Genomic DNA, 72089 nt, shown 5'->3' with positions numbered 1-72089 from the left:
TAGATAAATAGGGACCGCTTACTAGCGGGAAGGTAAACAGCGTTCCATGTGCTGCGCTGGCTCGCCAGATGCAGCTTGTCACGCTGGCCACGTGACCCGGAAGTGTCTTCGGACAGCGCTGGCCCCCGGCCTCTTAAGTGAGATGGGCGCACAACCCCAGAGTCTGTCAAGACTGGCCCGTACGGGCAGGGGTACCTTTACCTTTACCTTACTTTAAGGGTACCATGTGCTTTAACTTCAGCAGGTTTACTCTAAGTAAGACTAGCACTGAATACCACTGCATTGCAGTCACCACAAGAGACCCCATGTGGTGCAGCAGTTGGAGCGTTGGACTAAGACCTGGGAGAAGAGGCTTCCAATCTACACTTGCCCATGAAGCTCCCTGGGTGACCCTAACCTACCTCACACGGTTGTTGGGAGGACAGAATGGGAAGGAGAACTATGTGCTGCCACCTTGAACTTCTTGGAATATAAATAAATAAAGCATTAGCATCCTCTAAGCTAGCTCATTTGGGGCTGGAGTACACCTGCATCATGGCTAAGCATCTATTTCATCACCAACAAGATCCTAGGATGCTTCACTGTCCTCCATTGCCAAATTCACACGAGTGAATTTGACCATTTCCCCTCCCCCAAAACCTCTCTCTGCATTGATTCCTACCACTTACCCCCTCCCTGGATTCTTTGGCATTACTGTCCTCGGGATCTACATGCAAAGCCGCCATGCCTTTGTAGCAGAGGCTTTAGTTTTTGCACCCTGCAAAAACTAAACAACTGGTTAAAAAAATACCGGGAGGCAGAAAACCAGCCAAGTGGTGAGCTCCAAGCCCTTGTTGAGATTCATTGTCGCAACTCCTCTTTGGCAGAGCGTCTGCGGTGCGTTTGTTGAAGGCAGAGTGCCCGATATTTTCAGATCTTGCTGAGCGAAAATGTCACTTCGAGAATTTCAGCTTTAATCCCATCTTTGCTCTGACGGTTCAGTGCCATATCTGTATGCCCCAGATGTTTCGGGAAGCCACTTGAGTAGATCAATAGGTCATCAAAGCAAACCTGCAAGATAGGAAAAAAACCACCAAATTACTCTCCCTACATTGTAAAAGTCAGGGGGACTCGTGGAACATTTTTTTTTTTTAAGGATCAAAAGATGTGTTCAATTGATAAATCCATAGGTATCACAAGTGTAGCTTTTTTCTCTTTTTTCCCTCCCTCTTGGGGTCCTTCTGTAATAGGCTTTTGATGACCGCCCTTCTAGTCAGATTACTCAGAACTCGAAAGTAATGTTTCCTATGGGGGTGGGGGAAAAAAGGATTAAAAACACAAAACAAAGCCACTTTGCTGTTTCCTGCAAAGCAACTTTTGAACTGCATTAATCATTATTCAGCTTCAACTCTCTGTCCTCATCGGAGTCCTGGGCCTTCTTCAAATCAATGGGCTTCATCAAGTGTGCTTGGCTTCTCCTTCTCACCACCACAGCCTCAGAAATTCCTAAACAAGGGGGGGGGGGGGGAGAAACATATTAAAGCTCCAACCCCACCTATTAATGGTTTTCTACTTTTTTCAACATATAATATTTGGTCTCTCTGTGTGTATTATAAGAAAAATAACACTTTAAAATCTTTCCTTCTCTCTATACTTTGGGAACTGAAGTCAGGCAAATTAGTCAGAAAGAAAGACATTAAAAGGATTCTTAGCCTTAATCAGCAAAACAGGCACAATCCAGTTAAGACCCTACCTGCCTGGGCACTGTCTCACCGGAGTGGTGTATGCCCTGATTATCTCCTGCTTGGACTACTGCAATGTGCTACCTTTGAAGGTGACTCAGAAACTACAACAAATCCAGAATGCGGCAGCTAGACTGTTGACTGAGAGTGGCCCCTATAACCATATAACAGCAGTCATGAAAGACTTGTATTGGCTCCCAGTATGTTTCTGAGCACAATTCATATGCTGGTGCTGACCTTTAAAGCCCTAAATGGCCTCAGACCAGTATACCTGAAGTAGCGCCTCCAGTCTCTCCACCCCTATCATTCAGCCTGGACACTGAGATCCAGCACCGAGGGCCTTCTGGCGGTTCCCCCACTGCAAGATGTGAAGTTACAGGAAAACAGGCAGAGGGCCTTCTTGGTAGTGGCACCCACCTTGTGGAACGCCCTCCCATCAGATGTCAAGGAAATAAATTACTATTTGACTTTTAGAAGACATCTGAAGATAGCCCTGTATAGGGAAGCTTTTTAACTCTTGGTGTTTTATTATGTTTTTATATATGTTGGAAGCCACCCAAAGTGGCTGGGGCAACCCAGTCAGATGGGCGGGGTGCAAATAATAAAATGGTGGTGATAATGACAATGTTGATGGATACAAGATTCTGTCCTATGCTTGAAATGTTTTCTTACTTTTCACACAACCAAACACTCATAAGTAACTTGCTATGGGGTGGGCAGGGGGTCAGGCTTACTGGAGGCTAAATATCCCCCACTGCCTTTGTGGGTTGGGAGTGGAATTTGGTGTGCTGCTTTTCTGGCTTAGATTTAATTTCAAGTGATCATGTAGGCAGGAATACAAATGATGACTTCTGAGAAAAATATTATTTCTATCCAGACAAATGATGCATGTACACTCACCGCCATGTACTGATTAAAAGGCAACAGAAAACTGGGTATTAAATGGTCTTGTTTTCACAACAACAATAACACCCCCCCCCTCTCTCTCTCTCTCTCCTCCTGATCAAGGATAGGATCACTCAAAACAATTTTACCTGAGAGCCTGGCAATACTTGAAAACAAGACCATACTCATCAATAAATAAGCCATAATGCAGTACATATATGACAAGGAGGAAAAGTAAAATAAATTAAAAAATAAGTGAAGATTTATTGTAGACTTCAGTGAAATGCCGAAAGGATTTGAGTGCAAGATGTAATTGCCTTTTAGTAGGAGTTATTAAACACCCCTGAGATTTTCTCACCTTCTTCAAATGTGTGAATTGCATTTTGATCAATTTTCAGAATGACAAGAAATTCACAGCCTTGAAGCAAAAGGTGCTTAAGGTGGTTCAAAGAGAAAAGCTTTGCAATGCAGCGCAGCCCTCTCTAAATTAAGGATGGAGGGTCCAATCCTATGCTTGGGATCCAGTAGCTGAGAGGCCATGGGATTTGGCTGGATCCCTGCTATACTGGCAGAGAGCAAAGCACAGCGCTGCCATAAATAAATAAATGAATGTGTGTGTATATCTATATCTCTATGTATGTATACAGTGCTTTTTTCTGGGGGGACACAGGGGTACACATGCCCCTAAACATTTTGTGAATCTTTGTACTTTTGTCCATTTACTGTATTTATTTTCCCCAATATGAACTATAAAATGGTGATTTTCTTGAGTCAAAATGACAGTACCCCTAAACATCTTTTAAAGAAAAAAGCACTGTATGTATGTAAATATGTATGTATATGTATATACACACGTGTGCACACACAAACAGAAAACCCCAGATACAGAAGTGAATCCCTGGGAGCATCTGCTGAGCTTTTGAGTGTCTTTCTGCTGCTGTATCCCATCCCATAGGTACTTAACTCTGCAATTTGGCTAGAGACATGAGCTTCTGGTATGAGCTGAAAGCTGAAGGACTCTCATCCCCAGACTCTCAGCCATGGCCAGTGAACTGCTGAGTAAGACATTCATTAACTTGGGAGAGTGAGTGTTTATGATGTGCTGCTGTTCACAGGTAAGGTTGTTAGGGGCATCCCAGACTCAGATTTCAGGGCCCAAACCTGAGACTTTGGGGCGAGCCTTGCTCATGTCTTGGAGGTTGACCCTGGTGATTCTGCCTCTGTGTTCCCTCCCACCACTCAGCTCTGGAGATGGTGGTTAATTGGTGATTAACTGGGAGAGGGGAGAAGGAAGCAGAGGAAGGAAGCCGCCCACCCATGAGAACATAGTTAATAATTTGCAGCCAGCTCCTGCCAGGCTGAAACTTATAAGCTGCACACATAGTCTGCTTGATTGTTTTTAAGGCTCTCTCACTTTACCTGGAGAGGACCAGGCAACCTTGGAGACTTCTGGTCAGCCCTGGAGGTCTGGCTGTCTACCACTAAGGTGGGGAAAACAGTGAAACATCCCAATCGTAGAGCTGTTCTGTCAGTGAAGGTATATCAATGGAATGACTAAAAGAGGGTATGCTTGAGAACATAAGATGAGCCTTCTGGATCAGGTCAATGGCCCATCTAGTCCAGTATCCTGTTCTCACAATGGCCAGCCATTGCCTGTGGGAGCACAAGAGCTGAGATTTTCAGCAACTGGTATTCAGTAGCATTGCTGCCTCCAACTTTGGAAGGGAGAGCAGTGCCATCATGGCAAGTAGCCAGCTATAGCCCTCTCCTCCATGAATCTGCCCAACTCTCTTTTAAAGGCCTTCCCTGCCTCCTGTGGGGGGTGAAGGCTGAATACGCTTGGTGAACATGAAATGCTGGCTGATTACTGGAGGGAATGGAGTATCTTGGAAATGGGCTTGGCTGGCTAGCATCCTGATCAGAAGTGCTCCAACATTATTGCAACGTTTTGTCGTGGGTCCCATGGCGGCTTCTCAATGAAAAGCAAGTCTAAGGCAAATCTGGAAAAAGAGATGTAAGCTGGGCTGACATCATAGCACGCAGTGGAGCCAGTGTGGTGTAGTGGTTAAGAGTGGTAGACTTGTAATCTGGTGAACCGGGTTTGCGTCTCCGCTCCTCCACATGCAGCTGCTGGGTGACCTTGGGCTAGTCACACTTCTCTGAAGTCTCTCAGCCCCACTCACCTCACAGAGTGTTTGTTGTGGGGGAGGAAGGGAAAGGAGAATGTTAGCCGCTTTGAGACTCCTTCGGGTAGTAATAAAGCGGGATATCAAATCCAAACAACAACAACAACAACAACAACAACAACAACTCTTCTTCTTCTTCTTCTTCTTCTTCTTCTTCTTCTTCTTCTTCTTCTTCTTCAATGGCTTTGTTCATGGATCTCTCTCACATTATGAGGGACCTTGGGGCGGGGCTGTGGTCAGCAGGATCCAATACACTCCTGTGAGTACACTTGCAGCCAAATATTCTTCTACACCCATGATTCAGTCTGACAAGAGGGATTCTCTGATAATATGGTTACCCCCCCCATCCTCCCCTTGAAATATTATTATACAGTCACTCTGCACCTAATTTCTTCTTTGACTCCTTCTTTCGAGAGTTTACAAAGCACTCCCAGCGATGATACAGAATCATCTCTACCAGAACAGAAAGTAATTTGGAGAAGTCAACGGAATGCTCGCTGGGGTCACCATCCATCAAGCATCCCTCATCCTCTGTCACTATATCAGGCTAGGTAAATACCTGTCAGAAAGTACAGGGCTGCAGAGTGAGCTTACAGCAGCTCTTGGAAAAGTTCAGGGCAACATTGTCTGTGATCTTTCCCCTCCTCCCCCAGTCTCTCTCTCTCCCCCCCTACACCTTTCATCTTCTCCCCAACACGTTTGTCTTGGCGGAGAGCTGTCAAGGCCTGTATTGCAAAGCAGAGATTAACACTAATAGACTATTCCCTTGGCCATTTCAGATTTTTCTCCCTCCTTTTATTTTGTCTTTTTTCTTTCTTGGTAGCGAACAAGGTGAAATTGCTTGCCTTGGTTGGCTTTAGGAGCGGGTGAGTTGGCTGGGGCCAGAGACAGCAGAAGGGGTCTATCCTTAGTCCCTGTTGCCATGTCCCCCACTTGGGGTGCCTGTGTGGGCTACGATTCCCCATGCACCCCAGTAGCAAATATGTGCAATGCAAACTTAATAAATGAGAGGCTCTGTCTGGAGAGCTAGTGTGTTGTAGAGTTAAGGATGGGTAAGCTGTCCAAAACTGGACTTGGATCGATTCATTACCGTATTTTTCGCTCTATAAGACACACCAGACCACAAGATGCACCTAGTTTTTGGAGGAGGAAAACAAGAAAAAAAATATTCTGAATCTCAGAAGCCAGAACAGCAAGAGGGATCGCTGCGCAGTGAAAGCAGCAATCCCTCTTGCTGTTCTGGCTTCTGGGATAGCTGCACATCCTGCATTCGCTCCATAAGACGCACACACATTTCCCCTTACTTTTTAGGAGGGAAAAAGTGAGTCTTATAGAGCAAAAAATACGGTAATTATCACTTTTCTGAGCTGAAATGGCTGGAAAGGCCTGCCTACCCAATGATGAGATTCATCATTATAACTCTTAGGAGCTTGAGAGCTCAGTATTGTCTACGTTGACTGGTGTTGGCTCTCTAGGGTTTCAGAGACTGATGCAGAGGACCAAACATGGGACCTTCTGCATGCCAAGCAGTTGCTCTACCATTAAGCTATGCTCACCCTTTGGCAGAGTTGTAACACCTGATATTCTGATCCTGCTGAGAGAAATGTATTTGGGAAACCAAGATCCACTAATCACATCTTCTGAAAAGGGAGGATGGAAGTGGGAAAATCCTTGCACCTCTGTATATATCAGCTGTTAAATGATAGGGAGAAGGGCTTGAGTATTTTTGGGAGCATAGCTCAGTTGGTTAGAGCATGATGCTGATAACAACAAGGTCACAGGTTTGATCCCCATATTGGACAGCTGCATATTCCTGCATCACAGAGGGTTGGACTAGATCAGGCATGGCCAAACTTGGGCCTGCAGAGGTTTTGGGGCTACATTTTCCATAATCCCTGACCACTGGTCCTATTAGCTAGGGATCATGGGAGTTGTAGTCCCAAAACATCTTGAGGGCAAAGTTTGGCCATGCCTGGACTAGATGATCTTCAGGGTCCCTTCCAACTTACAATTCTATTCTTCTATGATTCTACAACTTCCATCATCCCTAGTTAGCAGGACCAGTTGTCAGTGATGATGTGTGTTGTAGTCCAACAATACCTGGGGACCCAAGCTTGAAAAAGGCTGGGTTCTGATCCCCACTTGGCCATAAAGCTCCCTGGGTGACCTTGTAGGGCCTCTCAGCCTAACCTATCACGGGGTTGATGTGCTGATTAAATGAGGAGGGAGAGAACCATACAGGTCACATTGAGCTCCTTTGGGAAAATGGGGGGAGGGAATGTAAATATAATCAATCAATTCCATCTCTCATAGTCAGACATCTTATTCATATTTCTAATGATCATACACTTCCATAAATCTACAATGGGCATGTCTGCTTCTTATTCCAGTTGTTTTTATTGTTTATATTGGATTTGAAATTAATTTTGTATATGTAGGTTTTTTAATGCCATGTGAGTGTGTGTGTGTGTGTGTGTGTGTGTGTGTGTGTGTGTGTGTATATATATATGTTCCATAGATGCAATTGCTTTAACTGTTTTTATATATATCACACAAACACACACACCATTGTAAATAGCTTTGAGATGCCCATAGGATGCAATCCAATAATAATAATAATAATAATAATAATAATAATAATACTGGGAAACAAGTCCTCTTCCACCTAGGAATCAAGAATTTTTAAACTCTGTTTTCCATAAAATGCAAATGATATGTAAATTTAATTTATTTTCACCATTTCTCACATATTATCAAGCCAATTATCCCCCTGTCAGTGTATCTCTTTGAAATTGATGTTCTGCCATTAATATTTTGACAGAGGCCAATAAATAAAAGATTACTTCTAATTGATTCCAGGATCCTGACCCTTCAGACGTGCCAATGGATTTTATAACTGGACCCACAGGAATACTAATACCTGCAGTTTAGTCGGTGAGGCCCAGCATCTTTTGCAAAAGCAAAAACAATCCCAAAACCTTATGGTTTGGGACCCACTGATGACAACAAAGGGTGATGGCCATCGTAATTAATTAACAGTGATAGCCTATGTATTGTCTGCTCAGAAGTAAGCTCAGTTCCTTTCAACTGGACTTTCTGCCAGGTAGGTATGTACAGGATTGCAGCCTAAAAAAATAGATGTTTACAGTGCAATCCTATGCCTGTCTTCTCAGAAGTAAGCCATATTGAGTTAGGTAACAGCATATACAGTATACCCCCAAGATGGTGCTGTGGCTAATGGTGGTTATAGTCTGAAACATCTGAAGGACACCAGCTTGAGGAAGGCTGGTGCATATGATTGCACCTGTAATTTTGACTTATTTCCAAGCTAAGATGGCCCTCCTGAAGCTGTCACTCTTGAGCCAAGACTGCTCCCCTCCTCCAGCATCAAACATCCTCTAAGTCTACCATTTGCCCTACTTGCCCATGATACTGTTATAAGACATGGAAGACGGGCATACGTGACATGCTCTGTAGTGCAATTCTGATGTCTTCCCTTGCCTACGTCTCTTCCTCTCCTCTTCCTTAGACATTCTGCCTCTCTCTCTCTCTCTGCTGCATTTGATTTTGCCTTTTCCACTTCACCGATATTTCCTGTCTACATCAAGGCTGAAGTCTCTCTGGGTATCCACAACCCTTCCTGTGTCTGACACTTGCTTAGCACAGAATATAATAACTTAGAAGTTATTCTAAGGTCAGTGTGCAGAAAAAGAATCCGGTTTACTGCTAGGTGGATTTTGTGGGTTTTGTATCCTTCCCGAGCAATGGATTTGACAATGATAGAATATGATATTTTGCCCATGGTGTTTCTGTCTCAAATCTCTCCAAAGCAGGGGCAGGGAAATAAAATTGTGCTTCACTTTAAATTCCACCTTTTCCAGTAATTTGAGATCCAGTGTGGTGTAGTGGTTAGAGTGTCAGACTAGGACCTGAGAGACCAGGGTTCAAATCCATGAAGAGTTCAGCCAATGAAGCTCACTGGGTGACCTTGGGCCAGTCACAGTCCCTTAGCCTACCTACCTCACATGGTTGTTGTGAGGATAATACATGACATTGAAAACCTTGGAGGAAAAGGCAATATAAATGCAATGCAATCAAATAAATCAATTCTAGAAATTGATTGCAGAATAGGTTGGAAGTTTGGTCTTGCATTTCCAGATTTCTGCCCCTTTACTCTGAACCTTTGAAGGTTTTTAGACTCTCCTATCTTGGCTACTCCCATGTCTTTTAGAGATATATGTGAAGTCTTCCACCCATACTGCCCCCCCCCCGCAACATTAGTCATATTATGCCAGCCACACACCAAAGGGGCTGATTCCAAAGGAGATGGCCATTGAACTAGTTTAGATATGTGGTGAAGATGGGCCTTACAAGACAGTAAGAGTAGCATGCATTTTTTTCCACCCACATTTGCCTTGGACACCACTTATCACTAATAGTCTGTGGTCCCTGGAAGGTTTCCATTGAGGGAATGTGGCCCTCAGCCTGAAAAGCACTCCACCCCACTAATACAGCAGAAGGTGATTGGTTTCTTCTTCTGACCACCTGACTCTCTTGCTCAGTGGGTGCTGCCCACCTTAAGGTCTGCAGTTGGCCCTCTGCCCAGCTGGCACTTTGAGTAAGAGGATCAGTGCCCTATTTCTGATTCACGCCCTCTCTTGTCTTTTATTACCCGTTTGTTTCTGTTAAAAAGCAATATAGCTTCTTCTTTTTTCAGGAAAAGGAATTAAAACACTTACAAATTATTATTGGCTTAAAAACACTTTCTTCGTCGTAAAAGAAGCATCTGTTTACTTCTAGTCGAGGCATGGCACCCTAAAAGATACTTTGGTATCTGCAGTATAAAAGAAGAAGGGAAAAAAGAAGGGAAAACTTGAATGTAATGAAGCATAAACAACAACATTTATAAAAGGCAATAAAGAGAGCTGAAACAAGCCTTTGCAGCTTTTATTGCAGAAACATGTCCCTGCTTCCCTCTTTCTTGTGAATACAATGAAACAAACATTGATTTGAATAAAGTTGTGGATGAATAAGAGATGACTGAGATCCCTTCCGAGGATTTAGGAGGTGAGTTTGGTGTAGAAGGGATATTTGCCAAGGAGTGGCATAGATAGGTAATTTCAGTCTCTGGGCTTAATGTTCTTATATGGTTAGCAGTCTTTTGTCACCACCAGCACCCTTTAGATCTGTGGTTTCTAAGGTGGTTTCCTGTGTGGGGGGATGTCAGTGGGTTTATCTAGCCAAAGGGGCAGCGGGGGGGGGGGGGTGCAGGAGGTGCAAATGACAATACAGAAAAGTAATAAAGCATTCCACCCTATCCCAGAAGATGGTTTAGGCAATACATGCAAAAAACAAAAAACAAAACAACCCCCCCCCCAAAAAAACCAACCAGATAACATAATAAGTTCTTATCTCAGACTATCATTTGTTGCAGAATGAGATAAACAATTTATGTTAACCAAAAGGTTTTATAATGTGTGAGGACTCCTCTCTTTGTGCACAATAAAGCTGTGCCAAGCAGTTGCAAAAGAGTTTGTGCTGCAAATCCTTGTGCCAATTTTATTTCATTAGTCAATTATTTCCACAAGTGCTCTTTAGTTGGGCACATCTGTCACCCCCACAGCTTTCTAGTAAGCTGTGGTGCTGCCTTATGGGAAGGAGAAATTATAACTGCTTAGATTCAACACATGCAATCACAGTTACAGGTTTGCTGAGCTTGACCCAGAAAAGCAAGAGTGTTGGGTGTGCTACCAGGAGCAAATGCTTTGAATATGCTGTTGCTAGTCTGGGGCATATGGGATGCAGTGTCCTAAAAATATAAATAAATACATTTTTTTGGGGGGGGGCTTTCTGCAGTTTCTGAAGATGGAGGCAAAACTTGTCCCAATCTGTTAAATTTCAAAAGGTTGTGAAACAAGCTTGTCTTTAGGGCAAAAGCAAATGTGACATTTTTAGGCTGGTCAGGCTAGCACTGAAGCACCCTGACTATGGTTTATTCAGGCATGCTTGTTGCTTTCCAGGGTCAAATTCTGAAATGAGTGGTTTTGCAAACTGGCAGAAAACCCTCGTTGCAAAATTATTGATTGGCCAGCACCAGTGATGTCTCCAATATACCTCTTTATTTTGTTCCACTAGAGCTTGTAGCTTCAAGGGAATTTGTAGCAGCCAAACCTAAGTTAGACTTGCATCAGGTGCAATCTCTTTTGATATAGCCACATATCAAAGGTGGGTTCCAGAAAATGTAACTAGCGTGGGCTAGAGATACAGGAAGTTCTGTCAGGACCATGGAGAGCTCCCAGTGAGTTCTCTTGTCTTTTTGGCTCTTCCTATTGCAGCAAAGGCGAAATGTTGTCTCAGAAAAGGACTGAAGGCTTATGAAGACAGCTAAGGGATGTTCCTTGCTAGCTATGACATGCCTTGAAGAACTGCCTGCCCCCGTTTTAACATGCTTTTTTAAAAGGGCCTTTGTCTGGTTTACGACATCTGGATTTTGTGAGATGGAAATCCTACTGGGAACTCATTTTGGGGTCATGTGAAAGGGGGAAGCACCATGTACTCAGACCTAGATGGAGGAGGTGCTGAAAGTCCCTCCTGAGTCTTCCTTGGGGAACTGCAGGAGGCCAGGTCCAAAGGTCATACAAACCTGTAAATGAAGAAATATGAATAGAAAAAATATCTTAAACATTAAAGGCGAGCAAGTCCAACAACAGGCCTAACATGATCCACTACCAACATTCATATAACAAAGCCCAAAGGAAGCCAGGTTTACACTGCAAGTGAAGAATTTCATTTCTTTCTTTCTTTTTGTATGCACATTCCATCTTCCCTTTAAGGAGTTATCCTTATTTTATTTCCACAACAACCCCGTGATGCAGATTAGGCTGAGAAAAAGTATCTGAACCAAAATAACCCAGCAAGCTTTGTGGTGAAGTGCAGGTTTGAAACTGGGTTTCCGCATTCCTGGTCCAATTTCTAGCTGCAACATGACACCAACCCTCTGTGATTTCTTTAAATAAGAAATCTGCAATCTAGCCACATCCTTAGATTTCCTGCAAATTACCAAAACCATTAATTAAGCCTGGGATTGCTCTTGACACTGTGTAGCTGTGTAGTCTTCTCCCCAGCCAGAACATCTTAAAAGTCTTTGAATTATTTTTCTTAATACTGTTACTATTTAATGGCTAGAGAGAAAATTAGCACATGTTCCAGTTGTGTTAATTAAGACTTTCTTCTACATGATTACACATGAGATGTTCATTCTCCCACCCTTGAGTTCAATGGGCACCAAATCAAGCTCTGGTTTTGTACTGTTGCTATTAGGCCCATGGAATTTGGCTTTCAGGGACAATTGTAAATCAGTAGGATCAAAGAATTATAGCTCAAGGTGGAAAGCGTGCCTGAAAAATTTGAAAACACGATTGATCTCCTGGGCAGACCTCCATATTTGTCAGGAATTCATACAGTAGCATTACCCCTCTTTAATTTAGAAGCCCAGTTAAACAAAAATATTTTAATTGCATCCTTCCTCGCACCAAGGACATCCAATCTTGTTCTCTCTTCCCACCCCCAGCTCTGAAATTAGATCATGCCACTTGAGCACAGTTGTATAATAACAAATAATTATAATGTTAAATCTCCTTTCAGGATAGCAATAAATAAAGAAGTGATTCTGTTTAGATTTTTAAAAAGAAGAAAACTCCAAATAACCAGGGAAAGAAATTGTACCTGTGATAGACAAGCTAGTACCCTGGAGTGCATATTCAGACACCCAGAAAATAAGATTTTTAATAAAGGTTTGATTACTTTGTCAAATTATTAGGGACTCCTTATGGAACGGATAATATTATGATGGTGGTGCAGTGAGTGTATGTGTCATGTTCCTCGCTTTACTAGGCAAGAGATAGTAAAGCATAAAGAAGGCCTGCAATCCTGCAACTACTCATTCAACAGCTGATTCTACTGACATCACGGGGAATATAGGAAGAGACTCTGAGATAGATTTGTAAATGAAGATATGGAATGTAAAATTCCAATTAATTTTCTGTTACTGTTGACCTGAAGGATTCAAGTACACATAAACACAGTCCTTGGGTTAGCACTGGGAACTTTTGAAAAAATCAAGCTCTGTTGTCCAAGGTGTCTTCTAAACGCATTGCAAATATCTTTGGTTGGTAATACCTTTTCCGTCCACAGATTGTATGGATTTCCAGTTATGAAGGCTGCAATGAATAGCATCCAGTTTTGATTTTCATTTCAACCAGAGCAATTTCACTGGAGTGGAAATATTTCCTAAAAAAACAAACACTTTTTGGTATTTTTTTGGCCACCTTTTCTCAATTCCTGTTTTGCCATTACTCCCCTCCTGTATTTTTGCCTTAAAAGAAAAAGAAAAAATTCCTAGGAGCTGCTTCCTTCTCCCTTTTGGCTTAGAAACATAGGTGACAGTAATCAAATATGGATAATGTAGCACACTGGATGACATTATGACACTTCATAGGCAATCATTTTTGTCTATGTGCTAACTGAGGGAAAGTGAGGGCTACTGATGGTAAGGTGAATGCATTCTGAATTAGCCAGGTGTGTGAACCCAGTAAAGGGATAATACAGCGGTAATCATGATGATAATCAGAGTTAGCTAGGTGATGCCATCATTGAAAGAAGTCACTTAAGAGTGAGAGCAGGGCAGGGCAATGAGAAGGAGCGCTGATCATTCCTAAAAAAGGTGCAGCATTTTTCTTTACTGATAAAAAATGTTCATTAAAGAAAAACCCTGGCATACTCTCAGGCAAAGTTCACTCTATTCCCATTATTAGATTATGTTCAGCAGTACAGATCAAACTTAGACATTCTTTTGAAACTGAAATCAAAGGACTCTAAAATCCCCTCTCAAAATCAGACACAGTTATGTTAATTTTGACGTTCTTGGTGCCATCTACCAAACCAACTTCTTTTGGGATGAAGAGTTTCGATACACGAAACTCCTCAACCAGGGAAGAAGGAAGGCAGAAATGGAGACAGATATGCTTCTGAATGCCAGTCACTGGAAACCACAGCAGGAGAGTGTGCTCTTGTACTCATGATCTGCTTGTAGGTTTCCCATTGGAGCAGCTGTTTGGCATGTGTGAGAACATGATGCTGGAATAAATGGGCCATTGGCCTCATTCAGCAGGCTCTTCTTATGTCCTTGTGGTTGATAAAGAACTAATAAGACCCTTTCTCTTTTCATTACAGGGAATGTGGGAGCTGTCCCTTCTCTTAAAGTAACGTATTTTTCCGTCTATAAGATGCCCCCATGTATAAGACTATTCTGGGGGACTCAAATTTAAGAAAATGGGAGGAGATACTATCCGTGTATAAGATGAGCCCAGATTTTGAACATTATTTTAGAGTAAAAAACACCACATAGTCTTATACAGTGGTACCTCGGGTTACATACGCTTCAGGTTACATACGCTTCAGGTTACATACGCTTCAGGTTACAGACTCCGCTAACTCAGAAATATTACCTCGGTTAAGAACTTTGCTTCAGGATGAGAACAGAAATCATGCTCTGGCGGCGTGGCGGCGGCGGGAGGCCCCATTAGCTAAAGTGGTACCTCAGGTTAAGAACAGTTTCAGGTCAAGAATGGACCTCCAGAATGAATTAAGTACTTAACCTGAGGTACCACTGTACATGGAAAAGTACGGTAAGTCAAAACACCTAAATCATGCATAACCATTTAAAGTTTCTCAAAGGACCAAGCCAAGTTTCTGACTTGGCTGAGAGATCAGGAGCCCAGAGGTTGCCATTTTGAAAATGGAGCATAGCGAGAGGAAGTGGGCAAGAATGACATAAAAATGGCAACCACTGGGCTGCCAGTATCTAAGGCAAGTCAAGGTTTAGAGCCAGAGCTTCCCTATTAAATGTAGTAAAGACAAAAAAAAAATAAATATAAAAAAAATCCTTTCCAACTTGTAGGTATTATTCCCCGCTGCCTCAAATGTCTGTGCTATTCTTTGGGAGGTTGTTTGCCCCCCACCTCAAACCTCTGAATATTCAGCTGGGCTGAATGGATGGACCTGCCCTCATTAAAAGCCCTCTCCACGTTATTTGAGTTTTGCAATGCCTGTCATCGTGCCTTTGCGGAGATGAGCAAAACATGTTCCCGTTACAGCTTTCTCTGCCCATGTTATGAGGAAGAATCTGTGCTCTGCTCCCAACCTTATGTAAAAAGTACTCAAAAAGCACTCCAGAGATGAATAACTTTGATTCTACTACACCTGTCAAGACATTTAGGAAATGTGACTTCAGAATGATGCTCATCCATTTAAAAGATGCTCTTCAAAGGTTTTCCTGAAATCACCACCAGCACCGCGGATAATTCGACAATAATGTGTCCTCTGTTGTTAATCAGTAAGTCATTAACCTTAACTGGATTAGAATATAAGGACTTGTAAGGGAAAAATTAAAGCCCCTTCAAACCGTAAGTCCTGATTCCATGTGCAGTACTTTACTCCACCAAGCGCTGATTTAGTTGTCCAAGGCAGGGCAAGTTACAATGACGGCTTGGCTGTGGGCAGGTGAAAGCTTTTTTCACTGCTCTGTGATAGAGCATCGGCTTTGCATCCTTGGCACCTCCAGTTCAGACAGGGATAGGCAAAGTTTTGGGGTCAGAGGCCACATTCCATCTTGGGAAAGTGGTTGGGGGGGGTGCACATACCAGCAGCACACAGGGACAAAGCCAAAAGTATGTGACAGAGGAGGTACACTTTCTGTTGGGGTATAAAGAACCTTGCATGCCTCCAGTCGGCAGGGGGCAGGGTTGAGACTAACAGATAAGGGAAAATGCACTTTGTGCTTTCTTGCAAAACTCTAAGACTCCCCCCTCTCCCCTCTCTCTTTCTGTCTCCTCTATGATGCAGCCATGAAACTTGCTTTTTCTGTGTAGGCTTAGAATCCAAAGCCATCCTTATAAATATGAAAAAAGTGCTCCCCCCCCCTTTACAATCTGTGTTTTTATTTACTCTTTTAAACAATGCTATGGTGTGTGAATGAGAAAGAAAGGGGGGGGGTGTTACTGGGTAACTCATGCATTTGACCTTGCGATATAAATCATTTTAAAAAGCACCCAAGGCTTTCTTGATTTTACTTCTCTTCCTGCAGTGCAGCCACAAAGTCCATGATCCTAGAGAGGAATGACACTCTGGTTGGGACAGGATTTCCTGGTGGCTCTTATGTTTCTCCTGCCAGCTCTTCTGCTTCTCATTGTGGTACTGATAGCAGCTTCACAGGGAGCTCCAGAGAGGAAGGTTGAGGTCTGCACACAGGGCTATGGGCTATGGGTTGCCCTATTGGGAGTTAGGCAAGTATCCTGAATAATGGGGCTGGTAAAGACATCTTCCTGCAACCTTGAAGCACCAGTGCTTGCCAGAGAATATAGTGTTAGGGGTGGATGGAGCCCATTGGGACTTGAAGGGGGAAGGCAGGGAGACTAACAGCAGATGGAGTCAGGGAGTCAACTAATTCTAGCTTCCTTCCTGGTATGTTCTACAAGGGTCATCACTGAGAGGACATTGACAGGTAAGGCAACCCTCTAGACCAGGGGTCTGCAACCTTTAAGACAAAAAGAGCCACTTGGACTGAAGAGGGGGGAAACTGGGAGCCGCAAAACCATTGCGACATTTGAAACAGTGGGGAGTGTCGGGGCACACAATGCACCTCCTCCCCTTGCTAGTATCTGCCCCGGAGCCGTGGCAAAGGTGTAAAAGAGCCACATGCGGCTCTGGAGCCGCGGGTTGCAGACCCCTGCTCTAGACCAACCTTTCTCAGCCTTGGGTTCTCAGATGTTGGTAGACAACAACTCCCATCATCCATAGACAGCAGGGGCAGCAGTCAGGGATGATGGAACCCATAGTCCAACAACATATAAGGACACAGTATTGAGAATGCCTGCTCTAGACTGACTGTAAGGCAGACTGTAAGAACAGGTTGAAGTTGGCCAGTCAGTGTCCCCTATTGTCCTAATCGACCAGCTTCTGCTGGGTAGTCCTGAGCTAGCAGATGGCAAATCCCCATGTCTATCATAAGGAGAGTGACTTACATGTGAATACTGTGGCACCACCTGTGACTCATCAGTGGTAGCTTGAAAACCGTACACATGCAAAGGGCAAGAGTGGAAGTTTAGTTGCTGGAGGAGTTGCTGGAGGAGAAGCCTGTTTTCTAATTACTAGAAGCTTACATACAGTGTCGGATTTACATATACGCTAAACAAGCTATAGCTTAGGGCCCTACTCTCTTGGGGGCCCCAAAAAATTTAAAGGGGGGGAAAACCCCTGGATGTACATTTCCAAAATATAAGATAAAAAACCAATAAAATAAAACCTACATACAGCAACACTGTTTTGTGTAATAAAATACATATTTTGTGATGTGCAAATGGCTTTAGATACCTATTAGGTCCATACATTGCCATGTAGCATATATTCAACACAAAAACAGTGACAAGTTGTTGTTGACAAAGGACAGCTGGACATATAAAGGGCCCCATTACCTTCAGTAGCTTAGGGCCTCATCAAACCTTTTCCAGCCCTGCTTATATACAGAGGAAGGAGCAGTAGAACCACCCTGCTAGACCTGCTCTTGATGTTGGATGTGCCAATGACCCCTCCCCTTGAACGCCCAGCAATTGCATTGAAACCTTGACACCAGCAGTTGCTCTTGCAAAGGCTTTCCTTCCTTTCACCAGTTAGGGTCTCTTGAGTCTTCTTTAAGGGTGTTCTGGCAAATTGCCTTTCTTTTTCTCAAGGACAGTTTTCCAATTGCTGGCTCACAGTCTAGTATAAGTGCACAACATTCCCTGCTCAATGTGCTTTGATTGTCTGTCTCTTTCACCAGGGGGTTGGGCTAGATGACCCTTGGTAACCCTGCCAACCCCATAATCCTATGATTCTTTACTATGCCGTTGCTTACAATAATTCTTCATCTATGAGCTGAACGCGGGTGGCGCTGTGGGTTAAACCACAGAGCCTAGGACTTGCCTATCAGAAGGTCGGCGGTTCGAATCCCCACGACGGGGTGAGCTCCCGTTGCTCGGTCCCTGCTCCTGCCAACCTAGCAGTTCGAAAGCACGGCAAAGTGCAAGTAGATAAATAGGTACCACTCCGACGAGAAGGTAAACGGCGTTTCCGTGCTTCTCTGGTTCGCCAGAAGTGGCTTAGTCATGCTGGCCACATGACCCGGAAGCTGTACACCGGCTCCCTCGGCCAATAAAGCGAGATGAGCGCCACAACCCCAGAGTCGGTCACGACTGGACCTAATGGTCAGGGGTCCCTTTACCTTTACCTTTATGCGCTGATTAGCTCGCCATTCCTTATTCTTGTTCTCTGACAAAAGGTTGGGCAAAACCTGTTTGTTCACTGTGCGTGAGGATGCACCGTTGTGTGAAAAATCAGGCTATTTCACATCTTACCACTTTCTGTGTGATTAATAATTATATAGCAAAGTGCATTTCCCCCCTCTTTTTTTCTGTGGATCCATAATAACTGCTGCAAAACCATGTATCTTTATTCAGCATGCTTATCCTTTAACGGTGCATAGGCAATTTCCACCCCTGAAAATGAAAACCCCAAATATTTTATGCCACTTCATTGATAATCCCTTTACTAGCCTTTTCTCCCGATCTTATCAGCCACTCTGCTTGCATATATAGAGAGAAGGTTATGAGTATGGAGAGCTACAGCACTGCAACGTTATGGCAATCAATGTTTAATCCTTTCCACCAGCTTTGAACATATTTGGAATATTGTACTAGGCCAACTCAACAGCATTACTTAAGCCATTTTCAATTCTCTCCATATTTACTAGGTGCATGTATGTGGATGTGTGTGAAAACACCCTCATACATAGATATATGATTTAATTCTCTACAGTCTGTTTGCAATAGACTTTTAATGTTTGCAGTCTCACACAGTAGTGATCCTCCATCAGATGGCACTGTTTGGATTTAGGATTTATATGCACAGAAGCCTGTTAATGTTTCTGTAGATCTCAGACTTTCTCCTCATTTGTTATTATTTCCAACTTTAAAAAGAGTGAACATCGATTTAAAGGGACATTTTTCTACTACCTAGGCAAAAGGGAGTTAACATCAACTTCTGAAAAAGTTGCTTGCATTCACCTTTCTTTCAAACCAAAATATTGAATCCCAGGGTTTCCAAGGGCATTGGAAACCTCACTTGGAACTGCATTTATCGTGGCATCTAGCTTGCTACAGAGACTTTGTCCTCAAAGTGGCCAGCAAGCAAATCACAGAGGCTCTCAGAGGTGTCCTGGGCTCCACCCACAATTCCTAGATCAGTGTTTCCCAACCTTTTTTGGGCAAAGGCACATTTGTTTCATGAAAAAAATCTCGAGGCACACCACCATGCCAGATGGGGAAAAGTCACTTTTTACTTATGAAAAAAAAAAAAAAATAGTAACAGCATAGAAGGTAATGGTTATCTCTTTGATGTCTGATGGGAGGGCATTCCACAGGGCGGGCGCCACTACCGAGAAGGCCCTCTGCCTGGTTCCCTGTAACCTCACTTTTCACAGTGAGGGAATTGCCAGAAGGCCCTTGGCACTGGATCTCAGTGTCTGGGCTGAACGATGGTGGCGGAGACGCTACTTCAGGTATACTGGACCGAAACCGCTTAGGGCTTTAAAGGTCAGCACCAACACTTTGAATTGTGCTTGGAAAGGTACTGGGAGCCAATGTAGGTCTTTCAAGACTGTCGTTACGTGGTCTCGGCGGCAGGTAGCAGCGCTCACAGCTTACGGACTGCACCTTGTAACAGGTGTCTGGCCCAGCAGCCTAAGGCGGACAAGCCACTGAAACAGGCATTCAGAATCCATTCATTTCATAAAACCTGCAGGGCTCAATCTCTGTGTTTGTGTATGTGTGTGTGTGTGTTTCTGTTTTGCCCAAGGGTCTGGGGGTGGGAGAGAGCTCTTTAGCATGATGCTTTTAAAACAATTAAATTATCAACAAACAAACCTGATGATACGAATAGCAACGTCAGGTGCTGGGGGGGGGGGGAGAAGGGGGCCTACTCAGAAGTAAATACTGCGTCCAGGCGCAATTAGCGCTGATTTAAGGTGCACCAAGACTGCCTAAAAACCTCACCAAAGATATGCAACAAAGCGCTTCGTTGCAGAGGGGAGAGTTTGTGCACCGTGGAGGCTGGAGGGCTTCTATTCTACATGCGGGGGTTGGGGGGGGGCGAGGAAAATGTGCTCCGTGGTGGGGCGGGGAAGGCAAAGTTGCAAAAGCGCCCTGCTCCTTCTTCCGCGGAGGGAAACGCTCCTGCGGAGGCGAGAGGCAGCGAGGAGGCGACGAGGTGAGGCTTTTGTGAGGTAGGGAGAGGAAAGACGGGGGAGGGAACCCAAGGAGGATTTGCACGAGAGGGAATGAAGGGGAAACGCGCCTCCCACGTGGAGCACTTTTCCCCGGGAAATGCACGGGGTGGGGGCGTGGCTGATCCGTGCTGCGCGCTCGCGTCGTGCGGCCCAAAGTGCTGCAGGATCGCCAATGCAAGACCCCCTTTTAAAACCTCCCCCTCCCCCAGCTCTGGAAAAAAAGGGGGAAGGGGATGGCGTCGGCGTCGGGGTGCGGAGGCTGCCCGTGCCCGGCCAGGCGTCGGTGGCGGTGTCAGCGCTGCTGCAGTGGCTGCTCCTCCTGCGAGCAGTGAGTGGAGCGCAGCCACAGCGGCGGCGGGGGGCGCACGCGCGCTAGGGCGCAAGGCTGGCGGTGGCGGCGGGGAGCCCGGCGGAGGAAGGAACTTGTCCCTTCCCTCTGGACTCGCGCCCCCCGCAGATGTTGCGCCCGGTGCGACTGGCACCCCTGGCACCCCCCACGCTACGCCACTACTCCCACGGCACACTAGGCAACGTCCGGCGGCACACTAGTGTGCCGCGGAACACCGGTTGGGAAACACTGTCCTAGATATCAACAACCCACCAACCACCCTGAAGTGCTCTGCTGGACAATTACTCAAGGGCACGATGGAAACAGCCAAGTAGACCCTCTTCACTGCTTTCACTGCCACACAGTAGACATGATTACAGGCTCTGGCATGTGTTTAGTTATCTTCCACCTGCACCCTAGCCATTGTTAAGCCTGTTTCAACTCATGTAGCTCCCACAGAGCCACAGACCTTCACATTTTTATTGGTTTTGCATTGTTGCTTTTTTTCTTTTGGATGCCATTGTTTTTTATATTGCACAGCATTTAGATATTTTTAAAATATTAAGCTGTTCAGAAATGCTTTAAATAAAATAAAATAAATAAAATAAAATAAAATAAGTGACTGTGGTAGCTGTTGAAACTGCTAGCTGCTACTGTCACCTAGAAGCTTCCTACTACATAAAGTCATATTCACTGGTTCCTGTCTGAACTATGGCTTGATTAAGGTTTATCTGGCTGTTGATGGATTAAAATAAAACAATTATCCTCTGATTTTTAAAATAAATCATTAATGAGAAGCTCCGCCCCACCAAACTTTTGCACCCTTTGATTCACACTCATCTCCCAGCTGATGCTATGTACAGCATATCTTCATGAATATCTGATTAATTTGCTTTGGACAAATATAGATACTCTAATTTTGTAGAATTTCTTGGAAGGAGGTTCTAAGTCACTGAGCGCCGATCTGTGTTGGATAATTTCAAGCGTGTGTGTGTGTATTTCAAGTGTTTCATTACTCTGACTTGGAGATAAAAGGTCAAATCTAAGTGCCGACTACTTGCAAACACAAAAGCTGCACTTCAGTGACTTGCTTTCATCAAAGCTTTTCTTTTTTCCTTTTTCTTTTTTTAAAGAAGTGGAGTGGTTTGCATTGTAACTATCAGAAAAAGAAACCCTTTCCTTTTCCGTTCTTTTCTTTCTTTTTGGCTACGTCCTCTTTTTCTCATTGAATTGTTCAGCCATTTGTAAGCTCTGTCTAATGTCAGCTCTTTCCACTTCAAGAACAAATTGACCATTTTCGTTTCTTCCTGTAATAAAGAAAAATGCATACGGTGTCCTACTGGGTAGCAATGTGGAGGGAATTTTAAATATATATCCCTTGTTAAGATAATGGGAAGAGATGTGTCAGGAGGGGATCCTCTCTTGCTTCCTTCCCACGCAGCAGGGCTGGTGGGTAGCTCTGTGGCTGTCTCTGGGAACTCGGGGTTGCTCGGCTCAGAATACAAATTTTCTGTTCTCATAATGCTTGTGTGTATTCTGAGTTGGGTGCCAGTCCCAAATTATTCCTCTCTGGCTCAGTGGTGGTTGGCACCCATTGGGAATGATAAGACAGCAGGGAGACCAATGTCTGGTGGAGCCAGAGTCAAGGACAGGGAGCACGAATTTATTCCAATGAGGATGTGTCTCAGTGGTGGAGCATCTGCCTTGCATGCAGAAGCTCTCAAGATCAACCCCCAGTGGCATCTCCAGGTAGGGCTGGGAGAGACCACTGCTTGAAACCCTGGAGAGCCACTGCCAGTCAGTGTATACAGTACTGAGCTAGATAGAGCAATGGCCTGACCCAGCAGCTTCCTATTGGCGAAGAGCTGTAGCTCAATGGTAGGGGGATCTGCCTTGCATGCAGAAGGTCCTAGAGAAAGACTGCTGCTTGAAACTCTGCAGAGTTGCTGCCAGTTGGTGCAGACCTTGCTGATCTAGATGGACCAATGGTCCAATATGTGGCAGCTTCTGAGGCTTCCTATGCTGCGTGGTGTAGTGGTTAAAAGCGGTGGACTCGTAATCTGGTGAACTGGGTTCGCTTCCCCGCTCCTCCACATGCAGCTGCTGGGTGACCTTGGGCTAGTCACACTTCTCTGAAGTCTCTCAGCCCCACTCACCTCACAGAGGGGGGGGAGGAAGGGAAAGGAGAATGTTAGCCGCTTTGAGACTACCCTTCGGGTAGTGATAAAGCAGGATATCAAATCCAAATCCAAACTCTTTGTTAGTCTTACCCCATCTGCCTCCTGCTTCCTGGGTTCTCTAATGCTGAGACTAAGGAGGAGGAAGTTGATTGGCAGTGCCACCACCCCTGGGCTGGTTTGAAGCATGAGGGCAGGTGTCATGACCCCCAGAGACTAGCAGCAATCAAGACTCAGAAGCAGCTGTTGGCACCCTGAAGTTCAGAGTGAGTCCTGACAGCAAAAGGCAGCATTTGCTTTCCTCCCCTTCTGAAAAATGGTCTAGAATTGTAGAGTTGAAAGGGGGTCCCAAGGGTCATCTAGTTGAACCCCCTGTACTGGGAGAAAGGTAGAGTATTAGAATGAATGAATGAATGAATGAATGAATGAATGAATGAATGAACTTGGCATAACTGTAGGGTTTAAAAAACAAAGGAAAGCCTTCCCCAAAGCATGGAAATGGGTGTTTATTTGAGTTTGTTCTACCTGCCATCAACATCCTGTCATGGGGCTTGAAATGTCGGCCATGTGTCAGGGACGGCACTTCTCTGGATTCCTCCCCACTCCTGGTTTCTCCGCACAGCCCCCATATCCAGCCTGCCGGCATCCTCTCCAGAGTAATAATTAAATCCTTCCCTGTCCTATCATTTGGCGCCAGGTTCTGCTGGAAACATTTACAGCTTCTGCTGTTATCCTTGCTGGGAAAATTATAATGGCCACATCGGGCTCAAGGGGTGTAGCCAGAGACGGATATCTAACAGGAGGAGGAACCGATTATCCCTTTCCACAGTCTGATGCCTTTATCTGAGCAAGCAGTTCAGAAACGTTGTGAACTACCTGATTCGAACGACCTTTCCCAGTGATATTCACAGCAAGACACACTAATAACAAGCCTTCGCATAGAAATACTTTCTGGAAACTTCCTCTCTCTCTCTCTCTCTCTCTCTCTCTCTCTCTCTCTCTCTTATTACTTCATTATATTTAAGCAGCTTTTAGAATACAGTGGTACCTCGGGTTACATACGCTTCAGGTTACATACGCTTCAGGTTACAGACTCTGCTAACCCAGAAATATTACCTCAGGTTAAGAACTTTGCTTCAGGATGAGAACAGAAATTGTGTGGCAGTGGCGTGGCGGCAGCAGGAGGCCCCATTAGCTAAAGTGGTGCTTCAGGTTAAGAACAGTTTCAGGTTAAGAACAGACCTCCTGAACAAATTAAGTACTTAACTCGAGGTACCATTGTAGTTGTCTGTGACTGATTATCAGGTGCCGATAGCAGCAACCAGCAGAGTTTGGTGTCTAACTGTTTTCATTCTGATTAGAAAAACAAAGGGGGGGGGATAGTTAAATTAGATGTGGCTCTGTCATTTCCCGGGTTAAAAGTCTTTCTCTCTCCCCCCCCCCCCACTTCTCCCCACAACCACAGACACACTTCATTAGGACTTTTTCAAAATCATTCACCAGGAGGGGAATATGTTGAAGGAGCCCCTGTCTCATTCCTGCCTGGTTGTATAGGCCAGGTGATCTGAACACAATGGCACCTATTTTGTGTCAGCTGCATTGCTTGAGAATTTGTTTTGGGGCCCCATTTTGAAGTGCTGGAACACACATCAGAACACACAGTACCTAAGAACTGGATCAGGCTAATGGGCCGTCTAGTCCAGCATCCTGTTCTCACTGTGGCCAACCAGTTGCCTATATGGGAAGCATGCAAGCAAGACTCCAGCACAAGAACATTCTCTCCTCCTGTGGTTTCCAGCAGCTGAAATTCAGAAGCATTTCTCACTGACTGTGGAGGCAGAGCACAGCCGTCATGCCTAGTAGCCATCAATGGACTCCTCTCCCACAAATTTATCTAATCTTATTTGTCTAATTTCAGTGCTTAATGACATAACCTAGACTCGCCCCAAGGTCTCAGTTATGGCCCCTAGAATGTTAGGGTCTTGAATGCTCCTGACCTTTTTCTTCTTGATTCTCCTCTCTCTCTCTCTCTCTCTCTCTCTCTCTCTCTCTCTCTCTCTCTCTCCCTCCCTCCCTCCCTCCCTCCCCCCCTCTGTGTGTATGTGTGTTTGTTTTGTCCCCAACTGCAGAACAAATCGTCCAAAAATAAAGGTATGAAATCTAATTTTTAGACCAGATATAGGCATCTCTTCAAATATGACCTTTTCTTTTTGTCCTGCTATCTGGGCAAAAACAGACCTCAGCGACTGCAGGATTTACTGCGGCAAACATGGGATCATTTCCTCAGCTGCCTACCAGGCCAGCTGCACTCACAATTACCCAAACCTGCCATTTCCATGGGTAATAATACGAGGAGCTGGAAATGGCACCTCAGCTTGATCTGGAGGGGTCATGTGTGTTATCTTCTGACAACACAGCAAATAATGTGTAAAATAAGCTCTAAAGTTAAGTCTCCCTGCTGCTGCCTACAGAACAACACTTCCCCCTCCCCTTTCAAAGCACCTTGTAGGCTTGATATAATTCTCTCTGCAACTCATGTGAGATAAAAATGTGTAATCCCCATTTTCTGCTGGGGAAATGGAGAGATGGGGGTCAAATGCTGTCCTGTGTGTTTTGATGAGTAGAGTGCAGACAGAAGGCTCTTTGGAAATACATATGACTTTTTCATCTCATGCTCCTTATGTATCCAGATTACAAAAGGATCTTGCTTCAGAAAATGAGGGTATGTGTTGCGGAAGAGCAAATAAAATCAGACCCAGCAAAGTAGCTTATGTTGTGCTAAGATGCATTCGTGAAATATGTGTTCAGCTAAACTAGGGGTGAACAGCTTGCGGCCCTGTGAACAAATTTGGCCCTTAGCTCAGTAATTTCACTCTAGACCTAATTTCAAAAGCAAGTAATCAGTTCACAACTCTGGCAAGAGTTATCTGTACATTCCCTGGCAGCCCACTGGGCAAGGAGGAAAGGAAACAGGAAAGAGAATGGGAGAGATAAGGGGGGGGGGGGAGAGAGAGAGAGAGAGAGAGAGAGAGGGAAAGAGGGAGAGAAGTGGTGCCTGAGAGACAGAACAAGAAGGGCGGGAGTACACCTGAAATCCCAAAATTTCAAACACTTTCTGGAACACTCATCTAATCCCCCCCCCCGCTATTCATAGAATTGTAGATTTGGAAGGGCCCTCAAGGATAATCTAATATAGGTAAAGGTAAAAGGTAAATGAATTATGGTGCTGGAGGAGACTCTTGAGAGTCCCCATGGACTGCAAGAAGATCAAACCTATCCATTCTGAAGGAAATCAGCCCTGAGTGCTCACTGGAAGGACAGATCCTGAAGCTGAGGCTCCAATACTTTGACCACCTCGTGAGAAGAGAAGACTACCTGGAAAAGACCCTGATGTTGGGAAAGATGGAGGGCACAAGGAGAAGGGGACGACAGAGGGCGAGATGGCTGGACAGTGTTCTCGAAGCTACGAACATGAGTTTGACGAAACTGTGGGAGGCAGTGAAAGACAGAAGTGCCTGGCGTGCTCTGGTCCATGGGGTCACAAAGAGTCGGACACGACTAAACAACTAAACAACAACAAAAGGTAAATGACCCCTGGATGGTTAAGTCTAGTCAAAGGTGACTATGGGGTGTGGCGCTCATCTCGTTTCAGGCCAAGAGAGCCAGCATTTGTCTACAGACAGCTTTCCAGATCATGTGGCTAGCATGACTAAATCGCTTCTGGTGCAACTCCCTGCAATGCAGGAATCACAGCTAAAGAATCCCCAAACAGAGGCCATCCAGCCTCTGTTTAAAAACCTCCAATAAAGGTGGCTTCATCACCTTCCAAGACGGTGCATTCCACTGTCAAGCAACTCTTACCATTATGAAGTTCTTCGTAAGATTTAGTTGGTGTCTCCTTTCTTGTCAATCGAATCCACTGGTTCAAATCTTGCTTTCTCCAACTTCCATGTGACAGTCCTTTAGATATTCAAAGATGGCTAGCACATCACCTCTCAGTCTTCTCTTCTCCAAGTTAAACATCCCCAACTCCCTCAACTGTTCCTCACTAGGCTTGGTTTCCCGACCCTTGATCATCGTGGCTGTCCTCCTCTGCATGTTTTCCTGACTGTTGCAAACATATTCCATCCATTCCTTTCCTCTCTGTCCATTAAGATATTCTGAATAAATAGTTTTCTATGTAAATGACAGAGCTGGAGGATGGCAAATTCAAAAAGCTATTCTGTGCCAATTGAGGAGGAGGGAAAGTGGATTCTGGAGTTTTATTTCCTCTAATATAATTGGACAATACACAGCAAATTGAACATATTGTGATAGAAATTCAACTCTGAATCAATCTACTTATTTTGCAGATTTTATAAGTCTACTAGAATGCTCAGACAATTTAGACTCATTGTTTGGAAGCATTTTTTATTGATTTGTCTTGTCAAACATAAGAGCACTCAAATAGACCTCAACCTCATTGGAATATCCAAGTAGTCTTTAACCTAGGATCTATAGAAGTATAGCCAGAGAAGCCTTTGCAAAACTCCTTTCTGTACTGGCCCCCAGACCATGTTGAAACCGTCATGTGATGCCATTCCCCCCAACCCCCCTCCAAAGTTTGTGGGTGTAATTTCTTTTAAAAAAAAATAAAAAAATGGTGATGATTCCAAACAGGGGCAATGAGGGGCAGAGAAGAAAGGCCATATATGCAGCTATGAAATAAAAGAGAAATCGATTCTCAAAAGTGCTTCAATTTATTGAAGCCAAATGCATTGTGGAAATACAATTTCCTTCTTTGGGGCAATCTGAGAATGTGTGCTTCTTGACAGTGGTTTGATTGAAGAAGAAGAGGAAGAGTTTGAACTTGATATCCCGCCTTTCACTCTTAAGGAGTCTCAAAGCGGCTACCATTCTCCTTTCCCTTTCTCCCCCACAACGAACACTCTGTGAGGTGAGTTAGGCTGAGAGACTTCAGACAAGTGTGACTAGCCCAAGGTCACCGAGCAGCTGCATGTGGAGGAGCGGGGAAGCGAACCTGGTTCACCAGATTATGTGTCCACCGCTCTTAACCACTACACCAGGCTGGCTCCCTTGAGGAATCAAGAGCACTTCCAGGGAGGGCCAGAGAGACAGGATCACCACTCATATTGGCAGCAGAGCAGTGAAGCTCCCTCTCACCCTGCCTCCTAAGGATTCTATCAAGGTCACATCCACATCATGTATTGAAAACACTCTCCCTCTTCCTCTTTATCCCTCTCCCTCTCCTTGACTTCCATAAAAGACTCCTAGGCTTGCTATGGGTCTTGGCAGTCTATTGCACAAATGGGAAAAGCCCACTGTCTCAGATATTTGTGGAGTGCTGCAAAACCAGGGGATTACTCAGCTGTCTGGTGGACTTCCATGACATACATCAACAATTGCCCACACCTTAATATGGTCTCTGCTAAGTACGGATTTATCTGGAAATACCTCTCTGATTTCTACACTGGCTGTGGAGGCAATGGATACCCATCATGACTAGTAGCTAGTTTGTACACAGGGCAGTTTGCACGCAAGGCAGCCACATCCAGAACTCAAGAATCCCATTTCTAGCCTTGCTGGCTCCTGAAGCACCTCTCAGAGGCCTTTCCTAGTCCTTCCACCTCAGATCCTAGAAGCACCAGGCACTGAGCATGCACCCCTTTTGCATGCAAAGCATGTGCTCTGCCACTGAGCTGTGGGCCTTTTCAAGTTGCTTTTCATATGCAGAGCAGAGCTTGAGTGTAATAAGGAAATAAATCCTGCATGTGACAGAGGATGCCCATGACTGTGAGCTAAGATGCGCAGGCTTTCCTCCATGGCTCCCATGCACACACACACACTGGCCCACCTGATGAGTATTAATCACACACTTTCTTGGGTCTGAATGCAAGCAAACAACCATGTGGAATTGTCCTGGAGCGGAAAAGCCAATGATTGACTGCATCGTTACAGCATTCATTGTTATTTCTGGAAATTCACTGATAGGAACACTGGTTAAATGCTCAGGGGGCAGAAAAAAGCCAGTATATTGCAGGGATCTCTCTAGATGAATCTGTGGAGAGCTAGCCCCCTGCATACACACATAACACAGCTTTATTTTCCCCCACAGAAGTGAATGGTAGCCATTTATTTATATGTGAGAAAGTAAATATGTGCATTCAAAGATAGCACTGGATTCAGGGCTAGAATAACTCTAGAACTTGTGGACATCCAAGGGAACTGAATGTTGGAAGATTCAGGGCAGATAAAAGAAAGTCCCTGTTCAAGCAGTACATACTTACACTATGGAACTCATTTGCACAGCGGAGCAATGATGGCCACCAACCTAGATAGCTTTAAAAGAGAACTGAATAAATCAATGTAGCATAATGCTATCAGTGGGACGTGGGTGGCACTGTGGGTTAAACCACAGAGCCTAGGACTTGCCAATCAGAAAGTTGGCGGTTCGAATCCCTGCTACGGGGTGAGCTCCCGTTGCTCGGTTCCTGCTCCTGCCAACCTAGCAGTTCGAAAGCACATCAAAGTGCAAGTAGATACATAGGTACCGCTCCAGCGAGAAGGTAAATGGCGTTTCCGTGCGCTGCTCTGGTTTGCCAGAAGCGGCTTAGTCATGCTGGCCACATGACCTGGAAGCTGTACGCTGGCTCCCTCGGCCAATAAAGCGAGATGAGCGCCGCAACCCGAGAGTCGGCCACGACTGGACCTAATGGTCAAGGGTCCCTTTACCTTTACCTTTAATGCTATCAGTGGCTACTAACCATGACGGCTTTCTCCTGCTTCCATTGTCAGAAGCAGTATGCATCTGACTACCAGTTGCTGGGAACCACAATTATCTCGGGTCCTGCTTGCAGAGTTCCCACAAGGATCTAGTTGGTCATTGGCAGAACAGGATGCTGGACTAGGTGGGTCTTTGGCCTGATCCAGCAAGGCTGCTCTTGGGTTCTTAAGAAGAGAGAGCAGGAACCTTGAAGTTGCTCCTCAAGGGTCAGCACCTGGGCAGCATCCTGAGCAGGCACACTGGTTGACCTGGGCCACCTGGGACCAAATGAGGCAGCCTCCAGGGGAGGCCAAGGAGTGAGGAGTAAGATGGAAGTGTGAGTGTAATCCTACATTACCCTCTTGCCTTCAGAGGCAGTGGAGGATACTGCCCCATTACCAGTGATGAAGTGTCAGTCCTCTTGGCTTCTGTACACAGAATGAGGAGATCGACATCTTGCCCTTTGCCTCAGGCAGCAACATTTCTATGGTTGGTCCTATTGCCAAGCCAGAGTCATCCACCCTATGGTGAGATGTACTGCTGTTTAAATTATAGCAGTCCCCCCTCCCAATCAACACACACACATATTATTATCATGTGCCACTTCAATGCAAAACTGCTGCCTTTTCTTTTAGTTGATGTGCAAGTGATAATTCCAAGGTCTAATATTTGCCTCCTGTAACCAACATGAGCTGTTTGGTCATAGCGCCAAAACATCAGCATTCTGCTTTCGAATTTACAAGAGAGCAAATAATTCCTAGACTATGATTAATTTAAGAGCAACATCCACCAACACTTTGCTGACAGCCTCCTTGACTTATAGAAGTATCCTGCCAAAAGTGACCTACAAGTGCAAGAACTGGTCATATTTATATTTTGCTGCGTTTCCCCAAGGACACTGCTTGAGGCAGGCCCCTTAAGAAATAGTATGTCTGGAATGAACTTCCCCTGCCTGCCCCCCCATTTGACAGATGTAATACTGAATTTTCTTCTCTCTCTCTCTCTGGTTAGGATGTTGTCAGAGCACTGAAAATCTAAGGATTTGGCCTCTCAGATTGATCCAAAGATCCTTGGAGACTCTCCATGAGCTGGAGAACCCACCCAAGGTCATAGAGAGGAACACATTTTGTAGGCCTTCCTGTCTACTTCATTAGGGCCGTATGTCCAGCAAGAAAGGGGGAGGGGGAAGTGTTGCAGAGAAAAGTTGGAATGGAACAAGGTCCATTAATCAGGCCAGAGATGGCGTTATCAGCAGACACATCACTTTTTAATAAAATGTTCCATCACTAGCCTGCTTAAAAAGATAACAATATATAAGACAGGTAGGAGATTATTCCTGGGTTTAGTGCTTTTGCAAGCACAAACTTTTTGATGTATTTTGACCCCAGAGAGGCAGGGACCCCATTTTATTAGGTGTTATTGCCAGGGAAATATTTTTTAAAAATATTTAATATAAGGTACTTTCCTCTTTCTCCTTTATTTAACTTGTGAATGCTGGAGATACTTTTGTATGAATTTTGTATCTGCAATTTATCTATCTCCTTCTTGAACAGGACCAGTCCATATATATATATATATATATATATATATATATATATATATAATCTTTGTATCCCATCTCTCTGCCAAAATGGATAGAGATATATCACCACAACAATCTTGTAAGGTTGGTTATATTATTATATCCCTATAATATTATACTGCTATAATTTATAAAAATATGATGGACCTCTCCACAGCAGGGAAGACTGAAAACAGAGGGGTCCATTGGCATTTCCAAGTGGGATTTAATCGCATGCTGTCCCAACAAGGTTGTATAAATAAAGTTGATTTGGAGTTGGAGCTCTTGCACAGCAAACCCAGCTCTTCCCAGAAAAGAACCCTGGACTTTTCGCAATGAGCAAAGTGATGAGGAAACGCACTGAAAAGTGTGGGATAACATTTGCTTGGTGCAACATTGTTTAAACTCCCTGCAAACAAATCAGAATGGATGTTCTATGAATAGAGGACATTGGCTAACCTCCCCGCAAACCTTGTGCAAATGAATCAGGGTGAATGCACAGTAAACAGGTTAAACTGGAAGCAACCCATTTGACCTCTGCTTGCTGTCCAGGAGTCAACATCTAAATGGCAGTTTCAATGGCCCCATGGATCTAACTTCTTAATTTCTTTATTTTAAAAGCAGTTTTAAACCAGACAGCCCTTCAGATAGAAGACTTATAAGAACACAAGTGTCTGGTGGATCAGACCAGTGAGCCATCTAGTCCAACATCCTAACAATGGCCTATGGGAAGCCTGCAAGCTGGACCTAAGCACAACAGCACTCTCCTCCCCCATGGCTTCCAGCAACTAGTATTTAGAAGCATACTGCCTCTACAAATGGAGGTAGAACATAGCCATCAGGGTTAGCAGCCATTGCTAGCCAAACAGGAGACTGTCCTCTGATAGACCTTCACAGACAGAGCTGTCTTCTGCACTGTACAGAAAGTCATATAACTAGCCTGGAGCGAGGTCTAAAATCATTACACTGCATTGGCTCTCCTGGAGTGCTCCTCTCTCTCTTCCAAATGCTGAATAACTCTCCGACTGAAAAGGGAATTAACAAATTTACAAGGAGAAGTTGTAAATTCTTTTTTTATAGCTAGAGAGTCATAGAAGGTTCTCTCTGCTACTTCCATTTCAGCGAAAGTATGGTTTGGATTTCTTTTGGGGGGTTTTCTGTTCAAGAATTGTGATTGAAAGGATAGGTTGGGATATTTTCTTCATTCAGCGTCTTTTTATATTTACTTTGGACTGGCTATTCACAGTTGTTCCTTGTGTGCTTCTCCGAAGAAGGCGGAAGGGGATAAATCCTATTGCAACAAGTAATACTCTGTTGCTAGAAGCTATGGAAAGAGCAGCTCCCATGACACTTAGGAGTCATCTCAGCTCTATGAATCCATGGTTCACTCATTGCTCATCCATTCTTGCCACCTAGATCTGTGATGGGCTTCATTCTGTTAGTTCTGTGGCTCTACATTTCAAGTGGTTGTCATCTATACAGTTGCAAATATTTGTCATCTATACAGTTGCAAATATATGCAATATAGTTAAACCTCTGGGGAGCAGGGCTTTCATCTGAAATACACTGCATTCCATCCGGAATATGACATTTGCTTCGGTTCAGTCAGGTTTAAGCCTATATTCAACTGGATATCATAAAAATCACGATGCATCTGCAATACTTGATATTACGGATTTCCTTAATAAATTGTAGGATACCTAATTTAACTTTGGATCACGTATCAGAAGAGAATGGGGTTTCAACACTAAGTGGTGCACTGGTCCCTTTTGTATAAGAGCCTAACAGTGCAATCCTTTGAATGTTTACACAGAAGCAAATCACACTGGACTCATTTAGTATGCATAGGATAGTGCACATAGGGTAGGAGCTTAAGGCTGCAAGTCTATATACACTTACCTAAGTATAAGACCCATTGAACTCAAGGAAGATTATTTCTGAATAGATTTGTTCAGGCTCGCACCGTAAGGCTCTAATCATCTGCACACTTACAATGGAGTAGGTATCACTGAAATCAATGGAAATTCCTTTAGAGTAAACATATTTAGGACTGGGCTCTGTGAACTCTGTTACTGGATCACGGGTGTCGTCTGCCTCCCTACTGTTTTTCTTTTGATTCTCATTTGTTGCACAGATTGTGTGAGCAGGTTAGCTGAAGGCATCCAGATTCTCTTTGCTCTGTTCCCTTATCTGCAGGGGTCTATGAGGTGTTAGGGGAGTGTTTGAACAGGCTTCCTCAACCTTGGCCCTCCAGATGTTTTGGGACTACAACTCCCATGATCCCTAGCTAGCAGGACCACAGTGGTCAGGGATGATGGGAATTGTAGTCTCAAAACATCTGGAAGGCCAAGGTTGAGGAAGCCTGTGTTAGAACCTATGGTGGCAGACAGGTTGTGTTCCTTCTGGGGCAGTTTGTCCACTTTTGGTCCCCACCTGGCACTCAGTTCTCACTTGTGGCTCCTAGAAGCTATCAGCATATGACACCAGCTGCACCCCAGAAATGGCCTGCCCAGATAAACCAAGTGAGGGTAGCTGATGGGCCATAAACCCTCAGTGATTTAGGGACTTCCCCTGCATGTGAAGACAGGCTCCAGTGGATTGAGCGGATGAGACCAATAGAGGGTCCAGTATTCAAGAAGGCGGTTTCTGTGTGTGCTTGTAGAATATTTCTAATTTAAGCAAACCTAAAGCAAACAGTCCCCCTGAGCTGCATTAATGTAAATCTGCAAAACTGGCAAAATCAGTTCTAGTTACTCATAGCCAGGACCCGCCCCCCATGGCTCCCAAACATTGCTGAGATTCTTGGTTAGCAATAAATCTGCCATGTTCAGCAAACACTGAAAGAATCAGACTTATAAAAAATGAAAAGAAAAGGGAAAGACATCTACTTTCTTATTCACAGCATGAACAGCCTAATTGAATTGAAATCTGCTTCCAGAAGCCTGAGCTTTCCGCCGACACTGGACAGCTTAAGTGTTCAAGCTTAAGAGTTCAGGCTAATTATTAACATCATTACCATACCAGAGTACTAGGTGATGGTTAGATCCTTGTCAGCTCATTCACACATGTAAGCCATCAAGTCAAGAACATAGAGGGGTGAACTGCACCAGCCGTGCATGCTCAAAATGTCTGACAATCTGTGATTCAGGTTGTGTTGAAACTAGCCTGAAAATGTAGTAAGGTTTTGTTTGTTTGTGTTTTGCTGGTGAATGTGGGAGGGGCTGACCACCACTGAGTGGACCACAACACTCAGTGTTGCGTATAAGATGTTGTGTGTAAGTCACCTTGCATGCCTCCACCCAGTAGAGGGCAGGCTTCAGGATCTAACAAATAATCAGGTTGTGTTTTCCTGCTGAACACCAAGCTCCAACCTTTCCTTTTGGTCTCTCTTATACCTCTTTCTTGCATGAGAATGCCATAAAACTAGTTCCAGTCATGTAGCTTAGAATCTGAAGCCAGCCTTGTGAATAGATAACATTTTTTTTCTTTGTCAGTGGGACTTGTGAGTTTTATATTTCCTTTTAAGCAATGCTAGTGATGTGTGAAAATGGAGACAGAATGGGTGGTGATGGGATTCAATGACTCCAGGTAGCTACAGGTTCCAAGCTTTTTACGTATGAGCCAAGTTATTTTATTTTTTAAAAGCCTATCGTGTGGTGGCTGAGGTGGCAGGTGGAGTTTCCACTTGACAACAATGGAGGTAAGGAGATAGACTGGGAAAATACAACTTAAGGCACAGGGCTTGGAAAGTGGTGAGCAGAAGAACCCTGTTCATGCCTGCACAGCACTTTAAGTCACTTCACTTTTAGGCAGTTATTGGACCACAGCTCCCATCATCATCCCTGGCTCTGTTGGCTGGGGCTGATGGGAACTGGAGTCCAACAGCATCTGGAGGACCACTGGCTCCCAATTCCTGTGCTATACTACCCACCATTATAGACTAAAGAATTTTTATTGAGCATAAAAAGCACTTCATTTTGTTAATGCCATAATGCACTAAAGGCACGGCAAGCTCAATTTCTGCATTGAGCCTCAAACCATTATTCCCAGCATAAAAGTGGACCATGTGGAAATAAAGTGAGAACTAATGTGACATCATATTTCATGTTCAGACTCGTTATTCAGTTAATGGCCTAATTCATGCTAAGGGTCATTTCTGATACAGCAAGCGAAGGAGGGCAAAACAATCTCAGGCTGGGATTTTTGTTGTTTACAAGCTTGGTGGTAGTAAAAATAGCATGAAATCATTAGCTGTTAGAGGGCAGAGGTCTCAGTCCCAGGAAGCCCTTAATTCACATGGATATCATGCTTAACCTGGCACCTCTATTATATTGTTCCAAGAAAGAAAGAAAAAGCTGAGTTCTGTGAGGATCAAAGCAAAGCTTCCCCCCCACTCCAAAAGCCAAATTGGGGATTTTATGTTTGAAAACAGAGCTAATCAGTGCTCACATTTAAAAATTAAACTGTCGTTCATCTTCAGGTTCTGGGACTGATTAGCTGAAGGGTTGGAAGAAGGTAATTAAAAATTGAGGTTTCTTAAAAATGGCAGCTGCAAAGTCAACCCAATTTTGACATTCTGTGTCTTGTAAAATGTGACTGAAATCTGAAAAGCCAAGGTGCTGGAAAAAAACACACACATGTGAATGTACATGGAGATATTTTATCTCAAGTCAGACCCCACTGGTACAGTAAAGTCAGTTGATCTACGCTGACTGGCAGTGGGTCTTCAAGTCTTTTCCAGTCCCACCTGAAGATGCCAGTGATTAAGCATGGGACCATCTGCATGCAAAGGAGATGCTCTAACACTGACTTGCACCTCCTCCCTCAAAGCAAAATGTTAAATGTACTGCCTCCTTTGCACCATCCTTCATCCCTCTGGCAGCAGTTCCGTGGGGATATGAGTCGGCCACACCTTCAAAGGAGGAAGGAACTGCTCAGATGTTACAGAGGGTGCTACCTACCTATCCATACGATTCCTCTCCTCAATATTTGATTTGGCTTGTCTTAGAATTAGGGGCTCATAGGGTGTGATGGGCACCAGGCAGCAGGGATTTCAGTACCTTGGTCAGCACCAAGCAGTAAACCTGAAGTTCAACAGAGGACTTTTGAAGTCCCTCTTGAGTCAGGTTGCCTCTCCTATGCTCTGCACCCTTTCCAAAAAGCAGAGTGTCTTAAAGGTAAGGTCTTCTGGCCTGGACCCATCTTCTTCATCACCTTCTAGTCAGCTTCTTCCTTGTGCATTGAGTTGGGACTGGGAAGAATGATGCCCCTATTATAAAGGGGACTTAGTAGCTTGGTGGAATCTGGCTATGGAGATGCTGCCTCTGGGGGTCTCAGTTCAGAGGCCTCTGACCAGCTCACTTTTGAGGTCTGGCCTGACTGAATTAAGAACCATCACAGCTTGAATTATTGGTTTTCCCAACCCATCCTTTTCTTCTTGGTATGTTTCATTATTGACTCAGTAAATTGAGTAGCTGCATCCTATATGTCTTTGCTGGAAATTGTGAAAATATATCCATTAAAAAAAAACCTATTTATACTTTCATATTTTTTCTGTAGTTTTGTCTGTTGTTATTAAAGTCCAAAGGGGGGGGGGGGGAGAGAAAGTTGGTAAAATTCATATGCTACCTAATTGCCAAGGTTACTTCTTAAGCTGTTTACAAGTGTACAACCAATTACAAAAAATATCCCCACAATTAAAATGAACAATAAAAGAATTTCATCAAAGCATTAAAGAAATCTCTGCAATTAAAATGTACAGTAAAACGAGCCCATTAAAACTGCACAGTGAATTGAAGAGGAAGCAGTAGGGATGTCAAACAATCCCATCAGAAACAAAATGGAGCTAAAATATCCACAATTTGCATGTTCCCCTGAGGTGAGAAACAGAAATCACACACACACACTGAACTGTATTCACTGTTGGGTTTTTGTTGTTTTGGTCTGCTAGTGTTACATAAATGTGTTATTTTCTGCATTGTTTTTTTGACATTTCCCTTCCATCAAAGATAATTATGTGATTAATGACATAATTATTTGTGTTCGTTTCAGCTGTAGCAGATAGCAAGATGAACAACATAGGTTTTAGTAGAAGCCAGACTGTGGCGGAATGGAAACAGCCCTGATCATGACAAACACAGGACAGGATGGAAATCATTTCCTCCTTACATCCCTTGTGAGGAATGTTCAAACTCTGGAAAAATCCCCCTTCTGGGTCACTGCCCTACAGCAATATGTAGTTTCGTGACTTTTTCTCATCACAGAGTTGCACTGATGGGAAAATATACAGCCTGCTCTTTTCCCTTCTGTTTAATTCTGCAAATTTAGAGAAGTATTTCCCTTGCATTCCATTAATCATGCTGAGTACAAAAAACAGAGGGAATTTTATTCAATATTTGCAATGCAATATTTCCTCTCAAACCCATTTTTTTCAAAATTTAACTCTCATGTTATGTTCTCTTACCCAATAGGCTTAGAAAAGATGATCTATTTACTCTGCAGAGAGGCACATAAACATCCCTCCCAGGTAAATTAGATTTAAAGTGTAGGTCTGCAAAAGAGCTTTGATCCATTAACAAATAAATCACCTGCTTTATGAATCCTTTACAGAGCTGACACAAGTTATTTACTGAATTATCATGATATACAGATGGTATTTCACTGGTAGTCATAGCTACCTGGACAGGTCAAATATATTTCAATACAGAAGTACGGTGCAAATCGCAAAATTTATTTTAGCGGAGGATCTAGGAATCCTAGAGTATTTGTAGGTATATAGCTTTTTTAAAACTGAAAAAATAACAAAACTCATAAAACAATGTGTTACAATCCTAAACACATTTACTAGGGTGCAAGAGCCATTTAACCCAGTAAGATTTACACACTGGGTTGTATCTAAATAAGATACTTGGAACAGACACCTTGAAATTAATGGCCCTAGTTAATAATGGTGATTCTTTTAAATGGGAAAACTCTGAACTGGTCTAGCTTTGACTACAGCCCGTTGGTTGCACTGACAGAGATGGCTCAGGGGCAACAGAAAACCATGGTTTAGCACCACAACCATCAATTGCCCCAAATTGGAAAAATCTTACAAGACTTGGACTTTCAGCCTAATTGAAGGAAAGCTACTCTACTAGACAGACATCACCCAACAGTGTGGAGTAGGCAAATAGAAGACCCAGAGCCAATAAGGGTCTCCCCTCCCAAATTCTTTCGTAGCCCCTAGAAAACAGACGACTAGCCTGTAGGCCCACACTGCAAAAGGGGCAGGAGGGTGGATGCTGAATAATAATGGGGGGAGATTATGGGGCAGAGCAGGCTTAAATTGCTTGCCATCACCTCTCCCCATTGGGTGGAATTGCCTTCAGGTAATAACATTTTCCCCTAGGGAGATACCACCTCTCCTCTTCTTCCAGGGTAAAATGGGTATAGCAAATTTGCACACACACACACCCAATCAAGGAAGAGATGCGGGTGGCGCTGTGGGTTAAACCACAGAGCCTAGGACTTGCTGATCAGAAGGTTGGCGGTTCGAATCCCCGAGATGGGGTGAGCTCCCGTTGCTTGGTCCCAGCTCCTGCCCACCTAGCAGTTCGAAAGCACGTCAAGTGCAAGTAGATAAATAGGTACCACTCTGGTGGGAAGGTAAACGGTGTTTCCGTGTGCTGCTCTGGTTCGCCAGAAGCGGCTTCGTCATGCTGGCCACATGACCCAGAAGCTGTACGCTGGCCCCCTCGGCCAATAAAGCGAGATGAGCGCCGCAACCCCTGAGTCGGCCCCGACTGGACCTAATGGTCAGGGGTCCCTTTACCTTTACCTTACCCAATCAAGGAATGTCATTAGCATTAGCTGAAAAAAAACTCATTCGTTATATGTTGCCAAGGCTGAAGAGGTGTGTCTTCAGCATCCTCCTGAAGCTGTATAAGGAAGGTGCCAGATGCATCTCTGTAGGGAGGGAGTTCCACAATTTAGGGGCTGCCACAGATATTGTCCTCTCCTGGGCTCCCACCCTGCTGAGCTTCTGAGAGTGCAGGAACTGCTAAGATGCCCCCATCTGCTGATTTTAGCACCTGAGAAGGTCTGTGGGGAATGAGGCTGTCTTTCAGACATTTGGGGTGTGAGTCATTTAGGGCTTTAAATGGTAATAATGCAAGCACATATTTTAGCCAGCCACTGTGCCTTATTTTAATTTGGAAGCCCAAGTGAATCTGACATGCAGTGGTTTTGTTTTTAAAGAACACATTAATACAATGCATCCCTGACCTTGTTAACACTGTGTTGTACCATGTTTTCGCTCAAGACTTTCATGTCACAGTAGCTTATTTCAGCCAGCGTGGAATATCTGGCAAATTTCCACCTAGCATGATGCTTCAGAAAGTGGGAAAGAGAGAGACAGATACTTTGGATTAAAAATGCTGACGTCGAGATTAGTTCTGCGTTGACTTAATGATTATCATCTGTGCGTTGAGCTCTGGGCCATAGACAGAATGGATGCATTTTAATATTCAGTGCAAGCGAAGTGGTGCCGGCTTCTGAGGGAGTGAAGTGGGTCAGCTTTCTCAAAAGCTGGAAATTGGATCAACCCAGTATTAATAATGCTATTAAAAGGCTTCATGATCCATGCCAGATTCTAGCGGCTACTGAACCCTTTGCCATTTTTGCACAGCTGATTATTATTATTATTTTAATGGAAAAAGAGAATCCCAACCCATGAAGTTCTGGTGTTCATGAGATTTATCCATATACTCTTGGCCCCCCTTGAAAATAGTTTTTAACTTCCGTTAATTAATTAATTAATTCAATTTGTATACCACCTTTCATTAGAATATCTCAGGGCAGTTCATGTTTAAAAGCACGTGGATTGTTTTTAAAATCTAACCAATGTAACCAAACCGAGTTAAGTCTTGGCAGGTGTTTGTTAATCCAAAAGAAAAAGAATAAATACAGCATAAAAGCTGTATAGTAAAGGCACTTTACTAACATAGGGCAGGGAATTAATGTGACAGCTCTTAATTGCTGCCAGAATTAGTATTGTTTTACTCAGACCCCATGTGTTATTAAGCTATCATATTTGATTTTGGTTTGGAAATTTGTTCCCCTATGTTTAGTTCTGGATATCCATCCCTTTCTCCTTTTATGTTATTTGATATAATTTGGCATTTGCTATTATACTTTCTTATGTTTTATTATAAATAAATACATATTTGTTAAAACCTGAATTGAATTACAGGTGTCAATATTGAATTTACTCCAGAATGATATTTGCTTCTATTGTTTACAGGGAACATAATAAGCACATCAAATATAAGGATTTGCTAATTGCAGCTAGACAAACCATCACTCATTCGTGGAAAAATGTAGATAACCTAAACTTACCAGCATGGCACAAAATGATTTGGACTTTAGCAAGAGCAAAGAAAATTACACATAAAATCCAGGTTATTCAATGAAAACACAGTGGCAGAGCTTGATGACATACACATCTAGCTAAGTCTTTAAAAAAGCACACCACAATGAATGGTAGTTACGGACATTTGGCAACATTGATGTACAGTATGTAACACAAACTCAGGAACTTTTCCTCCCTTGAGATCATGATGTGCCTTGCATATCACACTAGTCATTTTGTTGTATCCCCGCCCCCCACCATTTCTTAGCCTTGTGCATTTGCTGCAAAAGCAGAAACTCCATTTGGGTGATTTCTCAAGGGAGGGGTGTGTGAGAGCATTCTCAGTAACTTTCAGAAGGGTGGGGTGTTACTTGGAGAAATGGCTTGAACATTTTTTCTCCCCCCCCCCAAACTGTATTTATTTACCTCAGGGTAAGAACTTTGCTTCAGGATGAGAACAGAAATTGCGTGGCAGCGGCGTGGCAGCAACATTAGCTAAAGTGGTACCTCAGGTTAAGAACAGCTTCAGGTTAAGAACGGACCTGCAGAATGAATTAAGTTCTTAACCCAAGGTACCACTGTATTACCTTTGTATCCCACACACCTCCCCCCTCCCCGGAACTCAAGGTGGTGTACGTAGGTCTCCACTTCTCCATTTTTTCCTCACAGCAACCCTGTGAGGTGGTTTAGGCTAATAATATGCATTGACTCCCCTAAGGCTGTCCAATGAGGTTCATGGCAGAGTGGTAGTTTGAACCCTGGTCTCCCCCAGGTTCAATTCCAACACTCTAACGACTAAGCCACACTAGGAGGCAAAGCACTTCTGATAATGGTGGTTCTATTTTTCTGCCTGTGACCAGCAAAGTGTCCCTTCTGGATTCCAAGCAAGCTCTTGGGATGCAGCTGAATGAAAAGTCGTATGGAAATGATGACAGAAGAGTCTCAATTTCTCTTTCTTCTCTCCCTCAAGAAAAAGCAAAAGCTGGATAAAGCTCATTTGGCTTGTCCTGTGTTGATATCCCAAACACCATTTCAGCCATGAACGAGCTTAGTTAAGGCAGAACGACAATAGCGCCAAACCCTCAGCGGCCCAAGATGAGATGTGAACGGGGTAGTGGTGATTCAACCATTTGTGACACGGCAGAATTGAAAATGAAAATTACTTCAACTGCCTATGAAAGGAAAGGTGTTTTTTTAAATGGGTGCATAGATATGTATGTGTGGGAAGGATGCAGCCCCAGCAGGGGAAAGGGGAATAATAGATATTTCAGGTCTGTCACATTACAAGGAGAAGTGGGTGTATGTGTGTGTTTGTCAAAATAGCAAGCGTGTCATTGACTTGGATGTATGAAATGGGCTCCCTTGCTCAATTCAGAGATAGAAAAAGGTAGGCATAATGGGTCCTTTATATACCTACTTGGGAAAGCTGGCCATTGTATGAATAAACTCATTTCTAAATGTGGCTATTTTCACTTATGTTTGAAACCAATGATCTTTAGGTTTGTTGATTTGGTACAGAAAGCAGCATACCAGGAAGACAATTCTGCTCCAGGGATGGGCACCCCGTGGCTGGACTACAACTCCCATCATCCTGGGCCATTGGTCATTCTAGCTGGCATCTCCCCAGGCTCTAGAACTCCCAGCCTGGTTCTTGTGAGTTTGTGTCTTTCCAGAGGTGTAGCCATGTCGGCCTACTGCAGCAAAAGCTATTGAAGGGCTGAAGAGGACATCAAGGTGTGACGTTAACATATGAGAGAGTGCTGGAGGTGAAATAGTTAAACAGGTTGCCCAGTCAGGACCCAGGGGGGTGGAGTCAGTGGGACTATAAAACCAGCTCTTGGGAGGGGCAAAAGGGGGAGTTCGTTGAGGTGTTTGTTGGGATTTGGGTGGTTGGTTGGAGTGAGAATGAATTGGGAGAGAGTTTGTTGGTAGGTTGAGTTAGTGTAGCGAAATAGGCTGAGTCAGGAACAGTTAGGGGCTAGGAAGACAAGTAAATATCTGAGAGGTGGTTTAGTGAGTGAGAGCAGGTAGCGGACGTTATAGGTCTGGATAGGCACCCATGAATGTAATTGACCGATGCCGATTATGAAACCATATGCTTGTTAAACTGCAATAAATAAACAGAAGTTTATGTTCCAATTTAACCCTGACTGGACTCAGTATTGTCCCAGGTAGGGCCTGGGTGGTGGCAGCGAGAAATAAAGTGGTGGCACAGGGATCAATAGACGGTGAAATGTCCAGGGACCCTGTGTGATCGCCACACAAGGTACTAACCATTTGATTGTGGCACAAGCTTCCCATGGCTCTGGGTTTAGCAACTGTGAAATAAGTGAATTCTATGTTAGGGATTATTAGGAAAAGGGATGGAAAATAAAACTGCCAATATCATAATGCAGCTGTGCAAATCTGTGATGTGACCACGCTTGGAATACTCTGTACAGTTCTCATTGCCAAAACCGACCCCCCCCCCAATATATATATATATTGGACAACCAGAACATGTTCAGGAACCGGCAACCAAAATAACAAAGAGGTTGGAGCAGCTCCACTATGAGGAAACATTATTACATTTGGGTTTTTTTTACAGTTTGGAAAAAGTGAGCAAAGAGAGGAACATGATAGAGGTGTATTAGATTATGCGTGGTGTAGAAAATTGGATATAGAGATGTTTTCTCTCTTGTTCCTGATATTACAGCTGAAGGTCATTCAGTGAAGCTGAATGTTAGAAGACTCATGTCAGACAGAAGGATGAACTGCTTTGGACAGCAGATAGTTAATCTGTGGAATCCACTCCCACAGGAGGTAATGATGGACACCAACCTGGATAGCTTTGAAACAGGATTAGACAAACTCATGGAGGATAAAGCTAGTGAGGGCTACTAGTCATGACGAGTGTGTACTACCTCTGGTATCAGAGATTCTATGTCTCTGAACACCAATTGATGGGGGACATGAGGGGGGCTGCAGAGTGATGTTGTGCTAGTGTCCTCCTTGCAGGCTTCCTACTGATGGCCACTTGGCTACTGTGGGAACAAGTGCTGGATTAGATGAGCCTTTAGCCTGATTCAACAGGGCTCTTCTTACATTCTCGCATGTCCACAAAACTTTACATCTTAATAAATGCCTTGGTCTTTAAGATGCCATAGGATTCTGTTGTATTCATTATTTTATGTCTATAGACCAGCCGCCAGCTATGATGGCTCCTAAGAAGGTTAACAAGGAATGTGAATCAAAGCCATTAACAACAATCAGATGAATTTTTCAGTGGTGGAATAAATCACTTCACAGCAGTGGAAGGTGGCCTTGGGTGTGTGTATGATGCTGCACCCTTCTCCTCCGACCCCCAGCAATGCTCCGACTCCTCCCTCAGCCAATACCAGTGCCAGTGTGGTGTAGTGGTTAAGAGCGGTAGACTTGCAATCTGGGGAACCGGGTTCGCATCTCCGCTCCTCCACATGCAGCTGCTGGGTGACCTTGGGCTAGTCACACTTCTCTGAAGTCTCTCAGCCTCACTTACCTCACAGAGTGTTTGTTGTGGGGAAGGAAGGGAAAGGAGATTGTTAGCCGCTTTGAGACTCCTTCAGGTAGTGGTAAAGCAGGATATCAAATCTAAACTCCTCCTCCTCCTCCTCCTCCTCCTCCTCCTCCTCTTCTTCATCTGTCACAGAGGGAGTGAGCTAGTAGAGAACCTTCAGGGTCAAATGATAATGTAGTCATATTCTGGTTCTCCTAATAGCTTCCTAAAAAGTTGTGGGGATTAGAACAGCAGAGAGAGCAATTATGGTGTCCTAGGGCATTCTTCTCCATCAGTTGATATCAAGGCCAGTGGGGAGTTATGGTGTGTGGGGGGAAAGCTGGACAAGGCCCCCACTTGTAAGTCTTCATTTTCAGGCGTTGATGTTATGATTGCCTCTTTCCAAAAGCCACTGTAGAAGTAAAATGTGTTCATTGCTTCATGTAAGTGTCTTGAACAAACTTCTGCTTTGATAAGGTGTGGCTGGCTTTGCAAGAAAAAGAAAATGGAATGAAACATATTGAAACACATGGAGTGAAGCAAAGGTAGGTAGGCAGACATCCAGTTTTGTGCTTCCGGTGAGAAACTCATAAGCAACAGCCCAATTGTAAACTAGATAGCCAGCACTTTTAAATGAGAACAATAAGCAGTAACATTGGATATCTGTGAGAAGTGCTCCACAAATGTCTTCTGCTATGAAAGGTTGATCTACTCAAGGGATGTTTGCACATGCATTGTGAAAATTGCCCACCCTCACCCTGATCTCCCCATACCCAGGTTTCAGTTCCGACTTTGGAACCAAGCCTTCCTTTGCCTCATTGCCATGCTGCCTGGCGCAGTAATAGATGGTCCCCAGTTCAATGTGTTCATAGTCACCTGCAGATGTGCTTGTCTCTGCAGACTGCCTTGCAATTACTGAATGAAGGCAACTGGAAAAGGCAATAGTTTCCACATAACAAGTTTCTTCTTCCACATGAAGAGCACAAGTTCAAAGGAATGAGGCTCTCGCTCTGCGGCTTCCACCTGTCCAGCAAAAGCAGAGGAGAGGTAATTCTAGATATGGTGCCGAGAAGGATCCTGTACACACTGCATTCTCCAGCATATGAACCCATATGCTCTGACTAGCTTGGATAATTCCATAGATACGTAGGAACCTATCTCACACCAGGGCTAATTGTGGGACTGTAAGAACATAAGAAGTGCACTTAGAAGAGCACTTTGAGCACTTAGAGAAGGATGCTGTGATTACTAAGATCCAGCTTTCTCTTTCATTCTATAAATCAAGGCAGTGTTGAGCCATGTATCTGGCCTGTCTGCATGCTTCCTGCATCCAGATGTTACTGGAGAGGTGTGGGAAGGTGCTACAGGGAACGACTTCAACCCCACCCCCTTAGCTGGCACAGTAGCACATGAATTGGTCCAATACTTGTAGCTTGCTTAGCATACAGGTTAATCATAGATTACAACTTCCCACTTGGGGGGGAAATGGAAATAATTTCAATATTGCAAGCCCCTCAAATGCTAGTACAAATCTTTCTCCTAGTGTCTTTTCATTAAACTGCAGAGCCTAAGGAGACTAACTCTGGAATATTAAAAGGAGTAGTGTTACAATGTTCTATTAAATATGAATTTTTATTTGATAAGAGCACTATATTTGAGAGGTGGAAAGTGAATCACACTTTTACTTTAGGGGGAGAAAAAACCCAGATTCCCGAAGGTTATGATGGAGTTGCAGTCTCCAAACACTAAAGTAAGCTTGCTGTAATCAATTCGAAGAGCATTCATTGTGAAGGGGAATGGGGTTTCAAGCTGCACGTTTTAGTTTTATGATAACTTTTTGTGTCTGGCACAGTTTTAATGTTGACTATGCATAGTCAGATTTAAAGGGGATGCCTCTTGGGCAATGTTCAATTTTCTCTCAAAGCATCAGGGCTTAATAAGAGCCAGAAATTACTGTATCATTGGGCTTGTTCTAGAAATCTACAAATGTGCCCTGGAAAATGGTGACATTTAGCGGTAAATGATGGAAATGAGGATGCAGTTTGATTCTTCAGGTTTACCGTTAAATTAAGAAACAATTTTGGACATTTACCAATGGGCCTTGATCGCTTTGGAAAAGTATCACTAAATCATGGAAATGAGTATGAAACCAACTCATTCACCGACTTCCTTACGATTCAGAGTAACATATAGTAAATGGTAATGGCATGCAAGTATAGGCATCATTGCTATAAGCCAGGGCTTCTTACATTTTCTACTCCCAGGCCCCACTTGAGACAGCTGAACATTGCAGGTGCCCTCCAGTGACAAAATGGTGCCGGGACAGAACCAGCCACAAAATAGTGACATAGTGAAATAGTTACACAATAGTGACAAAACCATGTGGTCCTCCGCTCTACCCCCTCCCTTCAGGCCTCATTGAGGAAGGGACACAGAGCAAATACACTGTAAGACTGGGAATGCTACTCTCAACAGAGAGGAATTGGTTTAGAATTTATTTAATGATTAGATAAACATGCCTTTGGGAACGCAGTGACTCTAGGCATACAGAATTAACATTTCTCTAAGAGCCAATTAATTTTTAGCGGTTTATTGTTGACATTGGAAAATGAACCTTGAAACAGTTTAGCTTTTCAAAGATACATTTTCCAGAGCAAAGGACAGTTGTTGAAAGGTTGAAGAAGGGACTGTATATCCTTACAGGTTATTTCGAGTTAGAGAAAGGGAGATCCTTTTCGAGACAGGAAGAATTTGCTGTGAGCAAAAAGGCCTCTCCTACAACCATACCTTCTTACTCCCACCTATTCTTTCCCAGTCTATAGCCTGTCCTATGTTAGTGGATTTATTAAAGGGTTGCAAACTGGGTACCAAACACCTCACTTGCCTGGACACACAGGCCTCCACTGCTTCAGGGGCGATTTGACTCACCACATCCACTATTATTCACTAGCATCTTTTCCTGCCGGGCCACAAGGGGAGTGTGTAAAATGCACACCAGTGCAGGGAGCGACCCAATGCTTTCAACCTTAGGGAACTTCCCTGCCTGGACTATATTTTGATTTGGTTAGTTATATTTGCTTGGTTGTTTGCAGAACATCAGAGTTGTATAATAATAATAATAATAATAATAATAATAATAATAATAATAATAATAATAATAATAATAAATTTTTTGATTGAGATTGGCACCATCTTAACCATTGCATAATAATTTCATAAATAAATTTTAATATAATTTATTTATAGTGTAATATATAATATATAAATTACTTTATAAGTAATTTTATTATTTACACCCCATCTATCTGACAGAGTTGCCCTAGCCACTCTGGGTGATTTCCAACACATTAAAAGAACATCAAGCATTAATAATAGCCATCTGATCCAATACAAAAAAGTCACAATAACTCTAAAATAAACAACTTACATCAAATAAAGCAATATTCAATAATCCATTAGAATATAACAGTAAACAGAAACATTAGAGATCAGCAAATAATAATTAAACAGTTTACACTCATCAATTAAAGTAAATAATTTACTAAACTATAATCAATAAAGATAATGGCAAATCACAGTGCATAAAATACCACAAAGCATACAAAACAATGTAAAATGATTCAACTGAGAAACAAGGGCACAGAACTTATATAACCTTTTCCACTGCAGTTATGGTTTCTTGAGTCTTCTTTAAGTGTGTGCTGACAAATGGTTTATACTGTAGCTATGTTTCTGCATCCAGCAAAGCCTGCTTTACTTATCGGATGTGGTTCAGATCAATGGTGAGTACACAGGCTCTCCTTGTAGTATCTGACTTTCAAATCCCTTTCTAACTTGCAGTTCTCTGATCTTCTACAAGTTATTTGTTGTTGGTTTTTGCTGAAGAGCATGATTTAACCAGCTAGTCGTCGTCATCATCATCATCATCATCATCATTATTATTTCAATTCTAATTATAATGGACTAGTCTTCTTTCTTCCATTTATTTGCCTAGATGATCTCTCCCCCCATCTCTTTCACTCTCCATCCTCTCCCGCCTTCATTTCCAGTAAGATTAAAACCTCAAGACATATACAGATTATGGGTAGTTCTGCTGCGAGCATCTCATTGTAGAATTAAGCAACATTATGCACGATTGTTGTGGCAGTTTTCATGCTGAAGATTCCATTAGCAGTGTATAAATATAAAACGATAATCAAGGTCAGGTACAAACTGTCGGGACTTTGGCGGTAATAAATGCAAAAGATGGGAAAATTGCATCCAAAGAGGGGAGGGGGTGAAATATAAAAAGCCTGTCTCCTTTCTCCAAAACAAAATTTAAGCCACAGAAGCAAATTAAAAGAGGGTATTTCAAGAACACTTCGAACAGGTTGTAGTAATAGGACATAAATGACACACAGCCCACATTTATCACACTAACAGAGATGTTCTGGCTCACTGCCAGATACAGAAGCAATTTTTTCTTTCTTCCTCTTCCCCAGATGTGTATTTCAAAAATTCAGGATTATTGTAAGGTAGGCAGCAATGAAGGGACGTGGGTGGCGCTGTGGTCTGAACCACAGAGCCCAGGACTTGCCAATCAGAAGGTCGGTGGTTCGAATCCCCACAACGGGGTGAGCTCCCGTTGCTCGGTCCCTGCTCCTGCCAACCTAACAGTTCAAAAGCACGTCAAAGTGCAAGTAAATAGGTACCGCTCTGGCGGGAAGGTAAATGGCGTTTCCATGCACTGCTCTGGTTTGCCAGAAGCGGCTTAGTCATGCTGCCCACGTGACCCGGAAACTGTATGCCGGCTCCCTCGGCCAATAAAGCGAGATGAGTGCCACAACCCCAGAGTCGGCCACAATTGGACCTAATGGTCAGGGGTCCCTTTACCTTACCTTTACCTAGGCAGCAATGAGATCATAAAATATTGGTTAGAAACAAGGGTAGCAAAGAACATTTGTGACGAGGTGATGGGCAAAGGCCTCTAAACTCCCATTCTGCAGAGTGGTGAGCCTCTGGGTCAGCACAGTGGCTATTTAGTGGTTGGCCGTTACAGGGAGTACAATGTGCTGGCAGCATGGACCACACATTTCATAGAATCATAGAAATGCAGAGCTGGAAGGGGACCCTAAGGATTAGCAGGAATATGCAGCTGTCCCACACAGGGATTGAACTTGCAACCTTGGCATTCTCAGCACCATGATCTAACTAACTGAGCTACCTTGTGAGTGTGTGGCTGTGTATGCACTAACCCATTTGTGGCACACACACACAATGAAGCTCTTCTCTATATGGCGTTGTACATGTTCATCCTTACTTTGCTGTTTTCAATCTAGATTGGTTCTCGGTCCTGCCATCCACAAAGGTTGGTGTGGTTCCTTGAAACGCACCTGAAAACTTCCCCCTTGATTGGGTTATCCATGCCTTTGTTCCCTGCGCATGTCCCAGGTGAATGAAGAAGGAAGTGGTGATTCCAATATTGCCATATGACCACCTACAATGTCATTGGGCAGGTGTGGATGTACCCACCCCATTGCTAGGGTAAATTTTCATAGAATATAGAGCTGGAAGGGACCACAAAGGTCATTTAGTCCAGCCTCCTGCAATACAGGAATATTTAGCCCAATGTGGTTCTCAAACCCTTGACCCTGAGATCAACAGTCCTGTGCTCTACCAGCTGAGCTATCAGGTGGACACACTGTGGGATAATGCAGAATCCTAAGCGTTTGCTTTTGGAATGGAACTAGTTCATCAAGAAATGCCATTTTAAAAGGCAAAAGAATATGCAATACATCTAGGATATGTGGACTACTACTACTACTACTACTACTAAATTTTATTTATATCCCACCCTCCTCGACCAAAACTGGGCTCAGGGCGGCTAACACCAAATATATAATACATTAAAAACACAAAATCAAATGATTGATTAAAATACAGTTCAAAATTACATTTAAAATCAAAATCAAAATTAGGTGGGAATCCACGAATCACAACCATAGGGGTAAGGAATATTAAACGTTCATCAGGCCCGGCCACCCATGCTGGTCCCATGTGGGCTGACAGAAGGAGCCAAGAGGCCACTTACATACAGGGTCCCATAGAAAAAGGAAAGAATAAAGAAGGAAGGGGTCAGACTGGGCCTGGACCAAAGGCAGCTCCCTTGTTACAACAGCTCCATTGGCTAACAGTCTGTTTGCGGGCACAACTCAAAGGGCTGGTTATGACCTATAAATAAGCCCAAACTTTCTGAAACATACAGCAGAGATCTCTATTTCTGTTTATAGGGATGGTGGGCATTTTCTTTCTTTAATAACATCGATATACCATTTGATCATTAGAAGGAGGAAGAGGAGGAAGTCTCCAAGCAGTTTCCAAAAAAATAAAGCAGCAAAATTATCAATAAGGAGAATTAATAACAATGAATTAAAACACTGAAAAAATAAAACATAAACTAAAAACAGATGAAATGATGCTTCAGCATTCTAAATATCTGGGTAGTCTTGTCTAAAGGGAAAAAAAAGTTTTAGCAGGCACTGAAAAGATTACAATGAAGGTGCGTGCCTGGTATTGATAGGCAGGGAGCTCTGAAGTGTAGGTGCTGCTGCACTAAAATATTGATTTATTACAGATGCAGAACATATATCCTGTGGCACCTGTAAGAGTGCCAGTTCTGCAGATCAAAGCAGTCACATGGACATAGATGGGGTAAGGAGATCTTGTTGGTAAACTGGTCCCAAGTTGTTAAGGATTGTATATACTTGACTTGGTCCAAGCTCTCCCATTTTTTTTTATTTTTTTTTGCAGGGCAATGGCACATTTTATCATTTCCTTCAGCTCGTCTTCAGAGCCAGCCAGAAAAGAAGAGGCAGAGGCAACAACTGTCAAGAGGTGCATGTAGCTCAAACTTTGCAATTTGCAAACAATTTTAAAGATAATTTAAGTGACATCACTTTGTCTTTCAAATTTATTATTGCCTTCTGTTCAAGGTCATTCCAGGAGGTTAGCGATAAATGAAGATGTATACACATGAAAGCAGCAGTATAGAAACAAATGGGGGAATGATTGCCAGCGATGAAGGTATCAAACGTCACAAGAGATCTAATTATTTTCTAAAGGATGGGAGAGTGGGTCTAGATTAAAACAGGTAAATCAAATGTTTTAACAGCACACCCAAATGGATATCTCCCTCTCTAACCCCAACCACCCAGGCAAATATGGATTGAACATCCCTAAAACATCCCAGTGATGAATCTTTCGACTGCAGGCATAATCAGAACCTAGAAGCATAGCTACTGTTCCATCGCTCTCTGTATTTGCCTGCACTGACTGGCAGAAGTTCTCCAGGGTTTCAGAATGGAGTCTTTCTCAGCCCTTAGTGACAATCTTCAAGACTGAGTGCAAGGAAGAAATGTGTCAATGAGCTATGGCCTGTCAGCATTTTCCTCCTAGAAAAACTGCCTGCCTCTTACGTTTTGCAAATAATAATAATAATAATAATAATAATCCTGTTGCACCTCCATATTTTGCATTATTATATACACTGTTCACTATATATCATTTGCCCATGGTCAGTCATCTTTGATGACCAATTATTTGTTCATGGGACTCCATAGACAATTACGTCTTGCTGTTCAAAGCCTTTGGTTTGCAGCTGAGTATTTCCGGGGATGGGAGTTGGCACTGAACACTGCACAGCTACAATGTAGCACTTTCTATTTTCCTTTTAAGAATATTCACACCTTGATGTCTAAGCTTGATGCTGTAAATAGAAATCCGGAGCCACCGATTGAGATCTCTGAAGTTACCGCATAGCTGTTATGGAAATGAAACGTACATGCCTTTGGGGAAATCGCTTCCACCGATGCTGTGATTTTTTAGTCCGTGGAGTGGTTTAAAGTGAAGAAAAATAGGCCAGTGAAAGATTGCAAATAAATGCAGACTTGGGTACTAAAGATGCCATTTTATGAGTGGGATATTGTGTGTGTGTGTGTGTGTGTGTGTATGTGTTAGCTAAAGGTTTTGGCATTTCCTTCCAACCAGATGCATTTGGGCAGCATAAAATAAATAATTTGACTTTCTGGCTCACCCAAAATCTTATTTTAGGTTGTAAAAATCCAGTGCTGTGATTTCTTTCAGCCTAGGTTAACTGTCATGAGCCTCATAGGACTGTCAGGATTGGCTTTGGATTGGCAGACTCGGAGGAAGAAATGGGAGAAGAGTTGACTGATGGGAAACTTGGGTTGGAGAAGGGGAGATCTAATTTTTCCACCTGACTTCAGCCACCTTGGAAGGGGAGGGGGAAGCAGGGATACTGGCTCTCCCCCTCTTTCCTGGAGAGCAAAGAGTGATGAAAAATCCAGAGATTTATATGTACATATGCCTCTCTCCATCTCCATCTCAGGTCAATGACATATTCCAGTCAGGCAAAAGCACTCACAGAGGGGATAGAGGAGTGACAGTGAGGGGTGTGGTATCTAGAGAAGACAGCACCTGGGTAGAGGTCCAAGGGGTCTGAAGCGCTGCCTTTGGTTCCAGAGTCTGAGGTTCTCCATCCCCAGGGTAGATGAAGGAACATTAAGACCAGGGGGGCTCCTGCATGGATGTGGCCCTTGTCAGGTGCCCGATGGTGCTGGCCACTGAGAATGGTTCCAATTATGTAACTGTTTCCTGCAAGGTGAAGCAGAACAGTCTATCTTTACTGTTTATGTCAACTGGGCCTTGATGTGAGGTTGGTATTAAAGATACAAGAACAGAAGCAAAGTGACAACCCCACGCAACCGTAAATGAACACTCGGTTTTTAAGTTTGCAGAGGGTACAGTGGTGACTTTCTTGACCAGAGGAAGTGTAGAAACAGTGGCGTAGCGTGGGGGGTGCAGGGGGGGCCGGCCGCACTGGGCGCAACATCTGGGGGGCGCTCACTCGCACTTGCAGCTCTCTGCCCCTACCTGGCTCACTCAGGGTTAGGGGGCGCAAATTACTTGCCTTGCCCCGGGTGCTGACAACCCACGCTACGCCACTGTATAGAAAGTCAATGTTTCAAGGTTAACGAGCCAAATGACAGGAGCAAAAAATAATAATTGATGGATAAATCTATGAGTAAGTATGCAATGTGGTTGTGTCAGCAGTATATCCGTTTTAAAGCAACTCTATAATGAGTAGTTTTACAAACACTTCATCAGTCACTTTTTAATCTCTTTCCCTGTGCTTAAAAACAGCCATTTTCACTCTCCTGTTTTGTAATATATATATTTTTGTAATCAGTTTACAATGACTTGGTTTGCGAAATTTACTTACCAAAATAAATGGTAATGAATTTCATTCTGCCGAATGAGGCTTGTGCCTCTGGAACGTGTGTCTGATTTTTAAGCTCGGAAATTGGATTTTGAAATGTCTTCCCACCTGTCTGCACAAACTAATCCCTTTATACAAATAGAAAGAGCAACGATTTCCATGGAACAAGGGCCTAAAGTGGTTCCAAGAGAACAGAGGAGGAAGAGAGATGGAGGGGGAAAACAATGAAATTTCGAGAACTTTGAATTAGCCCCTTGCTCTATAAGGAGGGATTATTGCTCAGTTGCAGAGCAGACACTAGCAACAGGGCATCAAGTCGGTGCAGTTCACATTTAAAGTTGAACCTATCTAATTTGTTCTTTGCAAAACAATATGCAGACTGAAACAAAGTGGAAACAGGCATCTTTTGAAATCCGCAGTCTTCCAAATTGTTGCAAAGCAGTTCTCCAGCCAAGTAATGGACACAAAAATGCATAACTTGTAGACCAGGCTTCTTCAACCTCGGCCCTCCAGATGTTTTGAGACTACAGTCCCCAGCATCCCTGACCACTGGTCCTGCTAGCTAGGGATCATGGGAGTTGTAGGCCAAAAACATCTGGGGGGGCCAAGGTTGAGGAAGCCTGTACTAGGGGAACGTGTCAGATTCACATATGTGTGAAAATAACCACACAAAGATGCCTAATGCTAGAGGGAAAAATAGCTTGTGACCGTGCACACATTAGGCATTTTTTTTTTTTTTTGCATGCAATTTTTCCTATCAGGAGAAATTTGCACTAAAATGCTGATGAATTCTCATTAAGTGCTTTAAAAAAAAACTCACAAAGTGATGCAGAATAATAGAGACCTGAATTTAAGATTGAGAAAATTGAGAAAACAAGGCGTGGGGAAGAAACTTAAGGTTTTGACTGCCCCTAGTGGACGTTTTCCAGTATTGGTTGAAAACAAAAGCTGCTTTCACCCGTCCCAATATCCCATGTATGGGTAGTAAAAAGCAGGGAGTCATTCAGGTGATTTTTCTGGTCTCTCTCTCTCTCTCTCTCTCTCTCTCTCTCGGATGATGAGAGTTGTAGTCCAACAACAGTTCAGCTCACATTTATAGACCAATCTACCTAATTCACACTTTTTGAAACAAATTGAACCGCAGCCACCCTTTGAACCTTTGCAGTGCCGTTCTCCTGCCATGCAGTGTGTACAAAAAATGCATATACGAGGATAAAGATGCACATATTAGCGAAAATAACTTGCAGAAATAAAAGCAAAAGAAGAGCCTGCTGGATCAGGCCAAGGCTCCATCCTGTTCTCACAGTAACTGACCAGATGCCCCAAAGGGAAGATTAGCACCTGAGGGCAGCAACACTCTTCTGACCTACGATTCCAATCAACTGGTATTCTGTGGAGGAAGAACATGATATTAGGGAATATTATATCACATTATGCATTGCATTAGGATTATATACAGTATATGCATCATATTAGGGAACATTGATTTGCAAAAAAAAAAAAAAAAAAGGCTATACAGTATTAGGCAAAACATGTAAGTTAGGAGAAATTTGCACCAAATGATGGTGAATTTTCAATGGGGCTTTTCTTTAAAAAGCAATTGTTCTTATGCTGATGTGGAAATGCGGTGAACTGAAGGTTTATTCATTTATTTGTTTTGTTTTTTGAAGTTTATTTAATCATTTTTTTTTCGGTTTTAAAAAATGAGAAGGTTTAAAAATTGAGAAAATGTAAGAAATCAAAATTGACATATTCACCCATCCCTTCCTGTTTGGACTTTAATATTCTTTCTTGTCAAATGCTCTGAAAAACCCTTGAGGGTTTTTTTTTGGGGGGGGGGGAGTTTACATTTGACGCCCAAACATCCAAGTGGCTTTCTAAGCAACCTGGCGGGGTTTCATGAGCCACTAGTAGAATATGCCAATACGATCCTTCAGAGATTCCTGAGTGGTCAAGGCATGCGTTTGGTTTCAGAATCTAATCTGAGCATCTTTGAGAAAAGCATTGCTGATGTCTGACATGATGGTTCTCAGATCTTACAAATTTCATAAAGCTACATGGAGGGGGGGGGGAGGGAAGGAGAGAGAGGGAGAGAGAGGCGAATAAATTAATGGAAGAACATGCATGATTTAGATTTGCCAGTTACCAAAATAACCCAGCATGCATAATGAAAATGTTATTTTCATAATCAAGAAGTTGTGATTTATGATTTATAAATCATACTTAGGGTAGTAACCCTACGCCACATGCTCCTCAGCTGACCGTTTTTAAGCTGCCTTTCCTTGCAAGGGGTTTATGCCATAAACTTTATGGAGGACAGATTTTCTACCTTCCTTTATTGTTCTGTGGATTCACTATCCACTCCTTCTGAATCATGGATTACAAAGGGGAATATAATTCCCTTGATTCCAGTGTTCAGGCACTGAGTGCCATTTCTTCAGTAGCAGCCAGCATGGGGTGGTGGTGAGTTTGGGGCTGAGTGGGCACACCAGTGGAGCCAATCCAAATGATTCAAAATCCTACCTTATCCCTTATAAACCCAGTCGGTCACTGTGGTCTGAAGGCAATAATCTCAGAAGCCCACTCCATAATAGTTCAGAGTAGGGCCTTCAGTGTGGTTGCCCCTGATCTGCGTAACAGCATTCCTATTGAGACAGGCACCTATTACATGTACTTTCTGGAAACAATGGAATATTTTTTTGTTCTGATCAGACTTTTCCAGGTGGTGTTGGATGTCTTTCTGCCATAGGGGTCTATTTTGTATAATTTTAGTTTACTTTCGTTTTTAAAATATATTTCATGTTTTTGTGTGTGTGTTTTAAACATTTTTAAAAGATAATTCAGGACTCCACAATCCAGGGAGAGATTCACAGGAGGAGAATTTTGTAACCTTCCATATGACCCACAGCCACTGTTCTGATCAGGAAGGCTCTTCTTATTTTCTTATAGCAGCAGAGATAGAAGATAGTCATTGAAACTAGTAGTCACTAATAGTCTAATCCTGTGTCAAAGCCATCCAACTTGGTAGTCATCACTACCTCTTTGGGAAGTGAATTCCTTTGGAAACCTCCAAGCAGGGCATGAGTGCCATAGATCTCTTCCATTCTTGTTCCCTATGCTGCCTCTCGGAGGTAAAATACAACTATAAAGACTAACAGCCATTGGTAGAATCATTCTCCATGGATTTGTCCAACCTTTCACCGTTCCTCTTTAATATTATCCATCCTTTGCACACTTCCTCCACTGCAGGATTTAGCCTGTTCTTGGGCCAAATTCTTTTTTTTATTTTTTCCTTTTTAAATAATGCTCAATTTGCTCTCCAAATGTATTTGGGGGACAGCCACTCTGTGAACAGCTGACATTGAACTTCTAAGCTTTTGCTTGACCTGTGTTCCCATCAGTCACATTGAAAGTACCCTTCATGTCTGGAGTGTTCAGAAATAAGGAGTTCTCGGAATACGCCCTCGTAGGTTTACAGTAAATCTTTGGCAAGGGGTGGGGACTACAGAAAGAAATGTCTGTGCTCTGTTGCACATGCATTAGAAATAAAAAATGAGCTGTGCCATTATTTGCCTAAGCACGAATATGATGTACACATTTGTCTTTTTCAGTGTGGATTAATGCCAGTGTGTGTGTGTGTGTGTGTGTGTGTGTGTGTGTTCCAGGTTTAATGGAAAGAGCAGAAAAGGTGCTAAGGAGATGACACAGTGTTCAAAAATCAATAGCACTTTGAATCGGTTTGTGCTTACCTGGAACGATGCTTTTGGCTTTCAGTGGTCTGTGTTCCATGTCATTAATTACTCTCCGAAAACCCAAAAGCATTTTTGGTCAATTTTAAATTGTCAGTTCAAGGAAGGAAGGTCGTCCTTCTTGCTCCACATCTTACCAGATGTGCGAAAAAATCTGAAGAGAGTTTTTGCTACACCAAGCTTCAGTTCAATGGGATCTTCACAAGGCATCTTGTGGAATGAGAAATGTCCTCAGACCCAGGGGAATGGAAGATGTTGAGGGGTGTGTGAGTGTGTGCGGAACCTAGCCTACAAAACCAAAATTTATGTTCATTGCTCTGCCAACCTTTGCCTCTGTCCCTACCCATCCCTGGCATCTGGCCCCTGAAAGGTTGCCCAGAAGAGAATGAGGCCCTCAGATTGAAAAAAAAAAATGTTCTCCACCCTGTCAAAACACATAATTTCAGCAACTACATCAACCGGAACAAAAGAAGAACTCTTTCCTCCTGTGGTTTCCATCAACTGGTACTCAGGAGCATTACTTCCTCAAGCCCAGAAAAGAGGAGACAGAGAAGAGATATGACAGCCATCCTTAAATATCTGATGGGCTGTCAACATGGAAGACGGAGCAAGCTTGCTTTCTCCTGCTCCAGTGGGTGGGACCCAAACCAATGGATTCAAGTTATAAGAAAGGATATTTGGACTACACATTAGGAAGAACATTCTGAGGGGGAAAGCTGTTTGACAGTGGAATGGACTGCCTTGGAAGGTGGTCGATTCTGTCATGTGACAAAAGGTATTTGAGAGCAGAAGCAGTAAAGGAAGCAGTAAAGCAGTCTAGAAATGTTGTGAAATGCTGGAAAGCTGCAGAATCATTCAGCATGCTGAATCACTGTGACTCATCTTGAGGATGACTCATTCTCTGTATAAGTATTGTATCTGCTTGCAGGCAGACTCAGTCAGTCAGTCAGTTTCTGTCTGTGTATGTGTGTGTGTGGTGGAGCCTGTGCTCTGTGAAACCTGTGCCCAATGGAAACTCTGTGTATGCCCTGAAGCTAGTTTAATCTTCTGTTCACTATATTGTTATTTGCAAACAAGTTTACTTTAACTCAGCAAAGCTTTAATTCTTTTACTGAAGAAGACTCTGTGTTATTAATTTACGCTGCACGTCAGATTCTCCTTCATTGGAGGTTTCCAAGCAGACTTTGACGGTCATCTGTCAGGGATGTTTTAGTTGTGATTCTCGCATTGCAGAGGGTCAAGTCCTTTGCAACTCTACAATTCTATTATTCTCTGTGGAGACGCAGCATAGCCATCATTGCCAGGAATCACTGATAGCCTTCTTCTCCGTGAATTTGTCTAAGTCTGATCCCTCGCTCCAGTGTTATAAATATGTGGTAGAGAGCCCCAATGAGCGACCTAGCTGTGGCATTCTGCAGCAGCTGCAGCTTTCAAGCCAACCTGAAGGGTAACCTTGCATAGAGAGCTTGACAGTAATCCAGTCATGAGGTTACCAACACACGAAGCACGGTCGCTAGGCTATCCCTGTTATAACTCTGCACTTTTAATCATCACTTCTCCAGCCAGTCTTTCTTGCCTTTCAGTTCAAGTACCACTGTGGCCAAGCGAAGCAAGTTCAACTGGGATCAGCGGGTTAATCACAAGCTGGTTCCCGACAGACCAGAGGGAAACGCTTAACATCCATTCTAATGTGCTCATTGCCCAAACAATCCTTTTATTGCGAGGCACAATTAATCTGCAGAAAGAAGGTGATAATTTATAGGTGGAAAATAAACAGAAGTGGGTTGTAATGGTTTATAAATTACAACAGTTCATTCAAAACTCAGAGGTGGAAAATTAAAATGGCGTTGCACTCCTTCTCACCAAGTGAACTTGAATTTTATATGACTGATGGCAGATGTGCAGTCTTCGGCTCTCAGGGATCAGCTCTGGGAGAAGTTGATTTTGCTTCAAGCAAAAATTTAGGGTAAATTCCCATGGTTCCTAGGGAAGTGGGAACCACTCTTAGAATTGTTGCACCATTGTGAGGGGTAGGGGATATCTTAACAGCTCTCAGTAGCTTTAACAAACTACAGCTCCCAGGGTTCTTTAGGGGGGGATCATTACTGCTAAAAGTGGTACAGCACTGCTTTAAATGTATAGCGCAGATGTGGCCTCACATTGGACACAACCATAGTTCATCTCTCATTTTTGCCCAACACAACATTTTAAGGCAAATTAGTGGAGATATCCACATTAGCCTGCTACAGTGAAAATGACAGAGTGCCCCCGTGACACCTTGAACGCTAACAGATTGAGGGTAATATTTGCTTTCATGGGCCAGAACAAATATTATACAAATATTTGTACCCCCCCCCCAATAAAGGAGTCATTCAAAGACACCTACCAAATATAAAACACCAAGCATCAAAATATCCATCATGAATTGTCAGACTACTAGCAGCATCAAAGAGCCAAAACTATCAACCAACCAACCAATTGGTTAAATAAAGCAGGAACAGAATCAAAATGTTTTTTAAAGAGAACGCTTTTCCATCACTGCTGGGACACAAATAGAGAGGAAGATAGCTTAACCTCACAAGGCAGGGAGTTCCACAGCTGTGGTGCTGCCACGGAGAACGCCCTGTTTGCATTGATGCCAATCTTGCCTTAGAAGGCAATGGAACACACGAGAGGGGTAAAACGGCTGGTCTTAAAAGATAGGCAATTTCCATAAGGGGATATGGTCCTACAAGGGCTTTAGAGGTAACGTTTTGTTATTAGGGCTACATATTGCTGGACCATAAAGAAGGCTGATCGCTGAAGAATTGATGCTTTTGAATTATGGTGCTGGAGGAGACTCTTGAGAGTCCCATGGACTGCAAGAAGATCAAACCTATCCATTTGAGCCCTGAGTGCTCACTGGAAGGACAGATCCTGAAGCTGAGGCTCCAATACTTTGACCACCTCGTGAGAAGAGAAGACTCCCTGGAAAAGACCCTGATGTTGGGAAAGATGGAGGGCACAAGGAGAAGGGGACGACAGAGGACGAGATGGTTGGACAGTGTTCTCGAAGCTACCAACATGAGTCTGACCAAACTGCAGGAGGCAGTGGAAGACAGGAGTGCCTGGCGTGCTCTGGTCCATGGGGTCACACAGAGTCGGACACGACTAAACAACTAAACAACAACAACAAATTTCTCATATATCTTCCATAAACGTAATTGGTTCCTTCCTTCCTTCCTTCCTTCCTTCCTTCCTTCCTTCCTTCCTTCCTTCCTTCCTTCTTCCTCTTTTTCTCTTTTATCTGAATGGACAAACAATAGTTTGCAGCTGATAAACAATGTTTTGAAATCATGGTTTGTCCCACTGTGGTTTACCATGTTGTCTGAATTTTTGATTTTGCGATGCAGAAGCGCTCATTTTGTGATGCTTTATGGTTCTCAGTGTTGTAAGATACTTTGAGCATTTTTTGTTTGTGGAAAGTCAACATATAAATAAATTGATGAGTTGGCAAGCCACAGTTATGTCTGGTTCTTTGTCTCTGGAGTGTGTGGTATATAGATGGGAACTGAAAGCAGACAAGCAGCTCTAAAATAAAAGCTTGTTTCTAGATTATAGTTAACACAAACCATGATTTGGCGTGATTTCTGAATAGGGACATTAATAAGTACTGTAGACTTAACTCCTCCCACAACAATGAGACTAATAAGAATATTCAGAGTTATGTCATTTGTAAATAACAAAGAAATGAATTTTCCACCCATCTCTTAGGAAGCATATTTCACACTATTGTTATGTCTGGCAATTTGCTATGCAAGATACATCGTGTATTGATTTTTCAATTTACAGCTTTGATAAGACTTGAGAAATGTTTTAGTTCTTAATCCTCCATACTTATTGCAAGAGGGGTAGAGAAGGGGATATGCTTGAAAATGAAGAGATTTTTGATGCTTCTTTCGTGTCAGCAGAATTTTTCTCAGCTAATTGAATTTTTCATATACTGCAGTAGACACTCTCTGCAACTTCAACTTTCCTCATTACAGTGTTGTTTTTGCAGAACACAGAGAAATTTGTCCAAAGGGAAGAATGTGATTTCAAAGGTCAATTTCCATTTAAGTGGGTTTGGGAACTGGCTGGCTTCTCTGCCTCTGAGACTACCCTTTTGTTTTCACATCCTATATAAAATGTCGGCATTTGTATTTCCATTGGGTCTTTTCCTGAGTGAGGAACCTTTGGCATTCCAGGTGTTGCTGGACTCTGAAACTTAGCATCCTTGACCATGGGTAGGCAAACTAAGGCTTGGGGGCTGGATCCGGCCCAATCGCCTTCTAAATCTGGCTTGCGGACAGTCTGGGAATCAGCGTGTTTTTACATGAGTAGAATGTGTCCTTTTATTTAAAATGCATCTCTGGGTTATTTGTGGGGCATAGGAATTCGTTCATTTCCCCCCAAAAAATATAGTCTGGCCCCCCACAAGGTCTGAGGGACAGCGGACCGGCCCCCCGCTAAAAAAGTTTCCTGACCCCTGATCCTTGACCATCAGCCATGCAGGTGGGATCAATTGGCATTGGCATTCAAACATATTAAAGGTTGCTGGTTCTCCATCCCTGCCATATTGGAAAGCTGTGACAATGTCCCCCTGCTTTGCTGGTGCCCTGACCATGTTCTTAGTCTGCCCATTGGGCAATCCAGCATTGCATGTAGAGTTGCATCAGACCTACTTATGCAAGGGTTTCTGCTTGCACAACTGAACTTCCTCCCTTTCTTCCTCTGCCTAGCTCCCTAATTTTTTTCTGGGGGTTCATTCAACTGTCTGGAGCATAATTGAGGGGGAGGGCACACAGGAAATGGAAGTGAAGTTCCATCGCAGAAGGAGAAGTCCTTCTGTGAATGGGATGACTTTGTTGGATACAACCTGTAACATATTTGTCTATTTTATTATAAATAAAAATATAGGGTTGTAGCCAACTAATTTCTACTCAGAGTAGACTGTTCAATATTAATAAAAGCTACTCATGTCCATTATTTTCAATAGGTCTACTCTGAGTAGGGCTAGCAATGGATAGTACCCATAATATCTTACAGATCGCTGTATGTGGGCGGGGTGTGTGTGGGGTGTGTGTGGGGTGTGTGTGTGTGTGTGTGTGTGTGTGTGGCACCCTCTGTTTTCTAGCCAAACAATGCCAGATTTCTTCATCTTAATGACTCGTTTGGGACTTTGCAGAACTTCAAAGGCTGTGAAGTGTCTTCAATCCTGAGAGGATTTTTTTTGTTTTTTTAAGGGAGAGGGGTGACGTTACAATTTATTCTTGTAGGGATAGAGCACAGTTTACTTTCTTATTATTGCAGTGTAATATATCATCAAAGAAGAGATAAACAAATCTCTTCTGGATTAGTTTCTACCTCATTTATCTACTTTGTGCAAATTAACTATTGTCCTTGACACTCCGAGGTGAAACCCTTCAAAATCCTCAGCTGTTCCAGACATATCATCCTAATCCTTTCCAGCTCTACGGAACCCATCCATCTATTTGCTGCATTTGATTTATAGCCCACCCTACCCTAGTGGCTCAGGGTGGCCAGGGGCAGCTTAGCTGCTCCCAATTTAAAGACGAACCATTGCAAACCCATACCCCAAACCATGAGTTGAAAAGAACGTAATTCTTACAAAATTGTCCAATTCCGCAAAGCTCCCTCTTATCTTAAAATAGCTCCCTTTGTTTTAGACTGTTGTTTTGCTTATTTTAACCAGCCTGTGTTTCTAAATTCATCAGTGCTGCAGCTATGATACATATATATGATATACATACTGTGTAAACTGACTTCAGTAGTGTTCGATCCAAAGAGACAGCCTGGGTTGTAGCTAAGTAAATTCTGCTCAGAGTAGTTCTTATGTCCCCAGGGTTACAGATAACAGTAGGGACAGGGTTGGTGTGCCTGGTTTTGCAGGCACTGGATCCACATCACATCTTCTTTTTTGAGGAGGCAAGAATGATGGTATTTGTGTACTAGATGAAGTGCCTTTGCCAAACAAAGATTCTGAGGGGTGAAGATCTACTGAGTGTATGGACCAGGTCTCTGACCCTTAAAAGGTAGAAGATGAGAAAGCTTTTGTCAGATGATGGATATCGCTGTTCCTTTCCAAGTCAACTTATGTGATTTCCTAGCTATTAAATGATGCCATTGTTGATGGTGATATTAGCTGTAGAAAGACATGCACATACCCTCCAACATTTCTCTGACCAAAATAGAGATGTTCTATTCAATAATAATAAAAATAATAGTATTTATACCCTGCCCATCTGACTGGGTTGCCCCAGCCACCCAGGGCTGCTTCCAGCATGTATAAAAACATAATAAAACATTAAACATTTAAAAACTTCCCTATACAGGGTTGCCTTCAGATGTCTTCTAGAGGTTGTATAGTTACTTATCTCCTTGGCTCTGGGGTCGCATAACTCCATACCCTCCAATTTTTCTCTGATGAAAGTAGGGAAATTGTAAGGAAAAGCGGGACATTCCGGGATCAAATCAGAAACCAGGATGGCTTCTGTAAATCTGGGACTATCTCTGGAAAATTGGGACACTTGGAGGGTCTGCATGGAGCACATCCAGTACAAGTGTCAAAACGCCTAATTTTTCATGTGCTTTTTCAAGTGTGCACATCCTCTTTTCCTCTTTCAGCAGAGCCTAAATCAACACCAGCCTCCAAATGCTGTGTCTCTGAGTGCCAGCTGGGAACCAAAATGAAGCTGTCACTGTTGCCCTAAAGGGAGAGCGACAGCTCTGGCTTCCAATTAAAGGTTGGCAGCGCTGATCCAAGGCAGTCAAAACTGATCCGTGCTCCAAGGTGGCGCACTGAATTCATGCCACAGATGAGAGATGGTGTGTGTGTGTGCATTTGTGGTGTGATCAGAGACGATGACTAGTACACTTCTGACTATGAGGACAGCCACCTTAACTGGTCTGGGAAGTCAGAAGTCTGGGGAAATTTATGGACTGTCCTGCTTTCCAAATTTCATGGCTGTGTCAGCTATCATTTGGCAATAAAACTTAATGAGGGGATAAGGAGAGCACAGATTCCATGTGTTACTTCAAAGTTCTACATTTGGTCTGAGATGTAATTTCATTTTGAAGTAAGAGGACAGCAGAATACATATTTGCATTAAAAAAATATTATTCCCCCCTCACTGCATCTGAGGGGCTGTGTGATGCATCAAGGCCCATTTCCAATGGCTTTTCTAGGAGATCCAGTGGTGGTGTAGTGGTTAGAGTGTTGGTCTAGGACTTAGGAGACCAGGGTTCAAATCCCACTCGGCCATGAAGCCCACCTTGGGCTGGTCACCATCTCTCAACCAAACCTACATTATGGAGCTGTTGTGGGGATTAAATGAGGACGAGGAGAACCATGTCCGCCACCTTGGACTCCTTCAAGAAAAATGTCGGGTGTAAATGCAACAAACTAACAGAAAAATAAATAATGTCTGGTGGTTCTTCCTTCTTGGAACTATCTGGTTCAGTGGCCATGCTACCTGGTCATGAGAAAAATGATGAAGCAAGAAGCTATGTCCAGTTTTGCCCTCTTTTCCTCTTTCCCGCTCACCCATTTTCCTTTCCACAGCATGCCTATGAACTAGTGTGATGCAGTGCTTTGAGAGTCAGACTAGAACTGGGAGCACCCAACTTCTAATCATCACTTAGCAATGTCCCATTTGGATTTCTGCTTTAGAACCCTATGGTGGCAACACTCTGCAGTGACTTTGGGCCAGCCACTATCTCTCAACTTAACCTACCTTATGTCACTTGCACATCATCTTTTAAAACTGTAAACATCAGGAATGATTATTTTCCAGGAAACCTTTCTCTTAGACCCTTGGTCCTCATCCTGAACTGAACAGAAGCCTATGTATGTGCAACTTAACCAAGCATACCCTCTTACACTGTTTTTCTTGCCTCAATTTTCCTCCCTATCCCTCTGTATCACCCCCCCCCATCCCTGAATTGCATTTTGGATGGTAAGCTTATCAGGGCAGAGACCTTCCCTTTTGTTCATTATCTTATAAAGCACCATGCACATTGATGATGTTCTATAAATATTAATTAGTGAAGTTAATGAATGAACTAATTAGAGAGAAAGTAAACAGATGAGTATGGAAACCAAGACCTATGGGGCCCTAGGTAATGCATTTCATACTACTACTACTACTACTAATAATAATAATTACAGGTTTGTTTGGGTGTATGTTATGATATCCAGGGCTGTCTTTACTCAGGGGTGAAAGGGATGCAAGGGGTGTGGGGCACCTGGGCGCCGAATTATGGCTGAAGCTGCCTAAGCTCTTAACTATCTGCCTGTTATGAAATAATAAATAATTTTGATCAGGCTGGAAAAACAAAATACATATATACCTAGGTATTACTGAAATGTATACCTACTGCTTCACTAAAGGACATTTGATTTTGTGCGCTCATTTACCAAAGATGCACTGTGACAGCAGCAGCGCTTGTCATTCACAACAGCGCCATGCATGCGAAATTAGCTCTTACATCAAAATATTATGTTATGTATTGTATTGAGCTGCTATGCGGCAGCAGGGTCAGCGGCACCTTTGACAAGACTGATGTTTCTCCTAAGTAGGTGCCTAAACAATACTTAGAAGTTTAAGTGTGGTGGTGTTGTATACTTACCGTATTTTTCGCACCATAGGATGCACTTTTTCCCTCCCAAAAAGCAAGGGAAAATGTGTGTGCGTCCTATGGAGCGAATGCAGGCTTTCGCTGAAGCCTGGAGAGTGAGAGGGGTCGGTGCGCACCGACCCCTCTCGCTCTCCAGGCTTCAGGAAGCTATCCGCTAGCCGTGGGAGACCCAGCTCTCCCACGGCTAGCGGACCGCTGCGCTAATCCAGAAGCTTGGGGCGTGCGGAGCACAGCGCGCCCCAAGCTTCTGGGTGCCGGCAAGGTCTCGCTAGCCCTGGGAGAGCCCTGCGACGTTGCGTGGCTCTCCCAGGGCTAGCGAAGCGCCGCGCTAATCCCGAAGCTTGGGGCGCGTGGAGCTCAGCGCGCCCCAAGCTTCTGGGTGCCGGCAAGGTCTCGCTAGCCCTGGGAGAGCCCCGCGACGTTGCGTGGCTCTCCCAGGGCTAGCGAAGCGCCGCGCTAATCCCGAAGCTTGGGGCGCGTGGAGCTCAGCGCGCCCCAAGCTTCTGGGTGCCGGCAAGGTCTCGCTAGCCCTGGGAGAGCCCCGCGACGTTGCGTGGCTCTCCCAGGGCTAGCGAAGCGCCGCGCTAATCCCGAAGCTTGGGGCTTCGGGATTAGTGCTCCGCTCAGCCTGCTTCCCGGAGCGCCAGGCGCCCTGAAAGCAGAGCTCCAGGCGCTTCGGGAACACATCCGCAGCATGGGGAGCCTTGCAGGAATTCCCCACAGGGCTCCCCACGCTGCGGATAGCAGCCTGCTGCCTGGCGGGTGGGGCGCCCTGAAGCAGAGCGCCCCTCGCGCCAGGCAGACATCCGCAGAGTGGGGAGGCTTGCAGGAGTTCCCGACAAGGCTCCCCACGCTGCGGATAGCAGCCTGCTGCCTGGCGGGTGGGGCGCCCTGAAGCAGAGCGCCCCTCGCGCCAGGCATACATCCGCAGAGTGGGGAGCCTTGCAGGAGTTCCCGACAAGGCTCCCCACGCTGCGGATAGCAGCCTGCTGCCTGGCGGGTGGGGCGCCCTGAAGCAGAGCGCCCCACCCGCCAGGCAGACATCCGCAGAGTGCGGAGGCTTGCAGGAGTTCCCGACAAGGCTCCCCACGCTGCGGATAGCAGCCTGCTGCCTGGCGGGTGGGGCGCCCTGAAGCAGAGCGCCCCTCGCGCCAGGCAGACATCCGCAGAGTGGGGAGGCTTGCAGGAGTTCCCGACAAGGCTCCCCACGCTGCGGATAGCAGCCTGCTGCCTGGTGGGTGGGGCGCCCTGAAGCAGAGCGCCCCTCGCGCCAGGCAGACATCCGCAGAGTGGGGAGGCTTGCAGGAGTTCCCCACAGGGCTCCCCACGCTGCGGATAGCAGCCTGCTGCCTGGCGGGTGGGGCGCCCTGAAGCAGAGCGCCCCTCGCGCCAGGCAGACATCCGCAGAGTGGGGAGGCTTGCAGGAGTTCCCGACAAGGCTCCCCACGCTGCGGATAGCAGCCTGCTGCCTGGCGGGTGGGGCGCCCTGAAGCAGAGCGCCCCTCGCGCCAGGCAGACATCCGCAGAGTGGGGAGGCTTGCAGGAGTTCCCGACAAGGCTCCCCAAGCTGCGGATAGCAGCCTGCTGCCTGGTGGGTGGGGCGCCCTGAAGCAGAGCGCCCCTCGCGCCAGGCAGACATCCGCAGAGTGGGGAGGCTTGCAGGAGTTTCTGACAAGGCTCCCCAAGCTGCGGATAGCAGCCTGCTGCCTGGCGGGTGGGGCGCCCTGAAGCAGAGCGCCCCTCGCGCCAGGCATACATCCGCAGAGTGGGGAGGCTTGCAGGAGTTCCCCACAGGGCTCCCCACGCTGCGGATAGCAGCCTGCTGCCTGGCGGGTGGGGCGCCCTGAAGCAGAGCTCCCCGCCCGCCAGACAGACATCGGCCAGCCCCACAAGCTTGGGGGACAGCAGGGAGGCGCAGCGCCACTATCCCGCTGTTCCTCGACCTGGTTCGGTTTCCCTGACCTGCTTTTGGGGGGGAAATAAAGGGGAAATTTTTTTCCTTTATTTCCCCCCCCAAAAAACTAGGTGCGTCCTATGGTCCGGTGCGTCCAATCGTGCGAAAAATACGGTAAGTATAAGTGTATTGTAAATAAATGAGCAAATAAAAAAGTCTGTTTCTTTTTCCTCCCATATTTCGTAAACAAGAGATGTAAGCATGGTGTCTGACATAAGCATAATAAAAGTTAATTTAGGGGCTAAACTAAATTTGGGGGCGCTGGGTGGATCTTTGCACTCCAGCAGCGCATATGCTAAAGACAGCGTTGGTGATATCCCAGTTGACCCCAGAACATTTTCCCCAGGTCTCAGCTTAAATCCATTTTTGTACAAGAGTGCTATAGAGCAAACAATCAAATCACAGCACCTCCTGTTCTCACATGGGGAATTGTCATTTGTGCTAGCACCGATTTCAGAAAAATAGAAATAAAAACAAAAGACATTGCCACTGCCTATTGTGTATTAACTCTTTTTTGTTTTTGTTTCCAGATCTCTTTGCTTTGTGCCTCTCCCCACGGAGGAATTGTAGGTGTGTGGGTGGAGGAGACATCACAGAGGAACAAGAGGAGAGTGACAAAGAAGAACATGCTCTTTCATGCTCAGAAGGTGCATCCCCCCCCCCACTTGCTGGAACACCAATCCCATAAAATAAAGGTTGCAGATGATGACAACTGAGTTCACTGATGCTACTCGAACAATCATCAAAGTGTCTGAAAACAGCCATTAAACTCTTAGAACTTCAAGCTCAGAAATTTTCTCCCACTGATATCAAGGTGGAATCACTGCCAGGCCCACAATTAGTGAGGCCAATGTCATGTATCTGAGATTGTGACCTGATCACAAGGCTGGTAAGAGCTAGTTCAAGGAGAAACTAATAGCTCCATTTAAGGTACAAGGAGGGTTCTGAAGCTTATAGTGAGCAGTGGGTTGAGTAAGTAGTATTTCATGTCCTGGGAGGAGGTGGTTGGTAGAGGAGGAACAGTTGACATCTTTTTGCTTATAGAGTGTGTGTCCCAATGGAAAAGATCTCACAGACTCTTTGGACTCTGTCCAGTAATGTATCACTGAATGAAGTCTAGCCAGCTGGGAATTTGGTGTGAGCCTCCGTAACTGAACCCCCAAGAGAAATTTCCCTCAACCAGACTCCACAGACTTGTTTCTGTCTGTCTTTAGCAAGATAGCTACTTCAGTCTCCTGCTATTGATGGCATGGCAGGTAGCAGTGGTGGGTGAAAAGTTTCGCAACAGTAAGCAGAGAACTGTAGCTCAGTGGCCAAGGGCACGATATGCATGCCAAAGACCCAGGTTCAATCCTCAGCATCTCCAGAGAGGGCTATAGAAAAGGAAACCCACGACCAATGCAGTGCTCCACCAGGTGTCCTGTCGACACCCCAACTTCATCACCAGCCCACCTTGGCTCCCCACAGTAAGTGACAGCTGTGCAGTGAATCAAGTGGCTATTGGTGGCTATAAAACATACCACCTTGATATATTTTTATGGAAGTGTGGGTTATAAATATGTAAATAGATAAAATGAAGAGATGCCATTTAAAATTCACCCTTCTCTGAATTTTGTGATACAGTTCTCCAATGAAGTAATGTGAAAAAAGTGAAAATGAATAGATTAGGGAAAAGTGTACATCAGATGCATATATTAGTGAAAACAAGATGCAAAAATGCAGCCTATTTAATTGCTCGGTAAAAAAGAAGAATGCTTATGTTAGGGGGGAAATGTGCACTTTTGTGTGGCCTTAAAACACACACCACGCAAACTATTGCAAAAATGTGGAGAGTTGAATTTAAGATTTTAGAAATGAGGAACTGATATCCACACTTCTCAGCACAGGTTGAGGGACGACGACGAATGAGGAGGAGGCGGAGCTGGCGCCACAGCATTAAGCTGCTACACACGCCCCCCGGAGGCACCTGGTTGGCTGCCTCCGGTGGGCGTGGGCGCCAGCCAGGTAAGGAGGGGAGGGGGCTAAGGCCCCCTACCAGGGGCGGAGCTCGGTCTCCCGCCCACAACCACTCCCCTCTCTTCCAGGGAGGAGAGTCTTTCTCAGCACAGGTTCCCCATCCCTTGTCCTTGATAAAATGGAGTTTATGAGGAGGGTAATGCTGTGTGGGTCAGATCCTCTGGAACTATATGTGAATGGAGCTGGAGGCAGAATCCTACCATCCCATTGAACTCAATTTGCAATGGTAGGAATAAAAGAAAAAAGGCACAACCTTGTAGCTGACTTCTCCCCCCCCCCCCGCCCCCCGGAGAAGCTGGAGTCTCCTTGTGTAGGGTTTCACATGAAAAATGTAGCGCTCCTACGTAAATATTTCAGGGGTAATGATCCCTTTTTGCAATTTAAGGGAAGTGGAGCAAATGTAAATTCAGCTAATGGGAGTTCGTGTAGCCATCGTTATAAACTAACGGCTTCTCACTGTATTCTGAAGGGAATGGTCAATAATAGGAGATTAATGATTCGGGTGCCATAAAGTAAAATCAATAGAAAGATAAGCCTGCAACAAGGCCTGGGCTTGTTTGTGTTAAGTTCTCATTTCCCCCCATGCAAGTTCTCCTGTTGTTGTTGTTGTTGTTGTTGTTGTTGTTGTTGTTGTTTTTAAAATTATTACAGTATTATTATTCAGAACTCTGCCTTAAAACACAAACACAGAACTCTTTCAGGCAGCAGAGGTCTGCTAGATGCATCAGTGAAGAAGAAAGTGGGAAGGGAGCGCCAGTTTTATGGATTATTTTATCTCCACAACATTTAGGATGCTTGCCAAACGTGAGGGCTGTATAAGAACCTAAGAAGAGACTGTTAGGTCAGTCTGGTGGCCCACCTAGTACAGATTATCACAGTTCCAACCAGATGCCACCAAGCCGGATTCAAGCCCAAGAGCACTCTTCCCACTGGAGATTCTCAACAGGTGACATTGAGAAGCATACTGTGGGAATGTTCAGGGTGGCAGGAGAGGATATATTATTTATTAATATCCTTCCTAACTTGCGCTAGCAAGTTCCTTTACTTAGCAGAGTTTACATTCCCCTTTTACATGCACAGCAGATAGCTGGTCGCAGGCTCGTGTGAGCCTCTCACTATTATACAATTCAGTCTGTCTCAGATTGAATTGTATGTTCCTGGTAAGTTCCCTTGAATCCCTCTTAAAAGAATAAAGACACCACAATCTTATTCTGAGTCAATAAAAGAAGTTTACAGTCAAACCTCTTCTTACTTCTGCCTCCGCTCACGTCCATTTCGCCCAACGTCCGCGGCAAACCCAGAAGTAACTGGCGGGTTTGCCGCTGTTCACACATGTGCAGAAGCGGGCAATCGTCGCCCACTCCTCCGCACAACGGTGTCTCTCCCAGCGACCTTTTTCGACTTCCAGACAGGCCTCTGGAACGGATTGTGGTCGTGAGTAGAGGTTCCACTGTACTCACATCAGTTCACAATTGGATTCCTGAAGGCATACTTAGTTACAAATATGTACATGTGGATCTACCCCATATGGGGGGGAGAATCCCAGCTGGAAGCTAGCAGAGCAGTCCTAGCTAGAAGCTGGTCAAATGAAGAAGGAACTCAAAAAGAGAGAGGCCAGAGTGTGACAGAATGTTAGGAATCAGCTTCTTTAGATAAGATAATAATTAAACCACATTAAGCGCAGGGGGTGAGGTAAAAAATGCATTGCTTCTGATTTATATGCAGCCGGCTGGAGCAGAGCTCTGAATGCCAAGAGCAGTAGACGGTTTGACTCTGTCCAGTTGTCAGTTTATGTGGTGAAAAATGACTTCCTTCCCCCTCAGATCACAGAGATTGTACAATTGTGATTTTAATCAATCCAGCACAAGATTCGTCTGATCTCACTGGAGAGAGAGAGAAAGGAGAGAGAGAGAGAGAGAGAGAGAGAGAGAGAGAGAGAATCTATATATCCACACAGACCAATAATCTTATCTCCGGTGCATGCATCTAGACAGGGAGAACCCCCTAGAGACCCTAGATTAAGGATGAGCATGGCTGCCTTGTCTGTGTGCTTTAATTTATTTATTTATCGGGCACGGACTCTGACGTAGAGGCAGGGAGACGTTGCCCTCGCTCAGAATTACCAGCGAAGCCTCTTGTGGCTTGACGTGAGCGGAGAGGAATCTGCGACAAGAGTCAGAGGCAGAACAGCCGCCGAAGCCACATCATTTGTCTTTCATAAAATAGGAGGGGAGAGAGAGTGATGGTCGCAAGGCTGGATGCCTTTTGTTTTGAAGATGCTCGTAAGCTCTCGTCAATTACTTGCTGGCCGACATGTTGTTCTTGATCCATAGCCAGCTCTGAGCACAAGGATTTGTGGCTGGGTGACGGTTCCAGGAACATCGAAATACTGGATTTGTTTCTGGGGTGGGTAAGGGGAAACCATGCGGCCCTCCGAATGTTGGACTACAAGTCCCATCATATCTGCTCGTGGGCCATGCTGGCTGAGGCTGATGGGAGTTGGTGTCCAAAA

The sequence above is a fragment of the Podarcis muralis genome, chromosome 7, assembly GCF_964188315.1.
Source record: "Podarcis muralis chromosome 7, rPodMur119.hap1.1, whole genome shotgun sequence".
Taxonomy (NCBI): Eukaryota; Metazoa; Chordata; class Lepidosauria; order Squamata; family Lacertidae; genus Podarcis; species Podarcis muralis.
Note: the sequence above shows the minus strand (reverse complement) of the source record.